The sequence below is a fragment of the Rhea pennata genome, chromosome 9 (genome assembly GCF_028389875.1).
Source record: "Rhea pennata isolate bPtePen1 chromosome 9, bPtePen1.pri, whole genome shotgun sequence".
Taxonomy (NCBI): Eukaryota; Metazoa; Chordata; class Aves; order Rheiformes; family Rheidae; genus Rhea; species Rhea pennata.
Window position 1 is genome coordinate 22,954,231 of NC_084671.1, and position 60,948 is coordinate 23,015,178.

The 60,948-nt window shown below is 37.5% G+C and overlaps 2 protein-coding genes across 10 annotated transcripts; both read left to right on the forward strand.

Moving 5' to 3' along the window:
• The first annotated feature begins 2,991 nt into the window (after window positions 1–2,991).
• Window positions 2,992–46,014, forward strand: NMNAT3 (nicotinamide nucleotide adenylyltransferase 3). 8 transcript variants are annotated; one of them, XM_062583218.1, is made up of 6 exons: window positions 2,992–3,058; window positions 11,787–11,899; window positions 14,072–14,208; window positions 22,402–22,585; window positions 26,765–26,874; window positions 32,896–33,465. In XM_062583218.1, the coding sequence occupies exons 3-6, from the start codon at window positions 14,100–14,102 to the stop codon at window positions 33,303–33,305; spliced, it is 813 nt and encodes a 270-aa protein (XP_062439202.1). In that variant the 5' UTR covers window positions 2,992–3,058; window positions 11,787–11,899; window positions 14,072–14,099; the 3' UTR covers window positions 33,306–33,465. The 8 variants fall into 8 exon arrangements, with proteins under 8 accessions (XP_062439202.1, XP_062439204.1, XP_062439207.1 ...); XM_062583220.1 differs by having other exon boundaries at window positions 3,021–3,058; window positions 11,777–11,899; XM_062583223.1 differs by lacking the exons at window positions 2,992–3,058; window positions 32,896–33,465 and adding exons at window positions 3,068–3,270; window positions 45,931–46,014 and having other exon boundaries at window positions 11,777–11,899.
• On the forward strand, window positions 34,160–53,615 carry RBP1 (retinol binding protein 1). Of its 2 annotated transcripts, XM_062583225.1 has the most exons (5): window positions 34,160–34,274; window positions 35,316–36,992; window positions 37,607–37,785; window positions 49,956–50,057; window positions 53,338–53,615. In XM_062583225.1, the coding sequence occupies exons 2-5, from the start codon at window positions 36,920–36,922 to the stop codon at window positions 53,389–53,391; spliced, it is 408 nt and encodes a 135-aa protein (XP_062439209.1). In that variant the 5' UTR covers window positions 34,160–34,274; window positions 35,316–36,919; the 3' UTR covers window positions 53,392–53,615. The 2 variants fall into 2 exon arrangements, with proteins under 2 accessions (XP_062439209.1, XP_062439208.1); XM_062583224.1 differs by lacking the exons at window positions 49,956–50,057; window positions 53,338–53,615 and adding an exon at window positions 45,931–48,740.
• Window positions 53,616–60,948: the final 7,333 nt, after the last annotated feature.

A 60,948-nucleotide genomic window follows, 5' to 3' on the forward strand; every position in this document is an offset into this window, starting at 1 on the left:
CACACAATCCTGGCAATGTTCTCAAGACTCCGTAAATTACTGAACATAATCCCACCAGCTGAGATGGTATCAACCGATGACACTGCTATACTGGAAAGATAATTTGGAATGGTACCTGAAACATTATGCAAACAAAATGAGCTATTTTAACTTTGCTTCCACTCAAAATACAAAGAAGTAAAAATCAATGACCAAAGGCAGAAGACGAAACGAATGGAAGACGATTCCTACCAAGATACTGGCATAATTTTACGAACAATGGAGGATTAGAGAGACAGAAAAAAACTATTAAAAAAATGTTTGACGGGGTCTTTAATAAAGGAAAGAAAAGAAAGAAATGAACCAAACAAGCATTTTTCCTTCTGTTCTTCTGTAACAAAAGACTGCTTTGATCATCACTGGGCCTAAAACAAGTGAGATTTTCTTTTTATGTGCTTTTCAGTGTTTGTATTTTATCTTCCAGATACGTCTTCTGTGCAGCCAAGTTAAAAAGTTTTATGATTGTTATTTGAGCCCTTTTAAGTTGTTTTTTTCTTAGCTCTCAAACAAAGCTTTGTGTCCTGCCCTGTCTCTACCTCTGCTCATTTATCTTCTGCAGCTGCAGAGGGACATAGCACACTGCAGCCTGCTTTGCTGTGTTTTGTCCCGCATTTTAGCCTTTTGATTCCTACTGGTTGCCTCAAAACTAATGGATTTGCTAATGTTTTCTTTTAATTCCAATAGCAATTAAGCATCTGAATGATTTTCATTTACAGAAGTTAATATTTTCTTGTCCACCTGCATCTGTAATATTTGATGTAATGTTCAAACTAACTAACTACAGCATTTAAGTAATTTAAAAATAAAAGCTTGTGTATTTACTTTAGAGATTAACTAGAGTGAATTGTCCATGCCAACGCTTCAAGCTAATGCTTTCCAATACTGTTACGGAGGGTAAAGGTTAATGAACATTTCTCTCATGTTTCTTCTCTGCATCTCTTCCCAACACATTTTTTTTCAGACCTGAAATCCTCAGCAGTAAGGGCCCAGCGCCAAGAGCTAAAAGATTATGCTGACCTGCCGTGCTGCTGTTTTGCCAGGTCTTACAATTACAAGGCTTAATGCTGCAGCCTTATGTGTGCATAACTTACACAAGATCCTGGGAGGTTTGTGCGTGAAGAACCACAACTAGTGCCAAGTTTTGTAGAGCTACTGATCCAAAGCATCTAGAGCAACTCAGGCTGGGAATGTCTCGCTCCCAGCTTTACCCCTCCACATGGGTGCTGCACCTCGTGTTTTACTTGACATCGCAAGAGCGTTCAGTTGCTCCAGACTCCTGCTGGATCCAAGCTAGGTCTCAGTTTCATTGGTGTAAACCCAGAATTGAAAATGCACCAGTGTGATAATGAGCACAGTCTGGTCCTCTGATTACCACCATCTTTGGGTAATTGTCAGAACATGGCATAATTTTGTAGTAGCAACTTTGTCTTAATTTAATTGTTGGAAGACAGGTTTTAATTAGTTCATCTTTCGTAATCATCTCAGAACTTTCTGCCGTCTTTCGTTCTTCCCTTACAGTATGGCATCTTAATGCTAAAATTATTGCACACTTCCTCGCCTGATACTCATTAATCCCAGTATAATCGCTTTTATATCACTGCACTTCAGGTACAACTTGCAATTCCATTGACTGCAAGAGGGCACAATAGTGAGCTCAGATCAGGATCAGACCTACTGTTTGCATAATTGGCTTACCATCAGCAAATTATTTTGGATACAACTCAGTTCAAAAAGCATTTTACTTATTAAACAGTCTCTGAAACTCTAATTGGAAATGGAGGCAACTTTCTAAAGGCAACAATCAAGCAATGCTTGTTATACCAACTCTGTCTGGGTTTCGAACAGGAACGGTGCAGGCCAGACGCTCACGAGCGTAAGCTAGAACGACGTGGACATCAGGGAAGGCTCTCCCTCCCGTTTGTGCCTGCTGAGGTAGGTGCTCACCCTCTGCTTTCAGACCTCATGCACAAGATTAAATGTTTGAATTGATTTTTTTTGAGGGGGGCAAATGAAACACATTTATTTTATAGGAAATCCTCTTTACTCCCAAAACACAGTAATTCAAAACATACAAGGACGAGGGTTTAATTCCAACTATTTTTTCTGAAAATAATCTCTGTTTAGTAAATCTGGTCAGCAAAAATAAATTATCCATTATACACTAGGACATCAGCTTTATGAAGTTGTTTAAAATGGACTTTTCTCCCTTTAAAGATGTTGGGAGAATTAATGTTTCTGCAATACCATAGACTCTCTATTTATGCTTACACATTACTTCATTCCAAAACTGTCTAGCTGCTTTTACATCATTTATAACCCTATAGGATTTTAAAGACGGATCATCTACAGTCCAGACTGCTTATATGTAAGAAATTGTTTTAGTAGTCTTTTCGTCCAACATTTTTTCTGTATTTAACGACACAAAAAATCACTCCAACACTAACACAGTATCACCCTACCATTTTAAATAGGAACTTGAATTCTAAAATAAAAGTTCATGGGAACAAGGGAGGAGGAGAGGAGAGCAAAGAAATGTCTTGAAGAAATACATAGCCAGACGAGCCAACGATTTCAGCCCTGCCCACACTGCTCCTTTTATCACCTGAAATAGCAGCTCCAGGGGTCATCGTCTTACAGGAGAAATTTAGCATTGAGGAGAAAGACTGACACTGAACATTTAGACGTGCTTAAAAGCAAAAATCAGAATGCTTTATGTATTTATCTGGATTTTTTTTTAAGTTCGTGATTTGTCCGGAAAGTCTGATTTTCTGTTTTCTAGGGTTACACCTAAAGGGCCTATTCCCTGTTTTCAGTCCCAAAGCAAAGACCCACGAGAGGGAACCCGCGCCGCGGCCAGCCCCGGGCGGCGCCGGCGCGCTCCCCGCGGCCCAGCGCCCGCCGCCTCCGCCCGGCCGCGGGGCCGCCGCGGGGCCGCCCCTGCCTCGGCGGCGGCGGCGGCGGCAGCGGCGCGGCGGCGGCGGCGGCGGCGGCGGCAGCGGGGCCCCTGCTCGAGGCGCAGGTAGAGGCGGGCGCGGGCGGCGGGCGCTGGCTGAGCTGCGGCGGTGCGAGAGCTGCAGTCAGGCCTGGCGGCGGCGCCGGACGATCCCGCGGCGCTGGGGAACGGCGGCGGCCGCCCTGCAAACGGAGGCACTGCAAGCCTGTCCTCTGGTCCGTGTGAAGTGCATATGGTGGAACACATATATTCTTCAAATCGTCAGAAAATTAAAAACAGTAAATGAGGGTTTGGGGGGAGGTTAACACTTACTAGAGTGCCCGTGGGCACTGTCTATGCTTTTTTTTAAGTCTCTCTTTTTTCTCCTTCACTCGCGCCGCTGCTGCTGCTGGCTGGGCAGGCGACCCCGGCGGCGCGTTACTCGCAGGCTTCGGGTCATGTTCTAGCTGTGCTTGTTTCCTTTAAGCTTTGTAGCAGTAAGGATGATTAGTTCATTTATCAGGCATCGTTCGGGGCCATGTGTAGTTACGTGGCATGACCCTGGCAGCAAATTATATTCATGCCTTTAACTTCAAAAGTGCAAGTTATAGAATTAGCTTATCTGTGACATGCTAATTAGCTTTCAGATGGTCTGAAAGACTGTGAAGGGCCTGAGAGAAGCCCAAGGATGGCTGGGGTGGGGGCACTGAGGACGGGATCTGTGACAGTTTCCCGTATTTTGTTTTGTCAAAGGGAACATGCTGCCGAGAGATTAGAGATTCTGCCTTTCTTATAATTGAATGAGACACATCAGGGTTTCATTGCAGTGGTTGTTTTTAAGGTCTTAATTCATAAAACATACAAGTAGCTGCTGTTGCATGTGGTGCAGCAGATTACCCTGGCGGGCTGAAGCCGTTTGCCCTGCCGCTGGTAGGGCGCGATCGTGCTGAAATGCTATGCGGGTCGCGGGTGGTGGGGAGAGGAGCTGCAGCACAGGGAGTGGAGCCTGGCCGCCTGCTGAACTTTATCCCCTTACGTTCTCCCCACCAGGCACAAGCAGCTTCACCAGGGTATCATACATGCCTGTATCTTCTTTAGGATCCACATACAGACCAGTGGATGGTGATTTTGTCTAATGGGTAGACACACAAGCACCAGCCCCAAGCTTCACGAGTTCACCAGGTGCTGTGTGCAGGAGTACTTCCCTTGGGCTCTTCTAAACCGTTTTCCGGGTTTCACTGACAGCTCCCTACATCTAGCATTGCAGGATTTGGTGAAAAACAGTCTTGCATTCGAGACTGCATGCTGCCTTTGTCATTTTGTAAAACTCAGCTATATTCTTCCGCAGCCTCCTTTCCCCTCCAAACAGTCCCAGCCATTTTTTGCCTCTCTTCACCACTAGTAGCTTCATCCACCTCATGATCTGAATTGCCCTTCTCTGATGCCACTAGATCCTTCTTGAGTTGCGGAGACCAGCACTGCTCTCTGAGTACTCAAGATGTAGGCCTATCCAGATTATATATAGTGCTAAAATGATACTCTCTGTGATGGTCTCAATACTTTTCCTCATGGTGCCCAGCATTTTGTTGGCTTTTTGCTACCACCACTAAAGAGAGGAGATGCAGTTACAGTTTTCAGGATTGCAACTGTTTGCATGGTTTCTAATGCTTATGTCAATTAATACAACAACTTGCAAATCTTTAGGGTGATAATTGCAACTGTATAATGGGACTAGGTATCTAATTTCATTATAGATGTTTGAGAATCTCAATTTTCTTTCTTTGTATATACAGAAGTCCCAGTATATGAGTTATTCTTAAGGGTAAGCAAAACATTGTGGAAGATACGCCAGCCACATGTATATTTCTTTAATTCACATGATTTTTTTGATTGTACAAGGTGAAGCAAGTAGAAATTCGAAACTGATCATTTCCTTCAAGTATCAAGACAATAAGCAACATAAACTCTGCAGCTTAGAAGCCATTTACTTAAACAGCCTCATTGCTACACAAAATCCTCAGTGTCAGTAGAATTCATACATTAGCATAAGAAATGCACTTAATGCTTTTTATTTTGGTAACTTAAAACTTTCACTGCAAGTATCTTTCTCACTGTTAAGTATGCTATGCTTAGGGACACCTGGATGTTACTGAACTGGGGAGAAAGGGAAGGGATTGCTCTGTTTCTAACAGCAACTTTATATATTCCAGCTGTTGAGCTGGCTTTGCTGCCTCTAGCAGTAACTAATAGATGAAGTTTCAGTGGGAAATGAAAAACTTATAAGGCACTACACAAATTCAGTTAGGAGTTTGTTTCTCCCAACAGCGGACAGCAAATAGTTACCACTTTTTGAATCAGAAAGGTGAGCAGAGAGATTATACATTTTTAAAATGATTTCATTTTGGTCTTGCTGGGTGCTGTGGAAACCCTGCATTAGCCTGAGGTTGTTATATACGATCACTTTGCGGCCGAGTGCTCTGCAGTAGCAGTTTTAAGGGCTTTCATTAGCTTACTACCTCTTACAGCTGCTTTGCAAGAAGAACAGGCTTTAGTGAGTGAAGTGGTTTTCTTTACCACTTAAAAATCTATCATTTGTGTGTAATTGTATTTCTGTTACTAGATTTGTCTTAGGTTCTGCTAAAAGTATTTTGCTAATTTTAAGAGAACTGCAGAAAAAGTGATAGAAGAAAAAAAATGACTGAACGACTTCTCAAAAGGAACTGTTGTAGTTTCGTAAGTTTGGAGAGATAAGGTGGTACTTTGACTAAATCGTCACTCTAGGTAAAAATACTGTCACTGCAGGTTTCAGTTATGCATATATTCTTTTTTGTAGTAACTAATATATTGTTCTTTGTGGAGGACTGGATTATACATGCACATTGAAGAAGGACTTTATTGGTTACTTAATATAATTTATACAGCAACTGTAGAAGAAGAAAAACAAACTTCATTGGTTTGTGTGATAAGGACCTTTACGCAGAAATAGAAAAGAAGTTGTGTTACATGTTGAGAGATCACTAGGGATTGCTGAGTAAGCAATTATGGTGATTATGCTCCACTACAAGAAGATGGTTGTATCTGTTCACAATCAATCCCTTGACCTTGTTGAAATGCTACAAAATAAGGTAGGCATTGCTGTCACGCAGTGCGTACTGAGATCCTGAGTTACTCCGCAGACACTGTATGTAGTATGTGTGTCGTTTGCAAAGCCGCAAGGGTTTTTTTTTTAATTTATTTTATCTGTAGTTACGGGCTAGGGTAGTACCAGTAGTTTTGTCAAGTAATTAAATAACCAGATAAAATGGCTGCAGATCTACATGTCTAAATGTTACTGATTATTTTATGTAATTATGACGGAATGCATAAAAAAAAATGAGTGCACAGGGAGTGTTCCATAATTTTCCCAGAGAATATAGAGAAGGAGCATAAGAGTATTATGCTGTGGTTTGTCTTTACATTTTTACTGTTTAAAAAAGACTACAGATGCATCTGACAACTGCAAATATTTAATAAATGCACATGTAAATGCATCTTAAGCATATGTGTGTTTACTGTAGATGTACATGAATGATCTTTTTGAATTCCACACTGCTGTTCATATAAGATAGGCAGCACATGAGCATAAGCATTTGCAGAATTAAGGTCCAAATTAAGAATATTAAGATAATAGTATGCTATAGGATGCATTTATGGGAGTATCTCTGTAGATACCTCAAAGGCCAAATGCTGAGCACCGGACACTGTCATATTCCAGTATTTATGTTTGGTTATAATTAGTGTTTGGACAAAGCTGAATAAAAATTAGCAGGTACTCCAAAATTAAGCTATCTTCTATCTTAAGCAGGAGAACTCCGTGAACTACTAAAGATCATTCCCTGTCAATTTGTGGTGTGCATTGGGGCAGTTTTCACAGGTAGATGTAAAAAAGCCCAGATGATTTCTGGTAAGGTTATATAACTACTGCTTCGGTGAAGACTGGAAGAAACTTAGCATTGATTAGGTTTGGGTGGTTTCTTTAAACTGATTTAGAAAACTGCAATGGGACTTGCATTTTCTGACTAAAAGTCTGGTGTGGGGATAGCTCGGGGCAACTTCATACTTAATATGCTGCATCTGATAGAAAATCATGTATCTTATTATATACTTTATTAATGTCTCTCCAATGAAAGTCAAAGAAATGAAGTGCACCTGAATCACTGGAATTTAACAATAATGTGATCTATCATGTGGCCCTGATACATCTATTTCATAGGATTAGGGTGTTATATTTGGCTGTGTATAATATTTATAGCCAGCCTGTAAAATGTTTCTTGGCTAGGGTGAGTAGCCTTTTTATGAACAAGTATCATCCTATATTATACATCCTTCATTTTTCTCTCACTCAGATATTTATGGTGTGTCCATCATTAAGGTGGTAGGTGGGGATATACATGTAAATATTTGTAACCATTGTGGAGGATTGATTACTGTGAAAGCACATGCTGGGAACATGCAGACGTGAATAACTTTCTTACGGCAGTGGTGCCCATTAGTAACAGCACACGAAAATCTTTGTTGTCTGGTTATATTTTAAGGGCTATTTGTGTACTATGGCCCTGCTTTGAGTTGGGTCAGCTAATGAAATGTACTGGGGTTTTTTTGACTTTTAAAATGTGTCTTATAACCATAACAGCCTCTAATGTCCAGCTGGTGTAAATCAGCTGGGTTCAGTGCAACTGCATAAATTTACATGAGGTAATGATGTGGCCCAATGAAGGCATGGCTAAGAAGGCAGCTTTGAAGTTGCCAAATCTAAATTTTATAGAAATTAGTCTAGATTTGCCCCCACAGGAGGAGATAAGACTTTCATCCTGTCCTGAGATTCAGTTAATCTGTGATTGTCTTTGCAGTGTGGTTTTACCTCAAGGGTCAGTCTGGCTTATAGCCTGCACGTAGTAGTGTCTTGTCCTCCAGTTTACTAATTTAACAGCATACTTGAAAGTTCATAAATTAAACTGCACTGCTCAGCACTCTATTGTGCTTCTGGTAATTAATCAGATATGGCTCTAATTACTGACTTTCAGCAGAACTTAATGGTGGTCATCTGTAACGTCATCTATTATTGACGTATTTTAGGAATATAAGTAACAAAAAGAACTTGCAGGAATTTTCTAATGAAAATTATAATGATTTTTTCCATCATAACCCCTTTTTTTTATATGGCTCAATTGTGACTTGCTCATTTGAAGGCATCTGCCCTCAAATGTATGGCTGCATAATGTACCATATTGTTGGACACTTCATATAAAACTACAGACAGTATCACTGTGAGGTCACTGGCACTTAATAAGAACACACATACTTGGCCAGGGATGTCAGTGCACATGCCCAGGGTGGAGCAAACAGAACCGTAATTCAGAAGTGCTGAACAAAAGGAGCCATGCATAAGGACTGCACAAAATGCAAACCTGTTACTACAACATATCTCATTCAAATCTTATCCCTTTTGTCATTTGAAACAATCCGTACAGTGTTCCAAAGCAGCAAACCTTAGCAGTCTCTCATCAGAGCTGTGCTTCTCTTGCTTCTGTTGTTTATGAATGTTGAAGAGAGAGAGCAAAGATGAGTAAGGTATATTATCCTTAACTGATGAAAAGTACAACAAAAGGCAGTGTCCAGCAGAGAAAAACTGAACTGGCAGAAGATATATTTACAGAATTTATTGATTTTTGTTTTTGCCAAAATCAAGTGTGGTTGTTTCTTTTTAAAAACAGAATTAGCTTTAAAAAATTGAGGTCAGTTGTTAAACTCTCAAATGAATATACAGTTCTCATTAGTACTGCGTGATAATATGGATGTTAAATGACTTGCTCTCAAGGTTTCATCCAAATGCTGTGGAACTACTTTAAAGGAAAGGGCGTGTTCTTGCTATAGAACTATCACGAGGAATTTTCAGAAATATCAGTCACATCCATCAAAAATGTTCTTAAAGCTCAACCTTGTATCTGTATCTATTACTTAAACTTTTCTAAATAATGTACTGTAAGTATTTTCTTTAGAATTCTGAAATACAGATTTCTTTTTCCTAATGGGATTTCAGGTGCACTGACTTTGATTTGATGCTATGAGGGACACACAGAGATGCTATCAGTGCTGCAAACCCTTAACAGGGGAGCAGAAAACCATCTTGCAGTTATTAAGCAAGGCAGCAGCAAATCATTTAGTCATATGAAGGTGGTTATTTGAGGCGGGGGAGAATCTCATTACAAATGTAACTTTTCTCTTAATGATTGTCTGCCACTTTTCTCAAGCAACAGAGGAGACCTGAAACTAGGCTGACAGGTAATAAGTTCCCAATCAGTGTAAAATGTTACCATACAACTTAATATCTGTGCCTCTTGAATAAAGGAGTTTATGTGCCAGCCACAGTGATACAAAGAATTGTGGGGGTTTTGCTTCTTTCAGCACCAACATTTAAAAGTTTATTGATTAGTACTAAAGAAAGAGAGATAAGGTAATAGAAGTAATTTTTTTCTATAATAAATTAGATTTTTTTAAATATAAGAATACCACTTTATAAACTCAGTAAGGGATTACCAAGAAAATGATGTGAAACAAAGGGTTGCATCACCTTTTGTTGGAAGATCTGATAGCATTCCTTCTCTTTTGCTAATGCCTTATCAATGACTAAATGTACTAAGAAGGTACACAGTGCTGTTGGGTAAGACAGAAAAGTCAGATCCTAAAATTACATGTATAATAATACATTGTTCACTGTAATAGACATAGTGCATTTATTTAAAATTGGGGTAATATCAGTATTGGAATGTTTTCAAAATAAATAGTGCCAGTTTTATCTTTCCGCAGAGTTTCAGTCTTTTCCTCTCTTAATTTCTGGTAGGTTGAACATTCTGTTGCAAGAATGATTGTAAGCACAAAACTAATTCTTATATACAAGTAATCATCCTCAAAGGGTCCTTGAGATGATCATTTAATGATTATGAAGCATTTAAATGTACAGTAGTTCATACACGAAAGCATTAGTTTGTCACAGTAATTTACATTAAGAGAAGACATGAAGGAGGCACCTACAAATCGAGTCATTCCAGTTTAGGCAGCTGTGAAACCAGGCCAGACCTCTGAAGCAGAGATAAGGACCTGAATTCAAGAAGGGCTGAATAATTGCTGCTTCTGTTGATATTGATAACATCGTTGCAAGACCCTAAAAGTCAGTTACCAAAGAAGTCTTGAGAGAAAATTTGCTCTTTTGGTTGCAGCCCTCTTCCAGATGTCACACTCTGCCCGTTCCTCCCCTCCCAATCCATGTGGGTTGTGCACTTCCCATAGCTCTCCTTTCCTGTTAGAGGTCAAAACACATACTTGACTGGCTTGGAATTTCTTCTTAAACCCTTGCAACAAAACTGTATTAATGGTTGAATTACCTGTGCACAACTTCCACAAAGGACTTCATATTTCCGCAAGAGCTGGGAGCAGCAATAAGAGGGGACACTTGTATGTTTTACAGGACAGCATTAATGGAATATTTATTATATAGAGACAATTGCTAGGGAACAAATTCATCAAAGATTATTTAATCCCCTAAGTAGATGCAAACCCATGTAGCAGCTAAAAGGTGCAAACTGGTGTTAGCACAGTTAAAATAATGCAAGCTTGTACTAACCTACTGCTACTTTCTTGGTCTGAAGGCCATTTGTCAAGGGAGATAACTTAATGAAGTATTCAGAACTCGTTAAATGGCTTACTTTTATGGAACACGTGAAATAGAAACATCTTCCCCTGGCACAGTCTGCACACTCAGTATGTGCCTGATAACTAGCACAGTCACCTACTTGTTTGTAGTTTGTATTCAGTTGATGCAAGTAGTTAAGGACAACCTGCTTCATAAATGCATATGTAATCTACCAATATTTTGTATGTGTTGAATGTTTGTCGTTTGTAACTCAGGAACTGTGGAACGCCACAGCACTTAAAGGAGCACTGAGCTCTGGAGAGCAAGACAAGAGCTGCATTGCCACTGATTTCTCAGTGTGGAGGGCTCCAAGAATGGGAATCAACACTGATGAGCTCAGTTACCGTAAATCCAAGAATATGTTGTTTTATGCTGGGGTGTCACCATTAGGACTGCTTATCTTACTGCTAAATCAGGGCTGGTCTGGAGTGTTTTCTTCTGCTTTCACTCAAGGCATTTTAGGCACATAAGGCATTTTAGGTTTACTAGTATGAGGCTAGATTCAAATGGCAAGACTGCTGTGGGGAGGGAGGAATCTCTTCCCTCTCTGGCATGAAGCATACATTGGTAGCTATAGGGGAAGCCTTTTTTTTTTTTTTTTTTTAAGATGTGCCCTATATAAGAGTGTTTGGGGAACTGACATAACATTCTCGGGGAAGAGCCTCAGAATCAAAATGAACAGATCATCTGGAGTTTAGTCCAGCTGGGCTACTTTTCCAGGACTCCTCCTTTTCAATCAAAAATGAGAGGAACACAAAACTGCCTTAGAGGTGCATATTTCTACCCTCTCCAGTTTGAAGTGATCTAAACCTGCTAGTCTTCTAAGCAGCATGGAAAATCTTACCTATTTTGGATAGGCAATCAAGGAGAGAGAAAGCAGCTGAACCTGGAAGGTTTGTTTGGAGTCTTAGAAATTATACTGGAGCTGTTGAATAAGTTTGTGGGAATGAAAACACTGCTTTTTAAATTTTTATTTATATATCTATTTATATATGTGTGTGTGTGTGTGTGTTTAATGTTAGTATATTTTTGGTTTGAATTTTCCTTTTCCTTTTTTCTTTTTTCCTTTTTTTGAGTTTCCATTAGCAGTACTGTCTGGCTATCACTAAGAATTACAGGATTTAGAAGCCTTCCCCTACAGTCTCTGAGGTATAAATGAGTAAGAGCTGCAATCAAACCATCCAGGGCATCTTTCTCAGGTGAGAATGAGTGAAGTCTAAAAATGAAAAGTTTTTTTTAAGAAAAACAAAAGATTCAGTTTATAACTTTCAAGATGGTAAAGGAAAGCACTGAAATGTAAACCACATTTAACCAGAACCAAACAGAGAGTATACCAGAACCATCAACGAAAAGACATGAGAGCTAGTGCTGCTGCTGAAACTGCAATACAGGGAACAACAGGTGGGTGTTTTCCCCAATGAACAGACACCTACGTGTAGGGGAGGGGTGCTGATTAGTACTACTTGGTCTTTGGGTAAGGTTATAGGAATGTGTTGTTGATTGTAAGTTGTCAAATAAGGTTGTATAAGCCTGTTTGCAGGGCTGGGTGCTGAGCAATGTTATTACAGTTACTACTCTTAAGTAGTTCCTGCTTCTAGGAAATTCTTTGTCTGGAATTAATTGATTAATCATTTGAGAGTACAGCACCGAGGCAGCAGAATTCATCTAGCAGATGCTTGGGACTGTAGGAGAACACTTATATGTCCTGGCAGCAATTTCTTTTTCAGTTAATTACAGATACTAATGTTTTGCTACCTATTTCAAGCTCAAAAGACCTTTCCTAATAAAATCAAGATACCTTTAAAGAATCACAAATATTAAACTACAGAAGACTCTGTGCTGAATTTGACTTTTCCAAAGAAAGAACCTACAGAGTTTACATACGACCTTCATGTATGAGTTTGTTAATGTCTGTAAAAGCATAGTAAATCAGAGCAGAGAGATACTGCTGTAAAGTATACAAGTACTATAGTACGACCATAAAATTGCTGCTGACTTTCAGTGGCTCTCTCCCTGTCTTTTCTCCCCTATTACTTCTGCCTTAGTATGATGGGAGATAAGAAATGAAAAAAATCATAAAAGCATCTTAATATGTATATTCATCACTGGATGACAAACATGCATACATGCATAGATAGCATGAATGCTCCAAATAATTTTCTCTGTAGAAAGTTTGCAAACTGCCAGCATTTTACAAGAGAAATTATTAAAACCTGTTGCTAGGTACACAATGTTGTTAAACAGTAGAGATCCTGGTCTTCAGTTACAGATGCTAAGGTAAATTCTGTAAGTGAACTAATAGAGTTTGCAACTATAAAACATCGACTTGACTTTGTTTTAACTATTATTTCTGAAGTTTTCTAAGTAAGAACAGGGAAAAAATCTTTAGGAATTATTTATGGGCATTTGTGGACAAAGGTAATATTTTTAAGCAATTAAAACCCTCTTGATTTAGATCAACAGAATATAAACTTACTACAATCTAGCTCCATTTAATTTATATATAATTTTCGAATAGAACATATTTGCTTTTTTCATTTTTGTGAAGCTGAATTTGACAATATCAGCTATTTATGGAGCACTCAGAACAAATGTTGCTGAACCAGTGAATATGACAGCTCTTTGCATGAGGAGAAATAATTTTTCTTCATTGAAAGTTTACTCAAATATATCAATGCAAAAATTTGTTTATTTAAAATCAATTGGAAAAGGAATATGAAAACTTCTGTTTCTTTTAAGCTAAATAAAAAATTAGATGCAAGATGATGAGGTTTACTATTTTTGAGTTTCTAGAAGATGTGGTGGTCAAAAACCATCAATTTGGTTCATTAACTGCGTAATATTTTCTTTATTAGCCAATAAACAATTTTAAGTGCAGAATTCATTCTCATAACTTTTTTTACGCTCTAATATTAAAGGTAAATGTAGGTAGCAAATGGAAATGTATCTTAAAATGTTTTTATGTTTTTATTTGAATTCTGGTTTCCATCCAAAATGCAATTTGATATGTCATTATCACAGAATGAATTGTTTAGTGAATAGGAAATGTTATTGTAATGCAAAAAAAAGGGTCTGAATAAATACATGAAGAGCGTATAATAAATGTGCATAAGTATAGAGTATCTTCATAGTTAGCATAAAGCAAGTTTACTCTAAAGGAGCTAATGCTCTCCTCATCAATACCAAAGCACACGTGTGTTTCTGAGCTAGTACTTTCTGTGTGCAGCGATGATACAGCACGCTCGTATTTTGACACTTGTCTGGGGTTCCAAACATGCATAATTCTGAAAACAATGTCCCATTTATTTTGAGGATCAGTGGGAAGACTACTCTTCATCAAGTTTGTCTTTTTTTATTCTTTCTTTCTGTAGGGTGGAGTGTTAATGTTTTGATATCAGAATGAAGAGCAGGATAACTGTCATTCTTCTAGCTTGTGGCTCCTTTAACCCCATCACAAATATGCATATGCGTTTATTTGAGCTGGCTAGAGATCACCTGCACCAAACAGGTCAGTAAAGTGTTGTTTGGGCCATAAACATTGTCCTTTACTGTGAAAAGGAAGAAATATTTTTGCAATTCAGGATAGATCAACTGTCACTTTGCTACTTGCTTAATTTTAGTATTTTTTATTGATAATTCAATATGAGGCTTTCATGCCATATTCAATACAGAAATTCTAGCATTTCCTCTTTCTTTCACTGATTACATGAATGAGGTATTACAATGAATGTTCATACAACTGAATTTAAAAAATTTATTAGCAGTTTTAGGATGTATTTGTGGAACAGGCTGAATGTGATGAAAGTATGCTTAACAATTTTGAAACTAGGAGGAAACAGTTATGTTACAATTTCATGCTTCTATGTTAATGTTGGAATTTAATATGAACAAGTGGTACAGTTAGCAGTTTCAACTACCAGGTAAATCTAGAGAAAAGATGAAACATCAGTTATTCATTATCCCCTTTATTAGGGGACAGAACTTATCTCCTTCAGCAGAATGATTTCCTAAAAAAGGAGGTCGGAGGACCTAGATGTCAGCAAGCTAGAAAGTCTCAGCAACAAAGGAGAATGGCAGGTAACATCAGAAACTGAAGCAAGAATCAGAAAAGTTCTGAGAAGCAGGGTCTGTGGGAATCATAGTTAATTCCCTGGTCCGTTACAGCCCCTATGGAACAAGACACTGGCCCTTACTTGGACTGAAAGTTTGAAAGGCTGAAAGAAAAGTTGCGCACTGCATTGCAACTCTCTATCATCAGTGCTTAGTTTTGGACAGGATGCGACTTGCCTTTTGACTTTTTAGTTTAATATGTTATTTACTCTTTTAAGTACTTTATGCACTAAAGGAGGAGAATTTATTTGTGTTTGGGCTTCCTGCAGTGTTACCATTGCTGCTTCTTAATGCTTATCCTGGTATATCAGCAAAAGCAAGAAACCACAATGAGCTTGTGGAAGCTTTTCCCATCCTATGCAGAGGTAGCTTCACTTGAAGTAACTATAAATGCAGATTTAATTTTTATATATTTGTGTGTGCTTGTATAAAGCACATACATATATATTTGCACGCACGCACACATACACACACACACACACACACACACACACACACACAGAAAGAGAGAGAATTTCTGGCCATGGTAAGGAAAGTTTCTCTAATGGAAGGGTTTTGCAACATGTTGTAAAAGTGATCAAAACTTGAATGTCATCAATTCTGGATACCCCTTTTATGGTAAAATCATTCCCACCCAAAAGCTTAATTGGTTCTCACGATTTTTGTCCTGTTACCACTCCCATGGTGTCCTGGGGTAGAATGGGAAGCAGCCTGGAAGTGGATGGTGGGTTTGCAGGACAGTGGTTGTACGCTGCAAAGGCTTGTTTCTGAAAGGGATGTAGTGGTCTGCCACAGGCTGTTTTGATTCCCTGCTCAGTCCGAAATGTGGGCATCATGCTGGAGCTAATACGCATGCTGAGTGCACGGAAAAGTAACTAGTGTGAAGGGTGATGTTTTCTAGGCTGTGAGAACTTCTTACTTCTGATGCTACTTCAGAATTTCTGCTCAATCAAATCAGGCAGTATATACTGGTTGTGTAATGGCTTGACTGCAGTTGTCTTCACAGTCAAGTTTTACTGTTATGAATGACATGACTACCCTAATACGTATCCTGACTGACATCTCCAGTAATTCTTTCTGCCAACTTTTTGCACAGTTTCAGTTTCAAATAACACCCGATCTTATTTTTCATGTGTTCCAATTTTATATAGGGCATTTCTTTGAGTTTCTGTATACATTAAGCACCATCTGCAATCTCAATGCCACATTTCAAGTAATTCATCCATTTTCTGTTAATATCTGTTGATAAATCTTGTAAAACTACCTTCTAAATACAACAGGCATGTCTACACATAATTGAATAACTCTAAAGATGTTTATCTTAATCTGAATTTTGACTCTACTCATAAGAACACGACTCTTTCCACAACCTCACACATACTTAGAATTTTATTTCTGATTCAATCCCTTGTTTAAAAAGTGTTTCTTGAAACTTGTACTGACTGTGACCAATGCTTTTTCAGTTTGTTAATACCTAATGTCAGACACTCATATTTATGACTATATTCCTCATAATTGTCCATATAGTCAAAAAAGCACTATTAGAGTCAACCTATTTTAAGATATTTAGAACCTTGTTTCCCAAGTATTGTCAGTGGAGGGTAAGAACATCACAAAGTTTACAGACAAGATCAGAAGAGATACCAGGCAAAGGAAGGGGAATGAAAGATGAGATTCTTCTATCCATGACCAGACACAGACAGGAATGGGAGGTGAAGGAAAAAGGGTTACTAGCTTATGAAAATGTGGGGAAAATGTGAGGCACTGATTGTGTCAGATGCAGCACCCACAGCCAAGAAGACCAAGGAGTCACTAAGCAGACTTAGGAATTTAGAGGTGCATGCTCTTCAGGGGCTGCATCTGATTGAAATGCACTGATATTTCAAGAAAAGGATAGGATCAGATCGTAACAGCAGCAAGTCAGCATAAATGCACAGAAATCAATTTGTTTTCCTGCAGCAATTCTAATAACTGAAATTTTAAAACTACAAAAAACAAAACAAAAAACAAAAAACACACACACACCAGCTTTGATCCTAGTGTCTGGGTAGTGTGTATAGCAACCTAGATATGTGATTGGAATAGGATCCAATCTGCAGTAGTTACTCATTGCTTATACAAAAAATATCGACACACATTAGTTAGAATTAGCTGAACTAAAAAATGAGTAGGAAACAAATCCTTGGTTTGTATTACAGGCAAGCATTTAAGCAAGCAGCGCTTGCTTAAACAGAGCAGTATTTGACTGATTGTACTAGGCTCTATCCTCGAAAGGTGCATGAAGAGGGATGTGTGTGCGCCTTAGCAGCCAGAAAGAATTAAAGCTACAGAGCATACTTTGCAGGTGGCTCACACGCAGGCAGATGTGCAAATCAAAGCAACAAAAATGCAGACCTTAAGGCAGTTCAACATACAGCACATCCCTAAAGAAAATCATTATGTTTTATAAAACTCATTTCTCTGATACTGTTACTGGTGCATGCAGTTTAGCTCCTGATCTTTTCCTGAATGCTTTTCTAAGTGGAAAAAGAGTAGCTGTCTTTCTGTTTACAAGTTTTTTGTCTTTATCTAAACCTCACTGAAATAAAGGGATGGGCGTCCCCTGCTCGCAGTGGTGCTTGGGTTATGCCTTGTGTTTGGCTTTGGACCCCCAGTCATCTGGAGCATCTCTGAGGAGAACTGTTGTTTCTCAGTCCTGCTACCATTCCTCAGAAAAGTCAGCATGAAGGAGGGCATTTAGAATAGGCTGTCCTATGAATAGAGCTACTATACTTTACTAATCATATTGTTACTCCCTGGAGTTTCCTCTTCTGGAGGAAATACTAATTTTCACAGCTCTCAAGATACTGCCTTTCCTTATTTTTGTCCAAATGTGATGAACTCTGTATAAGCAAAATGGTATTTTGAGGTCTTGCTCTGCAAAGTTTATTACAGACTTGATCTGCGGCATTTATTTGAGGACTGATCATTGTGCATCCTCAATTGCCCAGCTGTTGGAGGCAAGTTTCTGAACCCACAGTGTATTTTAGGATGGCTGGCTGACTACAGAGGTAAATCTGCATCTTCAGGCCCTGTTGTTCACTCAACCAGATGGATGTGATTTATGTTTGCCTAGGTACTTATATGGCATCTGTCACTACAATCTCTGCACACCTCATCTATTTCACTGAATGCATCTCTCAAGCACTCTGTGAAGTGGTGAAGGTAAAGCCATCCATCCTGTAAAGAGATATCCCAGAGGATTGTCCATTACTACTCTGATGTATTTGTGGTTTATTTTGACTTTCAACGTAATGATCACTAAATTGTTTACATCTTTGATTTTCTTTCTGTTGAATTCTCTTCACAGAAGGTGATTGAACATAAAGCAAAAAAGTCTTGTCTATTTTTCTTTTCCTTTTTCATGCTTGGCAATCTCTGCATGTCACGGGAAGTTAGCATAGGACGGTATCCTTTTGGCATTTTATCTGTAAGCACTTTGGAACAACTCAAATATTTGAGATTACTTGTATATAGCTGTGGTGAGGTTTGTTTGTTTGTTTGTTTTTAATTCCCCTCTGCCCCGGCATCTGGACAAAGATGTTAGATAACCCCTCTGCCCACCAGTTAAGTATAAGCTGTAAATATGAGTAACCTTTTAATTTAAATAGAACACTGAAAAATCATTGTATATATTTTCCTAACATTAATAGTTTGAGAGTTCAGTGAAGAACACTGCTGATTTCTTGTGGGTTTACAGCAAATCATTACTATTACTTTAAAACAGAATTTTTAATGTCATTTTGATGTATGTGTAGTCACACATAAAGACTTAGTAAGAGAAATTCAATAATATAATAAACTAACCATAGTCTGAAAAACAAGTATGTCAGTAGTTGTTTCAGTGAAGCAATGAAGTTGGTTTTTTTTTTTTTTTTTTTTTTTTTTTTTTTTTTTTTTTTAACGTAAGCTGCTGTGTGCCTCTTAGATGGTTAAAATATGAGATTGTAACTATTTTCTAGTGGACATTTTGCCCTTCATTTCTGATAGGGAGCTTTATATCATTTTATTATGTGTTTTTATATAGCTGCCATTTTGGTAACAAAAGAGGACTAAGTCTTCAGCAAAGACAGGTTTTTTTTATGTATTTGATGTTGTGTATGTACTGCGCAGTCAAATTGACATTTCTTATCATCAGCCTCATTTTGTTAAAATTTAAATGTGTAGGTGACGTCACGCCCTGTGAACAGGCTAAATGAGGTAGCAAAAACGCTGCTTCCTGGGCAAACCTTCAAAACCCCAGACCTGAACTTTGCAATGCTGGGTGCTGCGAGTGTTCGTACCGGCGCGCAGTGATCTGCGTGGCCCGGGAAGGCGCAGGCTGCGCAGAGCCCCGGGCCAGTCGGGTCCGCGCCGCCCCCAGCGCTCCCCCCGCTGCCGGCGTGACCCAGGAGCAGCAGCAGCTCTTGGCCCGCTGGGGCTGCGTCCTGCCCGCTGCGCTGCTGGGAGCAGCGACAGGCCGACCGTTAGCCCAGCGCTGAAGGGGAAACTGAGGCAGTCTCCAGAAAGAAACGTAAAGCCCAGGGAATCTGCTTTGGCTTGTGCCTACAAATTTTGGATACGTAGAACAAAAGTCTCAGATGGGTGATGAGTAAAGAGCAGTTGTCTTGCTTAAGGAAAGATGTTTTTTGTGGCTGACAGCTATACAGTGTTTAAACTAGCATCCGTATCTACAGAAAGGGAAAATGTGCATATTCCCCGGCTCTGAGTTGGTGTCATGTTTAATTAATGTCATAGAATTACCAGCAAGTCTAATTCTGGTTTTCTATTATAAAATTACTTGTGAAAAGCTAAATACTGAATGATAAGGTGTTTCATTGTAATCTAGATGTGAGATTCGTGTATAATTGCTAGTAGTTTTATGTAAGCCTACATCAATGAAATCTTCAAAGCTTCGCAGTCTAACAGGAAGGTACCAGACTACATTAAAATAATTACACTGGCTCATCTGTTGCTTTCAGTCATATGAACCCATCTCAACAGAAGTAAATTTTTCCCCATAATAAACTAAGCACGAAACATGTCCTTTGGTGATGCCATTACACGTGGGTAGTATACATTTGCACTGCCTGTTCATAGTGACGTGCTACAAATTTAAAGTTGTATCTGGAAGGTATTATTTGGAGTAGTTACACTGGCATAGAAAATCAGTCTGGATAAACTAATAGGTCTAATTCTAATTGTCACAGGAGTGAGAAAGACGCTTTTCTTTGTAGGTACTGTTCAGCAGTAAGTTTCTAGGAACTTTGTTTATGCTAGAACAGTATTATCTCATAGTATATCTTAGCAACTTATTTTTAAAATATAGGAAAACTTTAATAAAATCGAAAGAAAAGATTGACCTGAGAGAAGATGAATCTTTAGCTTAAAAGATGACAGAAAGACAAAGCAATATAAGGGGTGACTGTTTGAAATAAGTAACAAAATTGCATGATAGAATCGCAGGAGTTAGCAGCATCTTGGAAAAGGGGTGAAATAAAGCAGCACTCAGAGAAAAAGTCCTATTCCAACCTGCTCTGGAGACGACAGAAGGGAGAAAAGCGATTGGCTCGTTCCTGCTCACTGGCTAGGACAACAGCATCAAGCTGCAGAGCCTCCCAGTCTGTTGTGGATTCTCCTCTGATGCTAAGGAGAGGATGAATAACAGTGGAGTCAAATATATGGAAATATTTATTTTATTTTTTGCATAGTGACTATTTACTTTTATTATTTACTCTTTGTATAGTAGACTATTTCCTTCAAAGTTTCTAATAATAAATCCCTGACATACTACTAAAAGTAATTATATCTTTAAAAGTCCCAAAGAAATACATTACAATTTGATAGGAAATTTGTACTTGACAAATTGTCTTTGTATTACTAAACTAATTCAGCATTACAGTTTGTGACAATTTATAGTGATTTCATAATAGAATATTAAACGTGTTTTCCGTAATAGTATTTGATCATGTTTGAAGGATATTTGGTTTTATAATTTTTGTTATATTTAGTTTTCTATCTAGTTATCCTAAGTAGATTGTAGAGCACTTAGATTAATAACAAGAGGACATTTTTTGCTCCTGTTGACAGGTACGTTTTGAAAAACAAAGCCGCTCAACAGCCTGAAGGATTTTTACGCATACTTTCATAGCCTGCCTTCTAAAAATGTTGGCCTGCACCCATTCAATAGAAAAACTTAACCATGTAAGACAAAAAGATCAAAACAATCCAATAGCAGAGTAAAATTACTCCTTCTCAGAAAAAAAAAGATAACAAGTTCACTTAAAGTGAGTGAAAAAATGGAGAGCACCAGAATATTTTAAGGGTTAGACAAAAGGCCAACAAACATGTAAAAATAAATATCTGAAGTCTTTACAGGTTTTTACTTCTCCCCAAAATGTATGAAGACGTCTAAGCCTTGAAGAACTAAGTTTCTTGAGCTTTTCTTGAAAAGAATTCTTCTATTTGAGACTGTTATTTCAATTTCAGACTGTTATTTCAGTTTCAGATCAAAAGAGGGACTTAAATATATACATATCTTTGCATAGCTCTGAAATACTTTATCTTGCTTTATTGACAGTTTGGCCTATTCTGAGAATGTTTTAAAATAGAAGATATTTTGGAGTGAGCCTTTCACAGAAAACAGGCCTATAAATTCCAGTGGATTTTAATGGTTATTTAGGAGTCTAAGTCCAAACTCTTGCCATATTCCAATATCAGAGATTAATTATGAGCCAATGAGTATCATTTTCATTGCAAAGCAATAGAGAAAACTTGCACCAGTCTCAGAATTTCTCTGTTGAATCAACTGAATTAGAAAAAAGTAAGAGGATTCTTTTCCTGCTCGTGTCATATTTACCATAGCTATACAAAGTGCATGTGTTACATAAGAAATCATTCTGTTTCATTTCCTTTTTTAAAAACATCCTTTCTCAACTCTCAGTTTCTGCCTCTTTGAGGGATGTAACTCATACCAGGGCTTTATTTCGCTGCTGATTTATTCAAATGATAGTTACATTTTTATCTATTTCTATTTCCTGACTGAAAGACAGAACTTCAAAGTCTAACAAAAAGACCTTGTTGTGTTAATGACTACATTACAGAAATAGAAAAATATGGGCATATTTTTACATTTAATTAGCATGATCAACGAGCTAGAAAGGGAGTTTTATGGCTGCTAAGTTGATATTTGGACCTTAATGTTGTAAGGTTCATTTTAAACTACATTAGCCCTATCTTTGTTCTTGAATATTGCCATTTGCCTGACTCAAATTAATCACAGATCCAGTAATACATTATAGTTCCTGGACACAACGAGAAGGCACAATGATTGTGATAAAGCAAGCATCAGATGCTTAAGAACAAAGCAGTGGTCAGTTAAGATGTTCAATATTCTGACTATCTAAAAGCTGTATGAAACAATTATTAGAACAAAAAATTCATTATATCCAGCAATTCTTCATTGTTCATGGCCTTCTATAACTTGGAAGTTAACCATGCTTTGAGCAGGAGGTTGAACTACATGACCTCCAGAGGTCTGTTAAGATGATTATTTTCTTTTTTGTTTACACAGGAAGGTATCAGGTGATTGAAGGCATAATGTCTCCAGTCAATGATGACTACAGAAAGAAAGGCTTGGTTTCAGCCAAGCACCGGGTAGCAATGGCTAAACTTGCACTGGAGACATCTGACTGGATTCGAGTTGATTCATGGGAAAGTGAGCAGGAAACATGGACAGAGACAGTGAAAGTATTAAGGTAATTACATTTTTTTTCTCTTTATGAAGCTAATGATTGCCAGAAATCTGTCAGGCTACCAGATCAATGTGCAGAACTGACTCCTGTAAAAAACCCAAGCAAAGCAGAACATGTCTGTTCGTGGCATCATTTGCTATGAGATAAAGTATTAGATCTATGGAAAATGAAAATTCATGTCACTTTCCTTCAGAAACACTATCTAACCACATTTCCCCACCTGGAGTCCTTCATTTCCTAATGCAAAGCAGATAGGCTTTCCCCAAACATATGCAATACTCTACAGAAAAGTATTTGTGCTTTTTAAATCATTAGATGCCATGTGGAGAGCTTTTTGCCAAGAATGGGCCTTGTTGTAGCCACTGGAAGAGTTATGTGGCAAAGTTCTTTGCTCTCATGTTATCTGTTTAGTTTTTAAGTCTCTGAGCAGGTAATACAGAGATATTAATCAGAAAATAACAAAGTTTGCAAACAAAGCTATTCTTCAGGAGTATCCCTTTTCTAGATTAGATATTCTCACTCTCGTTATTATGTGCTATGCTTGTAGTTTTATCTGTTCACACTTTGAAAGATTTTTATTAACTCTCATGGCTTGTTAAATCCAGGCCCGTAACTGCTGATGTTTTATTCAAAATTGTTGAGTTTTGTGTGTTTTTGCACTAGAAGCCAAAAACAGTCTTTGTTTAGGGCCTGTTAATTTGATTTAAGCACCTTGAAATGTGCCGTTTGCCTGTATGCTTGGTTTTAGTAATAAATGGGGCAAAGTATGAAAACACAAACTTCTTGCGCTAAGCACTCTGGAAATACGGATGCTATAGAAGGAGTCAATTGACATTGCTAAAGTGTATTTTCATGGAAGTCTTTCAAGAAAGCAAGTGTGCTGTAAGAAGTATAATGCTTCTCTTTCTTACTCACATTTTCTAGGGTACTTTCTAAATGAAAACAGCTGCTTGTGCAGCTTAAGGCTTCCAACATAACCCTGCCAGGAACTGCCCAGAAAGCTCCTATGCAAAAGCCATTAAGAAAATTGATGTTACTTTAAAAAAGCATACATAAGAAAACTGTACATACTTTGCTTACAAAACAGCTAGTGGAGCCTTTTCCTTCAGCTTTTCTTTGCTTCAGTGGGTGGGTATAGCCATCCTCTTGCTCTGTTCCTTTGCCCCCCCCCCCCCAGGACTGGGCAATGCTAGCCTATCTTGGCAGAACTCTTCTCTGTTCTTTTATGGGTTCACACTGGCATGTTCCAGTGTGAGAAATCACCAGATCTGTCCTGCAGAATTAGTTGTGTAAATCTCCCAGACTTTAGTCCTGTAAAGCTGTTTTCCTCTAGAGAAGCAGCCACAAATCTTACAGATTCTACTTAAAAAGTCTTTGATCTTGTACAGCTCCAAATGAAGTGAGAACTACCTGCAAACTGGGTCTGTAAATTGTAAATACGCTCTGGAGTCTTTTAGGATAAGAGGTACTGTAAATAGAACCTATATGTATATTTTCATGGAAAATAGTATCAATGTAGTATGAACAGCCAAACTTCCTATCTACCTAGAAAGTGAGCTTCTAGTTTTATAAATGAAGTCCAAAATGGTAAAATGCATATCTGATAAGGAAAGACATGAGCTTAAAGCAAGAACAATAGGAACATTTTTTTTTCAAATGATGTCCTGTGCTAATGAGCTGAACCAGTATCATCATCTAGTGCTGAACCTTGTCCCTTGAATAGCGAAGCACCATTTTAATGAAATAGCACAGGCAGTTATTTCAGTTGCATTTCAAGTGCCACACTTGAATATTAAAGAAGAGATGGCATTAGAGCTAGAGCCTTACCTACTGTAAATGGCAATGGTTCACTGTGGATCTGTGCTAGTTCATAACTTCTGAAGATCTAGTCTATAGACTCTTCCCCCAGTTGAGAAGCTAAAAGCTGATTGCTGCCTTCAATGTAAGCCCCCTAAATTAGGAAATTTCAGTATCAACAGAAAGAGACTTTGCTACTGTAAGTCAAGGCCAAAGCATTATTGTTCATAAATGTCTCTTCATATCAGTATTTTGAACTGGAGACTTAACTGTGTTAGAACATTGTGTCCTGTGAAGGGACACATGAATGGCTTTTTCCTACAGTACTTGTTTCACCTGAATGTGATGAACTTGTCATATTCCATCAAAATCTGTAGATTTTTCCAAAGGTCCCAAATTGTTATGACACAGAAGAATTTTAAGCAGCAGAGCTGGTACCTCATTTGTGACAATGACAGTAGTTGCCTGTTACCTTAAGTAAATATGGAAATTCTGAAGGCTATTCCAAGGCTTTTTTCAGAAAGGAGGAGAAAAAGTGATGGAGATATTTCCCAGTCAGTTAGTATTCCTGAAAATTCTTTCTAGGCAAGAAGACAATGTTGTCAGTAAGCAAAAAACTACATTCACCCTTCATGTAACCTAGATTGGATTGCAGTACAGATACACTAGAATTTAATTTAGAATTAGCAAATATCTGTCTTATCCAACAAGTTTTGCTGAAGTGTGCTTATTTATATAATTATATAGTTACTGGAAGCTTCATATGTAGTTCAGAAAACACTTGATAAACTGACAGATTGTTTGTCCTTTTTGATGTCTCTTTAAAATAGCCCAAATCCTCCAGCATTTAAAATGAATATTGAACAGACCTTTTGGCAGTTAAGATTTTCCATTACTTGTAACATTAGTCCTGCAGTGAGCTTTCTGCCAAGAGTTCTTATTTTTGAATCCAGGCCCATGAATGTCAGTCCATGACATGAAGTTAGTGTACTCGACTATACATAGCATCAGCCTGTTTACAACAAGGCAGGATTCAAAATATAAATGTAGCAAGGCCCAGGCCAAGCCACCGATACCTACTGTCTACTGTCATATGTCTCTCACCTCTTGTCTCTACAGTTTCCTTAGCCAATGGCTGAGCATCAAAAATGTCTGGAGTTAACTGTGCAGCCTGTCTCGGTGTATATTCTGAGCACCAGTGCCACTTACTGTGGCTCAAAGTATTTGCGTAATCTGAGCAGTGTATGTTTAAATCACTAAACTGTAAATTCATTCCTTAGGGCAGACATTCAGAGAGTTATTTATGGCTTGTACACACACTGAATTCCAACTGAGTTAAGGGCAGTGCTTTACCTTGTAACTTATAATCTTTGCTTTGATACTGTTATATAAGACCTGTCACTTTGGCTATATCTGTACTAGATGGAGACATGGGCTTGAGTACTTGTCTGTGACTACTGGTCCTGCTTAACTGGGAGCACGCTTCCTGAAATGGTTTTGGCTGGGGTCAATTAATACTCCCCGACAATGCCCAAGGATGGATCAGGATGGTGGTATAAGTCAGGGACTGTTCTAAATAGGCAAGACTCTGCTGATCTGGAAGAAAGAGAGTTTATTTGTATGGATCTAAGATAGCCACATGCCCTCAGGATCAAAGAAGGGGCCCTTGAGAGAGTGAGGTAGCAATACCAGTATTAGAGTGAGGCAGCAGTGATCAGGAGCAGCAAAAGAAAAAAGCAATATACAACTGGAAAAACTGACAAAAGGATCATTGCCTGTCTACAGGGATCTGAACTCGGTAAAATTAGAAACATACTGGGTGTCTGAAGTCTTATGAGAATTGTGTATTTTGAGGAAATTGTGTATTTCTCAGCATTAGAGGCCTTTTAACTAAAAGGAAAGGGAAAAAGATAATGGGCAAAATTCAAGGAATATGTTTGGGGGGAGAGAAGGATGAGAGAGAACAGGAATGTCGTCTTCTGAAAACTGTTTTAAAGAGAACACATTACAGAAACATCATTATGTCTGAGGGGCTGTGCTTAATCAAGATGTATTTATTCAAATGTAGTGACTGAAGTGTGGTTAAATCCTGTTACAAGCAAAACCCTCCATAATACTTTAAATGTAATGTTGCCATAATGGTAGAGTTTCAAAAGGGAATCAAAACCAGAATGCTGTTACGCAGATTGCTTGTGAGTTATGCAAAATGTTAACTACATTGATACTAATCTTCTAATAGAATGGATATAGTGAAATCCTAACAAATTGTATTAAAACCCAAGGTACATAAAAGCAGACTGTGTTCTTGAAGCTGAAAGTGCCAGGCAATCCCTCTGTGCACCTCTGAGAGGATTACTTCACACAGAAGCTTTATTTTAAATGCAGGCACCATTACAATGAATCACTCAGATCGCTCCAGTCCGGGAAGGAATTCATGGCAAACAAGTGGCCCACACAAAGACCCCCAGAGGATTCCCTTTCTTCCCAGCACACAGGTTGGTTCAGAACTGCAAACAGCAATCTCTGTTTATCACTGAAAACAATACACCTTTACCTGCTCAGACTAACTGGTGGGAAACTGGAAGCAGCAACTGGTAAGTTGTGAGGGTTGGACCTGCCTGCCAAAACCAAGCCATTCCAAAGGCCAGCATGACTGCTGATGCAGTTACCTTGTAGTAACTCCCACACAGACAGGAAACTTGTTTTGAAGATTGTTATATTAATTCTTAGTTTTACGAGCATCTCCTGAAGCTTTGTCAGAGATGTAAGGTGTGGCCCTGTTGATTTTGCAAAGCATAGAGTATATTAATAAATAATACTGAAAAATATAGGGATTACTTGTGGTTGTTATTCTAATATTAGGCAGTGAACAAAGTACATAGATACCTCACCAGGGATGCTGCTGCACTGATGTTTATTGCACATGTGGATAAAAGAGCTTTTGTTGACACTAAAAGCAGGGCATGTTCTAAAAACACATTCAGCTTAGGATTTCCTGTTTTATCATATTCCTTAGCTCTGTGGTTTTCTAGGATACTGCTAGATTTCTGATACTTTACATTTTTTCTATAGTGATTGCAGCACTACTCAACATGAATAATATATTCAAGCTTTTCACAGTTAAACAAAGGTTTCCAAAGGTTAAGCTGTTAAATCGTTATAGATAGTAGGGAAAAAAATTCATAAGGCATTTGGACTGCAGTTGAATTTTATGTCTGATGTGGATTTAGTGATTCTTGGTAAGTGACAAGCCAGATTTTCCTCATTATATCATACAGAAAAAACAGTGTGAAAATTAAGACTATTTTAATTTTCCATTGTATAAAATTTTGTTTTGGCTATTATTTTATGTCGTTATTTCAAGCTTTATTGCATTTTATGTAAAAACAAATAAGTTTGCACAAAAGTGCAAACTAGTCCTTTTTTCACATAAAGATTCTTAGTTTAGAATAGATCAGTCATCACCACAGTTTTTCTCTAAAGTCATAAACAAAAGGCAAAAATTGGTTGAGATGGAGGGCTGGTTTCCTTGTCTGGAACATAGTGGCTGGACTGATTGGTTTTCTTTTTCTTTTTCTTTTTTTTTTTTTTCTTTCTTTCTTTTCTTTTTTCTTTTTTCTGTGCTCTACTCCTCTACTGCCTGGCAGCTGTCCCCAAAGAACAGTCTGTTGGTGTGAATAGTAGAGCTTACTGTTGTTACTTACATTTTCTGCCTCTGTACTCTGTCCAGCTGGGCAGTGGCTTGAACTTGGATATACTAAACACGTGGCCCACCAAGAAGGGGTGGAACAGTGTCCCCCCACTTCCTTTGGGCACTAGCATGCTATCCAGTGGAGCATTGGAAAAAAATCAAAAAAAAAAAAAAAAAAAAAAAGAAACCCCCATGAGATCTTTTGAATTAGAGATTTCTATAAAGTTGGCAAAAGGTTGAGACATCTAATGGAAGCTTTCACAAAGATCAGTTTGGAAGTTGAATTTACAACACACTATTTCTCTACTAGATGTTACTAAATGTATGTCTACCAAACAGTAAGATTTCTTACCAGTGCATGGCTTTTGTTCCACACAGAGTTTAATCAAGTAGTTTCCATATGCATTGCAAATAAAAGTTTAATTGAGGACAGATACAGACAAATGATTCCAGTTTTATTAAACACAGACTAGCTTATTGTTGCTATCCTTTCAGGACCAAGGTGAAAGAGAAAAAGCTACTGAGCCCATTTTTCCCTGTTCTTCAGTGTCCAAGTTGTAAGCATCAGAGACCGCCAAAGCTATCTGCTTCCCAAAGACTGATTATTCTTAAGAACTGTTATAGCTCTTAATTTTCATAATACCCTAGAAGAGTCTCTGACAGCTCAGACTTTTTCACTTCTGTTCTGAAAATTTTGTTGTTGTGATACATAAAAATCTACATATCGCCTATTGAAGAAGTTAGGTGTTAAGGCATCTCCAAACACTCATTTGAGTGTTCAAAATTTGGCTGGGCTTTAATTATTTAAAAGTAGCATACTGTCTAATGTAAAATACTGCTAAGCAATTCAGATAAAACCACCATATTATAGGTTGTTTTGAAAAGATTTCCAAAATTATTTACATCAAATGCTGCTTTAATGCTCCTCTCAGTTCCTCCTATGCTGTTCTGGTGGGATTTCACATCCATCCTTGATTCACCAGATATAGCTCCACATACAGTATTTCTTTTCCTGCTTGCAAGAGTTGGCTGACTGTCTTCATTTCATTGTGAATTGAATTCGTTACACTTTAAGTCTCTGAGTAGCCTTACGTGAACAACTTTGTTGTCACCTTTCAAATGCTTTTACGAGGCATGGTCTAAAAACACTCTCTTATTTAAACCTTGCTGGTTCTTAAATGCAGCTACTTTCTTTGTGTTAACATCTGTTTCTCCTTTAGCTCCCTTTCCTTTTTCCCTAAATGACACTGCAAGGAATTGCAATTCATTTCTGTCCAACATTATTGACTGAGATATGCCAATCAAAAACATGCAGAAACTTCCCTGGTCAGGATATTCCATTGCCTGAAATAAAGGTTACTTATCAAAAGATGGAGCACTGGAGCAACCATTTCAGCTTTATATCTGTTATCTATTGTGGAAACCACAAATCATTACTTAGCAGACTGCCCCTTAAAGTCCAAAGACACAGATATTTACCATAGAAGATATGGGGATGTATTGTGAAACTGAGCCTTTTTGTAACTCACAATTTGTTAAACTTAGCCTACGATTTGTTAGACTCTAGTTTAGGACATTTCCTTTTTAATTCCTGCATTGAACTTTTGTTGTTGTTAGGTTGAATGATGCGTTGTCTGGAGCTTGAACATATGGCAAACTTAGTTGCTTAAAGTAATCTATCAAAGTGCGATGCATGTACGTTCAGATAAAACCCATCAACACTATAAAAGCTTTAATGTAGTATTAGCTCTAATACAGCTTGAGACACAGTACAGAGTCTGTTTTACTGGTGAAATTGCTTTTAAGTAAAAAGCAATATGTCACATGGAAAAAAAATCAGGCAAGGTGCTGCAAAGTAGGGGATTGGAAGCTGCCTAAATGTGGAATTACAGACAAGAAACTAGGAAATACTTGGGAATGGTGCAGCAGAATCTGTGAATGGATGGACAGGGTGAAGGCTGGAACTGGGATGAAGAAAGAGCTGGGCAGAGGACAGCTTAGATGGGATGAAGCAGAGAGTGTCGGATTTATCACGATAAAGCTTCCAGTGTTGTACGAAGCCTAGGATTCTTAGTGTCGCATCACTCATCAACTGTCTAAAATATTTGGGACATTCTTTCACAGTGTTTCATACCATTCATCCCCTTCTAGCACTCATCCCCATAGGATTATATTGTAGTTACTTCTGCACTAGCTCAAGTGTCAGAGGCCTGAGAAGTAAATCTAATGTGCTTGTCAGCACAAAATTTGTTAGTTTGTGGGTTCTGGGGAAGAAAATATCGCATTCCTACAGAATACACTAGTTATAGTCCCCCAAACCAGAATCACATTTTCAAAAATACAGGTAGTCTGCAGTGATCCTCTCAGGCATGAATGTTTCAGTATAGCCTGTCCTTAGTACTGCTGTGCGTGCAGTAACGCTGCTGCATTCAGAGCACAGAGGACAGCCCTGCAGTGCGCATGCCTTCCTTACTTATTGTGGGCACTGGAGGGCGCATAGGGAGGGGCATAAGCAGAGAAATGTTTGCTGAAGTTAAGCAACTAAATGGCACATATTAAACCTCTGCAAAACTGGGCCTATGTTAAGGCACTTATGTGGGCTTTTCACACGTTATCACTGGTATCTTCCATGTTTTCTGAATGACTGGTTTAAGGTGTTTGTATAAGATTTGCAGAAGTGCTAAACATCTACAACCACAAATGTAAGAATGGACACAATGCCTCCATTATTACCCTTCACTTCACAGGAAGGGGAGGTTTTAAAAATACTTAGCTCATGTTTGTAAAAAAAAAATCAGATAGTATAATGTTAAGTGCTGTAGAAAAGATCTTAAGGAAAAAGATAACTTTGCATTGCAGCTTAGAAAGTGGGCAGCAAATAAGAAATTGAACCTTATACTGGATAAAGAAGAAGAAAAAACAAAACAAAAAAATAACTGGTCAAGTGTCATTCTTGGCAATTATGCAAAATACAGAAAATGTGACTTCAGACTCTTAATACTGGGACATAAATGCTACAGCCAGACAACAGTGTTACCATTCTCCTAGTTCAAATTTGTGTAAAAACTAAAAAAAATTCAGTAGGTTAACTAACCAGCTTATTGTACCAGTAAGGGTTGTTAGATAAGATGCAGTCCATCCTATTTTAGATGGCATAGGTGCATAAGACAAGGTAAAGCCTTGCTTGTTCTCTGGCTAAGGTGGCAAAAGGCAACAGTGTCTGTGTGTGCAGCAAGAACAGGCTGCCCCCCAAGGGAGGGGAGTCGAGGGTGATACCCCGGCCAGCCGGGCAGGCTCTGGCCAGCCAGGGCTCAGCCCCGCAGCGAACCAGCAGGGCAGACCAAGCAATGGTAGCTAGGTTCAACCAAGAACGTGAATCGCAGGCCAGCGATCACCGGTTAGGTCCACAGGGACAAGACAGGTCCGAGGTCAGCCCAGGAAGTCAGGCTGCAGGTCAGGGTCCGGATCAAGAGGGTCCGTGGCCAGGCAGGGCCATTGCTGGGGTCTGAGCTGGAGACCCATGCTCCTGTGTCTCCTGTGAGACAGCTCAGGGAGAGAGCGTGGGCTCTGGGCTGAGCTTAGATGGGCTCCTAGGCCTATGAGTGGGGGGCCCAGGTGAGGCTGATCAGGGCCATTAGGGCCTATGAGTGCCCTCAGTACCCCGACATTACACACTTTCAGATAGGATTTGCACTGCTGCCTGATCCAGTAATGTGCAGATCTGGTACTCATGTATACGGTGTTCTGGTATCAGTGCACTGAATGAAGCATGCATGTTACGGGTGGGGGGAAGGAAGTGCTGTGATGCTACAGTATCTCTAAACACATACTACAGGTACACAAGAACAGAACTTGTGCCCTTAATGCTTTCTACTTCTCACGATTACCTTCTATAAAACTGAGTCTGTGAAATAAGTACTTTACTTCGCAAACATACTAATTTGTTTTTTAAATATACCTTCCAACATGTTGTGTTTAATTTCAGAGTATGTATGTACAAATGTCCAAAAATCTCTTAAATTCTATCAATAAAACCTTGATGTAGGCTAAAGGTAGAACATTCATCTTTCAGCAGTGCTAATTTATCTTTAGTTTACCTCCTTTTTCTTGGTAAATATGCAGTGAAGGTTATATGATTCTAGCTGTAGACATGAAGCAGGATAAAATACAGACAGTAGCCTTAAAACCCAGTTACTGCCCTTTGTAGTTTTGTCTGACTCTTTAAACAGTAAAATCCAATATTCTAGGTACCTCTCAATATTAACAGTTTTTCCTTATTTAGGAAACAAGGATGACAAGATAAAGCTAAAAGCCTGGCTTTGTCTGTTCACATGATAGTATTTGTCATGTTTGTCAGCTTCCAACAATTTTCCAGTCACGGTGACTGTATAGATGTGTCTGCTCAGTACATGATCATTCACTAGTTTTTCCATTAACTTCAATACAAGGTCAAGCCCAAACTCAGTAGCAAGCAGAATGTATTTCCACATACGGCCTTTTTTCTGCCCTGGTCTCGTGCTAAACTCATGCTAATCTTTGCTTCTTCCCCTTTTGGCTTGCTTAAGTAGAGAAGTAATTCTCCTTTAACACTGTATAGGTAATACAGTGATATGCTGTAAGGGATGAAAAAGTACACTGAGTTTGAAAAAGCATGTAATCGTGACCAAACATGTAAAGTCCAACCTGAATTTTTCTTGCCACCTTTTGAAAAAAAAGCTGGGGTAAGAGTGAACTATTAAAAAATGTTGGTAAGAACAACTTTTAAGTATAATCTTCCTGGAATAAAATGAGCAAGTATAGAAATCTCTCCTTTCTGTCTTCCCAGTTCTACCACAATTAAAGCTGCTCTGTGGAGCTGATATTCTACAGACATTTAAGACACCCAATCTCTGGAAGGAAGAGCACATCAAAGAAATAGTAGAAGAGTTTGGTTTGGTGTGTATTAGCCGTGCTGGCTCTGATCCTGTTCAGTATATCAATGAATCAGACCTTTTAACTAAATTTCAGCACAATATCTTTCTAGTGAAAGAATGGATTCAGAATGAAGTCAGTGCAACACAGATACGCAGTGCCTTGTGCAGAGGATTAAGTGTAAAATACCTCATACCAGATTCTGTAATTTCCTACATTACACACCATAATATCTACACAGAAGAGAGTGAGCGGAAGAATGAAGGTGACTTGCTTCAACCTCTGAAGTTGCATAACACAACAGTAAACTCGCTGAATGATTGAAAACTGTAGTCTGTGAACTGGACAGAAGTGGCATTTTTTCATGTAAAATTATTAAAAAAGATGTTTTGTTTTGTTGATTAAAGAAGATGCAAGTTTATGTTTTAGCAGTTTGGACAAGAGATAGAAATAAAGTCTTGTTTCATTCAAGTGCTTAAAAATACATGCAGCCTTCATGTCAATTTTAATCCTCCTGATGAACAGACCAGCAATACTCCTCCTCCAATTTAGTTCATTTCTTTGCTTCTCTGACCCAGTCAGTCTTCTGCAAGAGTTAAGTAATTGCCAAAGTCTTGGAGTAGATGACATATCCATGAGGATCTGGGTCATAAACCCCTTTTGTCAGCAGCAAAAATGCTACTAATATTGCTGGTCACATCATGATGAGAATCTTTCAAAATGTGGTTGATCATTCTGTTCTTGCTTTTCTTCATGGATGGATGAATATTAGTAATTTCTTGCTGCTTTTGAAGTCTAGCAGTGCAATAGGAAGAACAACCTAAGCCCTTTGAAAAACAACACAACCAAAACAAAGAACCTCAATCCCTAATAAAAAAGACCATTTTTTGTAATAGGAAAACATGTCTAGTCTTTCTTAGACCAGTCAGATAAACTCTGACTGGTTTGTAAATTTACCATGTACAACACAGAAATTATCACATTGTCTTTGTTTGTCTTTATTTGTGTATCACATTTTCTCAGTGTGATATGAAAAGCTAGTACCAGTCAAAAAGCATATTCTTCACTCTGATTTGAATATAATGATCCACAATTTCAATACCTTTTTTTTTTGAGAATTGTTATGTGGTCTAGGTACATCTGTGTGTAAAGGAGGTTACTAATTCAGCATTGTCCTCTGGTTTGGTGGACAAAACAAACAGAAGAATACAGTTTTTGCACCAAAACTACTGTGATATAACAGCCTGGAACTTGAACTGTAGCACTTGCAGAATGGAAAATAAATGGAAATAGGTAAGAGGCTTACGTAGTAGTTGAACCTAATGTTAGCCAGACAAATGTATTCTGTATTCTACTTGCCTGCTTTGCCAAGTCAATCTAGCTCACTTTTGATGGAAGACACCTCCAAAGAATAGCAATGGGATAAATATCTCATAAATAATAGTAACTTCTGGAAGATTGCTACAAAAACACTGGAATGTCTCTGATTTTCTTATACTCAGGAAAGAGGAAAAGGAACAGGCTAAAAACTGACCATAGGCCTGAAAAACATGTAGCTTTCCTTTTTATCCTTAAAAAATACTGCATAGAACCAGGTATAGTAGAAGACCCAGTATCAAAACTGACTTAATTTGGAATAAATGGCTACTAATATGTCTGAAGGGAAATTACTGCTATCTTTTCTCACAGAATGAATGCTAACGTTTTACACTTTCTATATTATCACTAAAACATAAATGATTTTTAAACATAAAAGATACACATCTGGCTCAGAAGGATCTTGAGCCACAAAGTATTGGAATCTGGAAGAGTATATTTGGAAGTATCATAATATCCTTCCACTGCTACAGACAAGGTGCAGGACTCTTGGTTTAATTCAGTACAGCCACTCTGGTGTTATCCCTTTGAAATAAGAACTCTGCTTGCATAGGATGGCTTTATGCTGGGTGAGGGTGGAAATAAAGGGGCTTTACACAACTTTATTTAGGCATCTTATTTGTGAGAGGGACATTGTTTAACAATGCAATTTAGAGTGTTTGAGTAAAGCTCATACTCCACTTCATCTGGAAGAGCCCCCTCCCCCCTTTATCTGGCATATGAGGATACCAGCCTTCTAACTTCAGCATCTAAAACAGATATTTAAGGTTGGTAAGTATTTATGCATTCCAAAAGTGAATTGAAGAAGATGTAGGGGAAGACGAGTGCTCTGGTAAGGAAATCTGATTACTCAAATGGTCCATACTCTGTGGCATTATGTAAAATTCAGTTTCTTCACAGGTACCAAGAACAGAATACTACATTTTATAGCTGACAATCTCTTTTCTAACTCATTAGATCTGAAATAAGGTTGTAATGTGAGGTGATACATGGATATGGATAGGAAGACTGTTGCCAGCAGGTCGAGGGAGGTGATCCTGCCCCTCGACTCAGTCCTGGTGAAGCCTCATCTCCAGTACTGTGTCCAGGTCTGGGCTCCCCAGTGCAAGAGAGACATGGAGCTACTGCAGAGAGTCCAGCGTAGGGCTACGAAGATGATCGGACGGCTGGAGCACCTGCCCTAGGAGGAGCGACTGCGAGAGCTGGGCCTCTTCAGCCTGGGGAAGGGAAGACTGAAGGGGGATCTTATCAACGTGTACAAGTACCTGAAGGGAGAGTGTCAAGGGGACGAGGACAAACTCTTTTCAGTTGTCCCATGCAACAGGACAAGAGGCAACAGGCAAAAATTGAAGCACAGGAAGTTCCGCCTGAACATGAGGGGGAATTTCTTCCCTGTGAGAGTGACGGAGCCCTGGCACAGGTTGCCCAGAGAGGTTGTGGAGTCTCCTCCTCTGGAGATATTCAAGGCCCGCCTGGCTGCAACCCTGTCTAACGTGCTTTAGTTGACCCTGCTTGAGCAGGGGAGTTGGACTAGATGATCTCCAGAGGTCCCTTCCAACCTTACCGATTCTGTGATTCTGTAATATTTTGGTATGCACAATACTTATATCTGCCAAGATGAACAATTTAGTCCTTATTTCAACTCTCTGCAGCAGGATAGCCCATACAAGAAGAATCAAAAGAAGGTGGGAGGGAAGAAGTTTGCTGTGCTACTTGCATGTGAATTCCAGTCTAGAAGTATTCCCACTACAGAATAAAAATATCCGCACACTTTCTGTGTAGAAGTTCCACAGGACCAAAGCAGGGGTATGGGACACTTTGGTACAAAACGATATCAGGTAAGATGTTAGATTATGCTTCTTACTGTGTCTTCAGTTTTCAGCACACATTCAATAGGCATGTAGCATTTATCAATATACAGAATCAACCACTGCTTCTTAATACAAGCTTCCACCCAACTGGCCCTTTCTGGGTCATCAGCTGGCCAACCAGTCAACTTCCAGTGGTAGTACTCCGGAATTAAGCAGCTTGTGAAACAAATTAAAATAATGCCAGATACAACTTACCTTCACTGAAAGAGTCTGTATGACTCTTCTTCTGAAAAGAAGAAGGCATAAAGTAGCTTGAGGAAGCAAGATCAACCTCAAAAACCACACAAGATCAGCACTTGTATAGCTTTGGCTAATATCCTAAACTAAAGCTGTTGAAAAGATCTTATTTCTGAGTAGCATGAAGAAATGAAGAGTAATATGGTTAAAATGGATTACCAGATAATCAGTGTCCTTACGAAAGTTAGATGGAAAGTGAATGTTTCATTCCATTTGAATCAAGTTATCCTGCTGTCATTACAAATCGCTGAGGTTCAGCCTTGTGGAAGGATTTAAAGGCAACGCTTCAACAATAATCGGATTAGGAAGACTTTCATAGCTACATAGCTTGAGAAACAGATAAAAGAAACCAGAGTTCAGGCTTACCACAAAGTAAGGCAGTGAGCTGTGTCGTGGAGAATCAACACGCTGTTCTAAGAAAGACTTTGATTTTGACAATTACCTAGAGTAGGGATGCCGGCAGATTTCAATGGTTACTGGAAAATGGTCAGCAATGACAATTTTGAGGAGTATCTGAGAGCACTGGGTAAGATTCCTTTCATGTTTCTTTAGTAAATAATGAATAAACACAACCTGTCTTAGTATTGACATGAATCTGTTTTTTTCTTGTACAGTCATGAATCATTTTTTGTGAGATTTCTTTTTAGGAATACACTGTAAGAACTGCCTTATGCAAAACTGTTTACCCTAAACAACCTGTCTTGAAGTTTACACTTACCAGAGATTAAACTACATAGCTTAAAGATGTCAATGACAGTTTTCAAACTTAAAAATGACCCATAGTTTGAAAAAGAGTAAAAATTTTGTGTGTGCTGCAAAGACAAGAATATACTTGATGCAGTTTTTTGTGTTTGCATTTGATGAAGTATGTAAAATGCCAGTATTTCCATAGAAAAACTAATGACCTTGTTAGTTGTCAAATATGAGTGGGATTTATTTGAGATTCAGCATAAGAAACAGTCAAAACATTGACTTATTTAAGTTAACAGAATTAGGTTCTGGGCTTCCTCCTGATAAGCAAGCTGGCCTGAACGGATCTGGACGTTTATTTATTTATCTTTGTCTTAGTCCTCCCAAGAGCTACAATCCCCTTTTTGTGGTAGACTTTTCTGGATTAAAATAATTCTTTTTTTTTTTCAGATGTAAATGTTGCTGTAAGAAAAATAGCAAACTTGCTAAAACCTGACAAAGAAATCCTTCAGAATGGGGATCATATGATCATTAAAACTCTAAGCACTTTTAGAAACTACATCATGGAATTTGATGTAGGAAAGGAGTTTGAGGAGGATTTAGCTGGGGTGGATGATCGCAAATGCATGGTAAGAATTAGAACTGTAACAACTGACAAAAAAAAAAAAAAGATTAGGGATAATTATTAATAATCCATGCTTGCCACAAGCACATTTGTAAGCCATTTTAGCTGGCTATTCCTAAGATTATTTCTGTACTTCTCAGTTTGCTGAGATGTGCATACATTTTTCAGCATTTAAGAAATGCTAATTTTAAGCAGGAGCATGAAACAATTTCATTAATGAATGGAGAATTCATTTAAATGTTACTCAATTATACTGGGATATTTGTTAGTCAAAAAGCTGTTTACAGCCAGAATTTTAGAATTTCTGCATTGAGTAATGTTTTACAGTAAAAGAAATGCATTGTTTCAGGATCAGGCGCTATTCTCCGTAAGTGAGAATGGCCAAGTGCTTAGAAACTGCTGCTTTTCTTGTTCTTGTTTCTGTGATCCCACCTTCCTGAGTATATTTGGTAGAGTGGATGCACTAATTAGCCTACTAGAACAAATCTTTGTGATCAGTAAGCCAACACTGAGGACTCTGTATTACGAGCTTTTTCTCTTGCCAGGGAGATAGTGTTTTCTAACTCATGACTGATAAATTCCAATTAACAGGAAAAGAAATGAGAAAACCAAGTTCTTTATCTGAACCACACTATATGTTTTCAAAGAAGGGAGAAGCAAAGCATATTTATGTGAAGTGAAATGGCCTGAAGTCATAATACATTTTTGACCACTGGAAGGTTCTTAATCAGGATAGTGAGGTCCAGATCCACTGAACAGTTACAATCCTGAAGAAAGACTTAGATTTAGAGGGCTAAATTACTATCAAAATAGTAATGCTTAAAACCTCTACCCGACCTCTCAGACACTAAAAATATCTAAAGTCATCTGTTTTCATCAGTGTTGTACTTGTTTGTGTACATACAGAATGTCCCAAACTAACCATTATCTTTATACTTGAATACCATTAAACTCTAGGCTAAAACATCCTCTACCTGGAGGAATTAAGTAATTGTGCCGTGAGGCTGTCTAGCACACACCTGCAACAAGTTCTACAAAATATGCCAGCCAACCATTATGCTGAAAAAGCAGATTCAGGGGAGACAGAAAGATGCCCCTTGCCCCATTCTTTTTTTGAAATGCTCAATAGATCTAAACACGGAGCTCCCCATTCCCTCACCCTGAACATTTCACTATTTCTAACAGGCTGATACTCTCTATCCTATTTTGTGAAATTTAATGATCGTGAAGAATTCAAACTGTTGAACGAGAAAGAGCATCTTCTGTCCACATCTGAAAACCACAACGTCTAGCAAGGCTTGCAGTATTTAAGCAACTACAACAGGCCAGAAAGAGTCTTGTGAGAGAAGGGTAATGATGCTGATAAGAGATACTGAGTGGCATTATGAGGAAAACCACCATAAAAGGGAAGGTGGAATTTCATTCCTGATGTTTTCTTTCCTCATCCGTAGCTTGTGAAGCCGCATGACATAAATGACTTTATCATTAATACTTAACCTGTGTAGTGGGGGAGATTATGAATCAATTACCTTTATCTACATCATGGACTGAGCAGAACACTGGGCAATTTTTCTCCGCACTATCCTGCTGTTCACCCAAGTAGCTCAATGCATGAGCAGTTCAAAGTAACATGGATAAAACAATTACACATTAAACATTAATCTATATAGCTGAGCAATTACTGTGCAAAAATTACCTTAGAAGTCTCTCATCCAATATGTATAGATTATTTTTCTTTTAAAGAAGTTTACATCTAAGGAGTCATCTAACTACAGTTAATACACATCAGTAAAAATAATATTAGCACATTGGACTGGCTGGATCTTCTTGTATGTAATTCACTGAAATTGTGTTCACCTTTCAGCTGTAAAACATGCCTTTGAGCCAGTCAGGGTACAGCATAACTAGGATAATTTCAAATCAATTCTATCTGAAGAGGAAAGGCTAAAAATTTTTGCTGATTCTTATTTTAAGTTACCTTATATATCAGTATATTTGCTTACTACCTCAGTCAAAAGTATATAAAAAAGCTAAACGAAAAACAACGAAGGTTGACATCTCGTGTTCCAAGTCAAGAATGGGGAAGCTCAGATGCAAAAAATATTTTTCTAAAATTTTTATTTTTCTAACTATTTTACTGCTAGAGTCAGAGTTACTTTTTGCATTATAATTTTTATGCCATTCAAACATTTGAATGAGATCAAATTGTTTTAGCTCACACTATCCAGAATAAATCTAAGTTTTGTCAGAGACTAAGAAGGGCAAATGATCTTTTTAAAAAATATAGGAAAGACTATATATAGTACAGTAGAATTTCTTGGATAACTGAAAATACAGTGTTAATTCCACTAAAATCAAGTATCTGACTGAGCAAGTGAAGGATACTTCAGTAATTCAGAGCCCTGTGCTCTTTGCCACAATAATGTTATTCCTACACTGAAACTGGAAAGGGAATGACTGGGGACTGGTAAACAATTAAAACAGCATGAATTTAAAACTGAAAGAAGGAAATCCTACATATTAACAATTAAGTTAATGAAAACAGAACATAAGCAGGACATAAGCAAGGCTAAGTCATCAAATGGGTGTTTAGGATTCCACTACTGAATATAGCAATTAGTTGATGAGCACATAGACTACCTTCAGGTATATGCTTCAATTAATTCTTCCCATTCCTTTGAAAAATCTGAAAATCTTTTGAAAATTTTCAGAAATGTATAGTTCATTGGATTTTTCGTATATCTTACCACATGAAGTAGCTTCCTGAAAATATATAATCATTCAATGTTTACGACAGCCTCATAAGGATTGTTCTTAGGCATCCGACCAACCATTCTGTCACACAAACCAGTTCTAGTTACCTGAGTCATATCCTAATGAAAGGAGAAGTTGCTGGAAACTGATCATGGCTCAGTTTTAAATAACAAATGAGTAACGTGAAGCCAATTCCTGCCTAGTTTGTATTCAGGAAAAAATACAATGAAGTTTAGTTGTTCTAAGCATCATTTCATTTATACTGCTGCAAGGTCAGAATAGAGCCCTATTTTAAAATTAAATGGCTCATGAAGCTTATTTAACTATTATTTAAGCAGGATTCCTCTATCCATAAATGAAATTCACAGCTGTTCATCTACTTTAGGGTAGGTATTGGAATGAAGGCTTTGCTGCCAAAAAGACAACCACCAGCGATAACTTGGAATTTCGGTGGTGATCCCCTACAGAGTGATAATACTTGAAATAAATTGTACCTTTCTAGTAAGACACAAGATCAGCAGTCCCTCTGATTCACCTGTTTTGTTTCTTTAACTCCTCAAATTTTGTCCTTTTCTCCTTAAAAATTATTTAAGTTTATTGATTTTGGCTTATAAGCATTTCCTCATATACTGCAGTGGAAAAAAGTAGTATTCTAGCATGGTTAGTGCAGGACGTATTTTTATGTTTTTGCCTATCTGTATATAATCTAGTGCCCACTTTCTCTGCCATAGTAAAAATTCTCCATGGCTCCACTGGAATAATAACTGACATCTTTCGAGTTTTAATTTAAAGGAAATAAATAGTCTTCATTTAGTCTTCTGCTGATACTTCTGAACTTTTATAAACTGCTGTCTGAAAGTGAGGCAGAACAGTCCTCCTGTCAGCCTCTGAGGTACAAGAGAACGGAGTTCCACTCCTGGACCTTCTCAGGCACGCTAAAACTCTGGTCCACTCAATCACGTTATGCCTCAGTAAAGAGTAGCTATTTCTTTTTTTCTACCTTGTTTCACACTGCATGCTTTTCAAGGGTTTATGAATGCTGAATGTAAAACCAGAAAGAACCAGCTGAAAACCTGGGAACTAGACTTATTAAATTGGATTTTGAATGACAAAACATTAATGTTATGTACAATTGCATCTTGCTAAACTTACAGAGGGGGTAAATCAATTACACACATTAAACAATAAACATCTAGAATCGATTCTGATCCTTGCACAGAGTGAATTGGATCCGCTATATTGTACTTTCTTCTGGCACAGGATATATGCAGGTGTTTCTATTTTTGTATTGATTCTTATTATTTCATTTTGGTAAGAAAATAATTACCATTCTTAAGAAATAAAACCTTATGCACTGTCCAAAATACTGATTCTACCCTTTCTTCTCCACATATTGTCACCTGTGTGGCTTGTAGCTTTGACACATTAAGTTTCTTACTCCCTGGTATGTCTCCAGTCATTGTTTTCCTTGTTGCTCTTATAAACAAGGCTTCAGAATAAGCAACCCAAACATTTAAGACCTGACCCTATCTGACAACAGCTTGCCCTTTGATCTAAGACTTATCAGTCCAATCTCAAGGCACTTTTCTAACAATGGAGATGCTGACAATTGTAGAAGCAAAATACTGCTTGTAGAAATGTTTCATCTTTTGACTACAGTGAGCTTATCGGTCAGGTACACAATGCCCACATTATAACCAGCTTGTCTTTCAACAGAGATCTGAGCAAGCATGTGTTCCATGAACACATTTTAGAGTCCAGTAGCTGTAGGTGTCTGTTGCAAGGTGTCACATCTGCCAGCCAAACAAGCAGCTGAGAAATGCATTGCATTGCACTATCGTCCTCTTCCTATAAAAAATTTTGGGGGTTGTGTTGCTGCACAGCTAAGAACGGGAATGATGGAATGACAGGAAGGTTTTATTAGTGCTTCTGCATGGATGAAGTGAAGTTAGTAAGGGACAGAAAGGTTGATATAGACTTTACCATCCCACCTAGCTACGGCATAGCTAAATGTGTATAACTTTGTCAAGCAACAGTATATGGATATAAAATCCAGGAATCCTACTAGTAATTTTTCTGTTGGGGACTGTTTGCTAGACATTTTTCCATAATTGCCAAACACGTTTTCTATGTAGAGATCTGGCTCTTCGGGAGACACCATCATGAACCTTTATTCTAATCCAGAGCTTTGAGGCAAAAGAGCATCATGACTTCAGATCATAATTCCCAAAGACTATCAGAGTTGTCTCCGTCAGATTTTAGAAAAGTGTATGGAATGCATTGAATAGCTATGAACACTATGAATGAGAAATACATTTCTGTCAATGGAATAAATGAACCTAGCCTACAAGAGATATTTCTGTAGTTTGTATATGATCTTTCTTCAGATACTCAAGCTTCTCCTTCATAGCTGCTTATCAGGATCATCTGAAGCCGGTTTTATGTTGACCAAAAAAAAAAAAAAAAGTAGATATCGTCTTAATAAAATCCAAAACTTAAATTTTGAGGATTAATGTGATGTCAATTGTTGATTTCTCTGAATCAAATTTTAAGTTCATATAGATTTTCAAAAGATTTCTGCTTTGGAATCTATTGACCATGGATATTGAGCTTGCCTCATGAAATAGCATAAGCTTGCCATTTTAGTTCTCAAATACGGAGTGATCTAATTGGAAGGCACTTATTTTTTTCCAGCACAACATCATCTTCTTCACAAATAGAGTATTTTTTTGGCCAGTACCTTATCAAGACTTATTCAGGACTGTTAAACACAGCCATAGTATTAAGCCTATAGAAAGTATGAGGAGGCCTCTTCATAATGATTCATTCTTGATGCCTGATACATCTCTGTAACTGCTACTTCCAGCATTCTTCACTCAAGGCCTGTAGCACAGTAGCTCATAAGTTAACAGTGCTGTCATCATAGCACTTCTAGGGAGCAAGGTAATGCCCAGCTTATCAAGATAGGCTTCAAACTTCCATGAAAACAATGAACAGCTGAAGCGCGCGTAGCCTTAATACAGAAAGTCTACCTTGAAAAAGCTTAGCTATAAAAAAATGTGGACTGCTTCAAGCATTGGTACAAAGTAGACAGAATGTCTTCATGATTTGTTCTCTTATTTGCCTCTAGATTGTCTTAGTTGTTATTGATACCAGGTCAAACTTGGTGTTCATTGAAGAATTACTTAGATATTTTTGATTTCCTAATTTGATTTTCCATATATTCCCAGTGTTTCTGGATCAGACTTTGCTTAGAAAGCAAACTAATTGCCTGATTTCTGCTCTCTGCTGAGAGGAAAAACAGAAAAATATTGTGAGATGGATTCTTACTTATTTGCTTTAGTGTAAGCCTATCAGTCTGTCACCAACCTGCCAGATACAAATTTGGTGAGATAAAAGACAGGTATTACAAGCTGGAGACAGGAGAAACCCTGAACCAGGCTGTAGCCCTGCCCATTAGAAGTGCGCAGCATGTATCCTGCCCAGAAGGTCATAGGTAGTGACTAGATTACAGAATGCCCTTTCACAGTTACATTGGATAGTAGCTGTGACACTAAAAACTTTGCATTATTCCATTAGAACTTTAGTTGATGAAAATTTCCCCTGAAAACTGCATATCAAATGTTTATATATCACTTCAGTACTTAGTTCATATGCAAATGCTTTATCTTGAGTACCTAATAAATATCTAATTGGATACATTGCCATGTTTGACTCAAAATTCCAGAGTATTTTTTGGTGTTACTCAGCTCCAGTCAGATTTTCCTATGTCCTTTATCTGACCTAAACAGCCATTTTCCAGTATTTAATCCTTCTTAAATCACAAGTATAGTTGTAAAATGACAAGTCATTCTCATGAACACAGAATTATTAGGTTGAGAAGGAACATGTATTGTGCCATTTGCTGCACCATAATATAGAGACAACACTTTGAAGGGTATTAGAAGAAAAACAGAAGAGCTAATGCTCTATTTCTCCCAAAGATAGGAAATCAATAACGTATTTTTGATGAAAGGTGGTAGCTGCAATTCACATTTGTAAATGCAATGTGTCTAGAATCTATGTAGCATAAGCAGGAAAGTTTATGGCTTATTTTTTAGATATTTTTGTTATTTTCTTTCATTCACCAGTAAAATACATTAGGTATCTTCTTCAAGGCAAAGTGCACAACATAAGCAAGCACATTAGGAACAGCACTATGGGAGTAAGAAACCTTGTCCGGAGCCAGCATCAAATGTTTTTGCATTTAAACCTCACTGGGAAATGCAGAGTTTTCAGATAAAGCAGTTATTTTGATGACAATTCCAGTAAACTACTGAAGTCAATATCTCTGGCTGTGGGCCACTATGACTTACCACTAGAAGCTTGGGATTAGTATCTATTGTAATACTACAAGACTTCACTATTGTCACTACTACAGGAGAAAATGCAAATACATTGTTTATAGTTTTATTTTGTTTTTACTGCATATTCCATTTAATATATCAATCTTGTCTCATACTTGAAAACAACAATAGAATAGAAGTACTTTAATTTTCATTTATTCAGGCTTTTGTTTTCAGGAATACAATGTTTCTATACACATGTATTTAAATCTTCATAACAAGAACAGATTAAATCACGGAAAAAAGTACGTGAATGGCCAAGTAATACAAGAAAAATATCTAAGTGCACAAAATAGTTTAAGACCACAAAAATCATAAAGAAACAAAAGAAAATTTGGAACATTTTTAGTGTTCTCAGATTTAAAGATAATAATTTGATCAGTAAATTCAGTATAAATAATTTTGTAAAATAACCTTTCTGCCTAACCTCATTCAGACAGAAATGCCATCAGAGTTTTGGGGACACAGGCAAAACACTTCCCCCTCCTGGATAATTACTACATTTAATCTAGTGAAGCCTGAGATAACTGCCTTGGTCTGTTATCTTCACCTCTCAGATGAGCTCTATTCTCCACCACTATACTTCGAGAATGCAGATATATAATTCAAGAGAGGTGCAATACTGTTGGTTAGAATTTTTGAGAAAAGTTAAATTGAGGCAAGACTCACTGTATTATCTCCCTTGGTTAACTTTCTTTGTTCTCCTTCAGGATTTTTCGATCACATTATAGATTACTTATATTAATCACAATTTTTCACTGAAATTTCCTAAGGAATTATATCTATTTGACCCAAGATGTATTATTAGTTTCAGGTTTAAGTACCTTGACAGAAGATCTGATAGTAAGTAAGCACCAGATTCAAGAACATAAGCAATAAATTCTTGCTCAATATTCTCTTTTAATCCCTACATGGTGCTAGTTGTTTGTATAACTTGTTGAAATGATACACTGATCAATGACACATGCTCACTTCTAATAAGTTCTTTCGTTCTGTCCATCTTTCTTTAGGAACTGCAAGGGAAGATAACAGGCTGGAGGAATAAAGCTTTTTTTAAAAAAAGGAATCAGCACAGTACAGTTTTTCAAGACAAGTGTTATGCACAAGAGAATACAACCACTGCCTGTTAGGCAACCCTGTTTATCTGTCTACGATGTACATCTCTCCACCATTTGTTCTAGTCTCCAGGCATTTTCTTCCCCCTTTTGTTGTCAGTATTTTGTGCTTTGGTTAACATTTACAGCAATTTAAGGAGTCTTTTAGAGAAATAAAAATGGTAGGGAAGACAGAAATGGTTCACTTTCTAATTAATATATGAAGAGCATTAACATTTATAAATCCAAAAGGTAATTTACATTTTTGGAGTTATAGTGCTTCTCCCAGTCAGTAGTCACTGAACGAATATTTTATGTATGTAAAGAAAGGAGAGTGTTGTACAAAAAAGTAAATGCTAACAGGGTCCCTTCGTGACACCCATATTGCTGTCCAAATTATAAAGGGATCAAAGCTATTGTTTTCCTCAGCAAGCTAAGATTAAGCTTGCTTATAATGAACTAGATGATTATGTACAACCTGTAAGCTATAAGATATGTTTATAGTACTGTTCGTCTTTAAAGATGTATTTTATTTACAAGAAGGATGAATAGTTGACAGAAATAAATTAAATTGTCTATTTATCCTTCAGGCAGTGCAAGGTGTTTGAGAAAGAAGGGAGCCTTCACTTGTGGAGAAATACTACATTTTCATCTAGTTGATTCTGTTACCATCAGGAAGCTGCTGCTTCCCCAGCGTGTCTCATTCTCCTCCTCCTGTTTGTGGGGGGAAATGAGGACGAGCTGCCTGTCCAGGGACGCTGTGCTCACCAAGCCCTGGCGAAGTTTTTCAGTCACTGCAGATAAGAGCTGGTAATTCGGTCTCTGTAACCAGGATGCCCTAGGTAATGCTATTACCCAAATGGTGGCAAACAGAGTGAATTACAAACGCCTAGTTTTGTAAGAGAAGTTGCTTTACCATATAAGTTAAAACAATAGTTTGTCTCGATAATAAGCGTGTTTTGGAAGAGGGAAACAACAACAAAAACATCTCATACTGAAGACTGTCTTAATAGTCTGTTTTAGTGCCTGGTTCCTAGTTATACAATGGCAATATGCTGATTCAATCTTTAGAAATAAATAGTTGCTTTTATATACAATAAAAGAGCCAATATTTACCAACAGTGGTATTTTTAGATATTATTGCTATGTTCTGACTCAAATTTATGGAAGTGCTCTAAGGCAGATGTTGCTGTGTATTTAGTTGTCAGTAAAGTATAGACCTAGTGGCAGCCAGTGCACACATAACAGCTACGACAAATCCATCCTCAGCTAATACTCTGTGTGTTTTTATAGAGATATTTGGAATGAAATACCTTACTACTCTTTTCCATATCCCTATCTTCCATATTATTTAAGTCTTTTATTATAGCAGACATTGGAGTTTTACTTAAAGAAAGGCAAGATAAAAATGCTAGTGATTAATCTTATTTTCAGTAAGTAGTTGTTTCTGCTAACAAAGAAGAGAACATTATGTTGTCCTGCAATACATTCTGTCCTTCTTAACCTTTCTAGTGTAATAGCCACATATAAAATTAGAAACTGTATGGTTTACTCACATCCCTTCACTATTTATGTTTCTCGAAGGGAACATAGAGTGTTATAACTGGGAATTCTGGCTATAAAACACCTTGGTTAACAGTCTGGGATGTTAAGCTTTCTGTGGTTGTCACCAAATTGCCAAAAGCAATGTCTAGTCTTGATTGGAAAAACAAAAAAGCAAGAGAAAAAAGTGCATCATTTTCTGAGATGAAACAATTTGAACTACCCTTGGAAGCTTAAAAAGATAACATTTCCTTACACTGCTGCAAACGTTTCTCAATTTCACCTAAGTGTACTAAACTAGTGAGTCTTTTCATAATTTCTACAACAATTGACTTTAAATGTTAGTAGTAATGATGAAGTTGACCTTATTTTATCATGGTATACATATTTACAGTTCAATTCACATGTAAGCTCACAATATTAAACTATAAAACTAATTGGTGATTAAGGTATGCTGAGCTAATACGTAGTGAAAAAAGTAAGTACTGTTACTAAGAAAAGCTGCATATAACAAACCATTTATTCCACAACAGACCTTTCATCTGCAGGTCATCTGTAGATATGCTTATTTTCTCATGCATTTGTTTTTTTAGAATCATCAGAAAGTCTTAAGAGAAGTTGACTTAAAAGTTAAACATTTTTCACTTTAACTAGTATTGTTTGTTACTTCCAACTCTCTGGCTAGGCAGCTGGGATGTCTATGAAGTCAAAACAGATATGGAAGACAATCTAAACCATGACAAACACATTAACCCCCTTAAGTACAGCTTTTCCCTAATGTGATGTCCTTTCCTGTGATAGCATATTACACATTAAAAGGAGGTGTAGTTTTGAAATGTTACCTACTACTAGGTTATTTTACATGTGTGAACACAGAAGAATTTGTGAATGCATTTTACAGATCAGACAGATTTTTAGCAAGGACAAATGAGTTTATTTTCAGAGACCCCATATGGTGCAGACAGACACTGTATGGGATCACTAACAATGCCTTGCCTGTGATTATCTGCACCAGCGCTCTTTCTAGTGATTCATTTTCCAAGCTTGTTTAGCCTGAAGCTTCCCATGGGTGGAGATTGCTGGCTGTACCTATTTACAGATTGTGGCTATCATGGTTATCATTTAGGAATTGTTTGTGACATACACATATTAAATAAATACTACGTAGCTGTGTAGCCCTTGAATGTTGAACTGTTTCTAACTCTCAGCATGACAAACGTAGGTTAACTTCTTTTCTTAGAAACTACATTGGATTAACACAGTAAGTTTTTCTTTAATGATAGTTCAGAATTCATCTTCATATTTGACCACTTGTACAGGCAGTGGCTTGAAGACTTTCACAAGACAAACTAATTCCGTATTTTGTCTTCAGATTCCCTTCACGCAAGCTCATTTCAAAGCATTGCGCTGATATTGGTGTTAAACTATCTTAATGGAGCATAAATTGGCACTGCTCTTTCTCTTCCTTATTTAAACATTTTACAGAATATTGCTACTCTTTATCTTAAGGAGAAGTGAAAGGCAAATTTCAGTAAAGGCTAACCACAGTAATAAGCTGTAGGCTGCACCCTCATATATTTAAGTAGTTTTATGAATGTAAGTTCCAGCAAACTACTCAGGATAGCAGAGATAGTCACAAAAGTGCTACACTGAATCCTAAAAACCTTTACTCTTCTATGACTTCTGTCCCTGTCCAGCAGACTCATTAAGAAGATGCTTAACTTTGAAAAAATAAGAAGAGTAAGTATGTAGCTGAGTATTCATTTTCAGAGTTATGGAGTATAACTGCATCAGTTTCTGTTAACCGACTAAAGTTTTATGACATTTTCTTTTTAAAAAACAAATGTAGTTCTCCAGTTACCGGATGTTGGCAAAGTTGTCAATTTACTGACACTTCTGCTTGATAATGGAGGACAGATTAAGATATGGAGAAAAAACATAGCTTGAGATATAAAAGCCTTTTGTGTTCTTTTCTAGCTGTGAGTAGGTGGATACTGTTTTCAGACAGAGTGGCTGGAGAATTGTTCTTATGGAGGAGAAAGGAAACTGAAGCTCAACTTTTCCTCTCCTTTTGCAAACATGGTGTTAGCCTGCATATCTCTTCTGCTGCTGTCTGTGTCAGTAGGGAGAGGAGTGCACTCTTACGGCATTTCTGATGGTTTTTCTCATATTTAAAGAGCCAACTTTATCTCACCCTTCTGGGTTTTAAGAGGCAGTTGGGTACTAACTTTCTATTTAACCTCATTTCTTTTGTAATTATCCTCAGTATTACAACTCTGTGTATAATTATTATTCTTATGAGCTATGTTAATCATTTATTGCATTAGAGAGAAGTTCTGCTTTAAAGAAACTTATGTAAGAGAATACTAAAGTAACACTGAACATGTCCATTTTGCTAGACCACAGTATCTTGGGATGGAGATAAGCTTCTTTGTGTACAGAAAGGAGAAAAAGAAGGTCGTGGTTGGACCCAGTGGATTGAAGGTGATGAAATGCACCTGGTAAGATCATGTAACAGGTTTCAAGTGCCACTGTATTATTTATTCAAATGGTCATATGTAACACAGCAAGCTGTATGCTACGTTATCTTGGCTTACTTTGACAGAATTAAGTATTAATGCTGCATTTGACTTGTTTCTAAAGCAATAATTTCATGTGGAACCATTATTCTTTTCTGTCCCTAGCAATGATTTCAAAACACCTGATTTCAAAACAATACTGTTTCTGTGTTAACTGTCTGTCCAGACATATCAGTTTGAAATGTTTGCACTTAGAAAGACATGTAACAGAATGTCCTTTGTATATTCTGTGAAAGAGGCAGTATGGGACCTGGTGAAATTACACATCTAACAATAAGCCATAAGGGAAAAATATACCATTATTCTTTTAAAATAATTACAGACCAGACTGCATTATAGCCTAGAGAACTGAAACAGCAATTTAGGTTTTGAAATGTTACGTTCTTTCAGATCATCACTTCTGTCTTTCTAAGTAAACAGGACCTGAAAGAAGATCACTATTTTCTTCTCACATCGCTCTTTATAGCATCCTCACTCTCTCATCAGTTCGGTAAAAGGCACTCTTCCAGCTGAGACAATAAAATCCAACTTCCATTCTTGTTCACTGTTCAGTACTATTGCTATTCGTTATTCTAAATGGATGTTCTCTAAATATTCAAATCCATAAAAAAAGTATATATGAAATCTTCGCAACAGTACCACAAGCCCATTAGTACTACACATAATTTTTAGAAAATAACAGAACTCACAGAAACCAGTTTGGGAAGGGAATGTATGTGACAGACCTTATCACCTGGACTACATACTTGATATAATGCAGGTAGGGAGGGAGTACTTGTGTGAATGATCACCTTATAGCTGAGATCAGGGTCTCATTGAAAGTAGAGATGAAGCAATGAGAAAGTCTCCAGAATTTTCCATCTATATATATTCCTCTGTCCTGCATACAAACACTCTACAGTATTCCCATACTATCCCCCAGCTTCACATCATTTGGGTACCATGACCCAGAGCATCAGCCCTTTCAGATTCTATGCTGGCAATCAGGTTGCAATTAACCATATACCTGGCCCAGAAGCTCAGCTTTCACCTTGCTGCCTTCATCTTATCTGAAGCAATCCCACTAGTTCCATTTTTTTCACCTCTTCTTTCTGCAAGTCCTTGTTCCTGTTCCTTGCCAGCTCTGTAGTCATTATCTTTTCCAATTTGCTGTCCCCAACACCAGCCTCCCTAGCCAAGATTGCTACCAAGCATACTGCCAACCATATGCTCTAGCTATATAACCTGGCCATGGACCTCCAGGCCTGACTACTTCCTATTCTTGACCCTGCCTCATAATTTTAGAGGTCTTAAACAGGGATTCACTTGCTTAAACATGCATGTCTAGTGCCATTTTAGATACCCTAAGGTAACCTGATGATCTCAGGCTGCTGCATCAGAAGGCTGTGACAGTTCTGTATCGTATCTGCCATGCAAGCCTCCGTGCACTCATTGTCATTTCTAAAATTTATCACGATCTATCTCACATGTACACAACAGTCAGTACAAGGTTACTTCATGCAAAGTCTGCAAGTATTTTACAGACAAATTTGATATATTTCAATTTTATCACTTTCTTATATTTCACCAACTACAAAAGATGTCCTCTTTACTCCTTGGAATCTTCATTAATATAACTCTCTTCATTAAACATACAGTAAAAGAGAGACCCATTTAATACCTTATTTTTGACCAGTTAAGATTACTAGGTCTGGTACTCTTGAGAATTCTTTGATACAATGGACAATTACCTCTAAAAAATTGATACTTTGATAGTTTTATGATCCTATTGAACTTTACACAATGAGCCGAGTGTTAATTTAATTCTTTGCACAGCTCTGTGGAGAATAGTACTATATCCTTAGAGAGTTTATCACCTGCTGTTTTCACCATTTCATTCTATGGTCTGTACTTTGTAGCTCTTTTTCCTCCTCAGATTCTATTTTACCTGAGTGACTTCTTTGACCATTTTCCTTTTCCTTTTGAGTTTTATTGCCCTTTTCTATTGTATTGATTGTTTCTGCTTTGTAGGTTTTTATCATTGTCAGCAGATCTCTTAGCCCTTATTGCACAGTCCTTCTTCCAGGTTACCTATATATAAAGTGAACAAAACAGGTCCTAACTAAAATCACTGTATCAATCTGCTTGTTGCATCAATTCATCATGAACCAGTCTCTCTCATTAGTGCTTTTAAAAGTCAAACAGCATAGCCCTATGGGGTTATTGACCAAGCATAGGTTTTTTAATGTTATTTTATCAAAGTCCATAAGAAAATGTACATAAATGCCCAGGAAACTCTTGCCTTCTGTTTCCACAGAATGTTCTGGCAGCTTTATTAACAGTCTTACATTTCAGAATAGAATGTCTGTTCTAAGTCATAAACTTTGACTTTCTGGCCTTAAGAAGTTCCACGTATTTTTCTTCTTCCACCAAAAATAGTGAACACCTCCACACAGCCACGCACATATTGTTCATAGCTCTCAGATCTAACTCAAACAGTTTCGGGAATGGAAAGGATTAAACTGCATCTTCATTGAAGTTAGTGTAAATGGCAGTATGCCTTTCAAATCAGTGCCTTAGACATAAAGAAGCATTGCATCTGCTTATGCGCAGTTCACTACAATGCAAATATTAGCAAGTAGAGATTTTCAAAAGGTATTACGGAGCACAAAATATCAGGAGTAGATAGCATTAGGTGTCCAGTATGGCTGACTTCAGTACTGCTGGGCTCTGCCGAGATCCCATCTCCTGTTCACAATTACCTGTCCTTTTCTGATCATCATCATGCTTTTTCTGAAGTGGGCTTTCAAGTGATTTCTGGTTTTGTAGGTTCAAACAGCTAGTCATCAATATATAGATTCAGAACTGGTTGTTCAAATCTATCTCCAAATAACTTGTTTAAGTACCTAAACCAGAGAATACCCATTTCAAAGAGTGAAGTAGTTGCACACACATACAAAGAATGGTGCACTGGGAACACATTTGGCTCTTTAAGATCTGAGATCCAGAGATAACTTCTCTTACTGCACCTTTCTCCAGAAGACAAAACCAAACCTACTAGTTTCTTCTAGGATTAAAAATAAGATAAAATACATACAATATAAATTATAAAATATAATTTGGCAGAAAACTGTGAATTCAAATTAAGCCAGACATATAAATGAATATGTAATGCACGAGTCTTATGTAAAAGTTGTATTTTTCAATGATTATCTCTTCCTAGGAAATAAGAGTGTGTGGAGTCAAGTGTAAGCAGGTCTTTAAGAAGGTACTGTGAGCCTACTGCTGATACAGAAGTGAAGAACAGCAGAATTTACTGAATTACCACCATATCTCCAAATGCTAGAAATGTACATCATCACGGACAAGACAGTAAATAAAAAAAAAATGAAGATCACATTAGAATTGTATGGTCAGACTTTGCATAAAACATTTTCACCAAATCATTTTTAAAGAAATAATTCCAAATAAAATTATTTTTGGAAATGCCAATTAAAGATACTAAACACTGTAAATGTGTGTGTACCTTACTTGCTGACTACACCAAAGGAGAAAACGTTTGGAATAAAACGAGACACAAGCTTAAGAACCAATGAGCTCATCTACAATGAATATCACATTTCCATAGCCCTGGCAAGCGGCCTTAAAGCAGTCTGGGACCTCTTTTCACTGACAAAGCAGTGTTAAATCATTGTAGGGAAGAGAATTAGAACTATGGGTTGTGGGTTAATATACACTGAAATCCGATTTCATTGAAGTCAGTGTGAATTTACCATCAGCTCCAATGGAGCCCTGCTTCACTGGAAGTATTCCACCATAAATGAAACCCAGTTTCTCAAATTAAGTAAAGATATGGATCGATAGTCTGGAAAAGCATTACTTACATGGCCAATGGGCATTTCCTTTTCATGTTTTAGCCAGTGTTGGCATACTGATTTTATTTCTTATTTTTAAGAAACTAGTTAAGTAAGATCACTGCTAGAAACTGTATGTAATTAAGCACACGTGACACAAAAGGTATGACTAGCACTGCATTGTACAGTATCATTTGCAGACTTCATGAGGACTCCTTATAGTGCTCATGTTCTCATGCAGACTAGCATGTAACAAAGTGCACTAGCACTTTCTAACACTGATTTAATCATCAATTATATCAATAATAATTTACAGACCAAACTGTTGTACTTTCAGTCTGTCAACACGTTGGATATGCAGTTAGCATCACCAATTCACATCAGGTTCCAAGAACTCAAGGACAGAGGGTGCTTGATGGGTCAGACTTTCAGCACATGACACAGTGTAGTCTTTCATGTAACAATTATTACTAGCCATTTTCAGGGACTTACTCAGTGGGAAATTTCTAGAGCACAGTCTAAGATGTTCTAAAACGGGAAGTAGGAACATACTTTTCCATGCTCTGCTGCAACCGCTGTGCATAACATTGCTTATTTGGAAACCAAGTGCTGAGAATCAGAGAAATTTTAGACATTCATTAAGTAAATTGGAACAAAAGATGATATTCTCCACTAACCAGAGACAGTTGTAAAAATATGCACTATTATTAAACCTGTTTAGAAAAGCTAGTATCTTGGTCTCATAAATGAAGAAATGGAGGTTCAGAAATTTTCAATGTAAACTATAAAGTTGTGCAGTGGAGATGATAAACCTTCTCAACTGTGACATTTAACCGTATTACATATTTTAAACATAGCACAAGATGTGATAAACATTTAATGTTGTTAATCTGAGGGTTTTGCTGTACATCTGAAAGTACGTAGAAAATATTACCTTTGCAGTTTTATGTATCCTCACATGATAAACAAACATGTAAAAAATATTCCCTTTCCGCATGAGTTCTTACAGTACTATTGCAAGAGCTTTTGTTCATACTAGTTAGAATCACAGACATAGGTAATGCAATTATTTAAATTCCTTTGTTTTCTCTTGGCAATACCTAAGAGCTGTGCATAAGGAAGACTCTGGGAATTATACATGGGCCTATTCAACCAGATAACACACACAGACTGTTTCTCTCCCATAGGAGAGAGAGTGCGTTAGCTGTCTTAGTTAGGTCTCTATAGCCAGGTGGATATCCCTCCTAACTGATAAATAGGCCAGCAGTTAACAGTGTTAACTCCTGTGCTTGGAGTGGGGCAATTAAAAACTGGTTAACTTTAAATAAGATAAAAGGGTTTTAGGGGAAGGAGGAAGAAGAAAACCCTGTACGTCTCAGATTAAAAATACTCCTCTGCTTAAGGGAAACTGCTAACACCTGTCTATTTAAAGTATTATTTATCACCTTACACATGGTCTGAGATATCTTGCCAAATTTCAGTGCAGTGGTCATTTGGGTTTCTTTGAAAGATTTCTGGACACAGAAGCTTCTCTGCTTCAGGTCCCTAAATTCTACATTCCATAGTCACAGCCACCCTCCAGACACCTCTTCACTCTTCAGCCCCAAGGAAAGCTTTACACAGAACAATGGAAAATAAGGGCTAGACTCCAACTTATCATTTATAGCAGATCTTAATTCATTAAAACCAGCAATACTATCTTTCTCACATGCAAAGTAAAATTACATAATAATGAGACGGTTGACACCACTACCCAGAATTAAACTTTGCATAATTATTTTTAATGTTCAGCACTAAGTCAGACCTTTTTGAAATGTAGTTTTCTTTCAGTAGAGTACTTGGCAGATCATAACCTTTAATTCACCAGATGAGTTTTAATTTTTGCCTCCAGCTCCCTGCAGTCTTCTGCAACAAACACAAACTCTTCTTGCAAGAGGTTATAAGTGGATCAATTAACATCTAGCTAAGTAAATCCAACTGTTAATAGCTACTATTACTATAATCAAAGAGACAGCTTTTCCCCTTTGCATCATTTGGTACAAGGGCAAATTTAGCACTGCAGTTAATAACTAATGGCTTATCAAACAGAAGCAATGTAACCTGCTTACAGTTATGGAGAAAAGAAAGACTCAGAAAGTACTATTTTGAATTTGAGCACAATTTCTTCAAATCACCTTAATTACTTGTCATTGTTGTAATCTCTTATCTCTACTGCAGCAACCATTTCCTTGGAAAGATATTGAGAAAATGCTGATCATTGTTTTTGTGATGATGCCCTCCAAATAATGCACATAAAATTACCGCTGCTGTTTCCTTAAGTCCTTAAAAACATTGCATCATAAAATATTATTTAAAACTTCCTAAATCAAGTATCTGTTTATGAATGCATAAAATTCAGTAAGTTTTTTTTATTACTTGACAAATATCAGCCTCCTTGACTCCCTTAAAAGCTATTTAATAGCCAATACCTTCACAGGGAATTCATACAGATTTGCTTACTATCCTTACTACTTCAGATTTATTTTCTTGATCTTCCACAGAATTTCAGAATTTTCAGCCATGGTTTACTAGTACCATCCCTCTTTATTTTTGCACAACTGCATTACTTCCACTATTAATTTTAATTTTGTGAGGACAGACCATTGCTTACAGAAGTAGTGTGATTGGAAAGGCAAAAAGGTGCATTTCACCCTCTACTGACAAGTTAAATCCTGTCTTGATGCTATATTAATTCCAGAAAACTCTAGGTGACAAAAAGCAAGGAGTAAACTATAGCAAATGTGCTCAACAAACCTGGCTGTTCTGCTCCCTCCTCAGTTCCCACAGTTCAGGCCTTTTTGTTCATTTACTAGGTGGGTGTGATCTTCTGAAGGCAACTGGTGAGCACACTACCATATTTTATACTTCTGGTGCTTTTCAGGGGAGGGCACACAGAAAAAAATATATTTGTCATCTTTACAACACGTGAATGCATGTTCTGCATATGAAATTTCAGCTTTACAGAAGTGGAGACAACATGTTTTTAGCAAGCATAGTGCAACAGAGCAAAATTCAGAACCTGAAAGTTCAGGCTGGCCAAGCTTACTGTACAAATGCAAGCAGCAACATGTGATAGCTCTGAGCAACCTGTTTATCCCTACTGAAGATATGGAGAATTAAACAGATGTGAGGGATAACCCAACTTAACCTAGCTGAACCATGTAACAATGCTATGGCTATAAGTCCACCCAGCTTTCTTAGATATTCACCTGATTTTTCCAGCAACAGAATTTTGGCTTGATAGTGTCAACTTCAGTCTTCTGCAACACTGGCAAAATATCTTGTACAGATCTCCTCATTATAAGGTAATGATATGTAGTAAAATATATTAAGTATAATATATATTATATAAGGTAATGCAAGGTCATCTCCTCAATATAAGGTAATATAAGGTAACTACACTTAAGACGTGTCTGCCTCTGAAATGCATCCGTAAGTTTGTATTTGTGTATCTCCCTTATTCTACTACTTTATTCCTTCCTGATAGATTCAGTTCTTTACTTGCAATCAGAATGGCTACAGTCCAGATTTAGAAACTTGTTCCAATCCTGCATATTCAATTTACTGTTAACTTACTGCTCCTCAACTTCTTCCCATTCCTCTTCCCTCTTTCCCTATCACTCACTCACTATCCAGCATAAATGCTGCATAGTCCTGAGTAAGAAAGATTTGGAACACAACTAGTTCTCTACTGGCTTTCTCGCAACTCCTTTTTTTCTGAATTTCATGACTGTTCCATATACTTCTGTCTTTCTTTTCTGTGGAAACTGCTGTATGGTACACATAAGCCTTACTTTTCCTGAGGAAATATTCCTAGTAATTAGATCATATCTTTTCCAGCTCAGACACATCCAGCTCATTTGAACAATATACAAATTCTTGGCCTATTCCACCAAGAATTCCCATCTGACTTCCAAGAGCAGCAAGAGTATTCTGCTGTATCAGAAGGCTATGGCTCCATGCTGAAGGCCACCTCCACCATGCAGAGCCCCAAGACAGGGAGCTCAATGGATGTACGTAAAGAGAAGCACCAAAATCATTGTTTTCATAAAAGTCTTTTCTACAGAGTGAAAGCAAGGCTGATCAAGGATCAGACCATGCTTCCAGTGTAAGTTTGGGAAACAGGACTTTAATTTATTTTACATAATAAATGAAAGGGGAAAGCTCTTTTTGCTGTAACAACAGATGAGGGGTTTACTAGCATAACTACACAGAAGAAAGAAGCAGGAACATCCTCCAGTGAAGATAAGTTAAAATAAGCTTTTCAGTGGTCAGACCACAGACAGCAGATAAGTTTGTTGACAGTTTACTGCTAACCCACTAAATCTTAGGAATGCTCCACAAATTTGAGTATTAGGAATCCTTAGACTGCACACCCCTTAGCAAGAGCCCTGGGTATATTGCTTTCAAGACAATGCAGGCAGACAGCAAAGAATTTTCTTGGCTCAAATTTACAGAGCCCCAGACATACACTTAGCACAACTTCTATCAAAGCAGAGATCAAATTTGACAAAAAGACATCTTGCAACACAATCCTGATTGTACTGGATTTGTGGCTTAGTTTAATCTGCTATTCTTTAGAAATTTTCTTAAAGTATGAGGCATATGATAAACAGCTAGTTTCCACTCTGAACCTAATAGTTCATGTAAAATATGTTAAGCAACAAGCTTAATTATTATTTTGCCATTAGTCACTATTTTGCTATTCTCCAAGTTACTAAAGGTACAATTCTAAGATCACACTCAGTTTAGAAGCTGTACATTATAACTCTAGAATATTGGAAGAAATGTACAACCCGTCACTGTGCATATGATACCCTCTCCATGCATCAGGTATAAAACGTGAATAAGAGGAACTGCGTAATCTTGAAGTCAGCAATCTTAATGCATGGCAACATGCTGTCCTTTGTTCTTGTACGTAAGGTAGCAGATGTTAGCCAACATCATCTAACAAGACATTTAAAACCCGATCAGGACAAGTCCTGAGAGAATACCTCCTCAGAAACAACTGAAATACACTGGAAGACCTAGGAAATGAATTTAGTTTAGCAAGTTCTTTGTTAGCATTGCAGTGGTGACAAGATAATGCTGACATGAGTCCCTTGAGATGCACAATGACAAGTAAATCTGCATTTTCAGATTCCACATCTGTCCCTCCTACTTCATAGATAGAAATATAAGATATTTCATTCACATACTATGAAGGCATTTCTTACTTTTTTAAAAGAAACCAAGCCAAGGCCCATTTTATAGAGAGAGTTAGCAAATACCAAATTCTCTACTTGTCAGAATTATACAAGCATTTATATTAACCTTCATTGCACTAATCCAAGGCTGTAATTACTTCATGAAGTTTTAAACACACTTTATTAATTGTACTAAACTATCTTTCATCTGTTCACTGTCTCACAGCAGGCTCAGCAGATAAATATCAACTTAGGAGAATCTTCACAGAAAAGACAGTGTTGAGTCCTATACTACCTTTTCACCTGGTTTTCAACTTCATTTAGTAATAAACAATAAATGTTTAGTGTGACTCTCAACTCCCTTTTTCATGGTATTCATGATTACTCACCATCTGATCTACCCATATCATTACACAACAAAAACTGGAAAAAAATTAATTCAGGTTGTGTGCTTAGAATACACAATAATTTAAAAGATTTGTCTAGGCTAGAATGCCAAGGAAGAACTGAAGTAAGAGTTAGGATAGCAGTCCACAATTATTTAACAGTCTATCTGTGAAAGATGGGAAATAATTGCTTAGCATGATCTCTGTAACAGTTTTATGTAAAATGAGAATGAAAATGGCAAATATCTTGTAACAAGATGGTGCTTTAGATTCCTAAAGGGTCTTTTATGGGACTAGGCAATAGAAGATGACAGTGTACTGACATGGCATGAATGTCATGCTTCACTAGATACATCCATTGACTCCACTACATTAAATTGGTTCAGTAGACAGTAAAAAAAACAAGAGTTCTCCAGGACCACATTAATAACACTTCCCTAGCATGTAGCATATTGTATTGTATTATTTCTTGGAAAGTCTCATCTGCAGTCACGTAACAGATTCATGGCTATTCATCTTCTATTACTAAAATATTTCATCTTGCAACAGTACCTGCATGTTTCTGTTATTTAAATTTTAAGCAGTTTTACAAGCTCAAAGCAAATATTTAAGTGATTTGCTCCCACCCAGTGGAAGTGCACACAACAGTAGAGTCTCTTCAGCACCCTGTATTCTATTACTAAGGCAAGCGCTTTTATTAGCAGCTAATAACAAGTATCCACACTGAACACTTGAGCAGAGTGGCACTTCAGGTTTTCACTAGTCCATTCAATAGGAAATTCCCTCTTTCAAGAAACACATTCTTATTTTTTAAAGGTAAGTATATGGAACCAGGAGTGAGGGGAGGAAAGAACGAAGGAGAAAAGTCTGTGGTTATTGACTTTACAGTAATTTACATAACAGCAGGGCATTTATTTTTTACTGATTGGTAGAACATTATTCTAATGCTAGGCTAATTAAAGGTAAATATTGTGATTAAAACATTTACAATTTAAAATATTTTATTTAAATATTCAGCTAATTGATTGTTCGAGATTGGAGCAGAAGCATGAGCAGTTAGTCATGGGCGCATAAGCACTGTAGAGTAGCTAAGAACTTGTTTGTGCATGTGCAGAAATACATAGAGCGTGGTTATCTGCAATAAACTGCAAGGATGTGTAGCTCTCGAAAATGTTTTTATCAGCTTTGTGGGATCACTTTAAGAGCCTTCCTGCAACATTTTCATTTGCCCCCTTTTCACCTCTCCTTTCAGCTACATAGAGCAACCCTATAGATATGCAAAGACAAAAAACAAGAAAAGCAGAAGAAAGAGGTAACATAAAACGTGGAATTTGACATTACATTTAAACTAAGTCCTTCTCTCTCTTGA

What these genes read in the sequence shown, in the direction of transcription:
- NMNAT3 (XM_062583218.1), top strand. Translation starts at nt 14,100, where the DNA reads ATGAAGAGCAGGATAACTGTCATTCTTCTAGCTTGTGGCTCCTTTAAC. An exon ending in AGATCACCTGCACCAAACAG is followed by an intron (nt 14,209 to 22,401) that starts GTCAGTAAAGTG and finishes TTGTTTACACAG; the next exon opens with GAAGGTATCAGGTGATTGAA. An exon ending in GAGACAGTGAAAGTATTAAG is followed by an intron (nt 22,586 to 26,764) that starts GTAATTACATTT and finishes TTTTAAATGCAG; the next exon opens with GCACCATTACAATGAATCAC.
- RBP1 (XM_062583225.1), top strand. Translation starts at nt 36,920, where the DNA reads ATGCCGGCAGATTTCAATGGTTACTGGAAAATGGTCAGCAATGACAAT. An exon ending in GGAGTATCTGAGAGCACTGG is followed by an intron (nt 36,993 to 37,606) that starts GTAAGATTCCTT and finishes TTTTTTTTTCAG; the next exon opens with ATGTAAATGTTGCTGTAAGA. An exon ending in TGGATGATCGCAAATGCATG is followed by an intron (nt 37,786 to 49,955) that starts GTAAGAATTAGA and finishes CCATTTTGCTAG; the next exon opens with ACCACAGTATCTTGGGATGG.